The 72,089-nt window shown below is 35.1% G+C and overlaps 1 protein-coding gene and 1 pseudogene across 2 annotated transcripts; both read right to left on the minus strand.

The window, feature by feature from the left end:
* Nucleotides 1-22,609: 22,609 nt before the first annotated feature.
* Nucleotides 22,610-23,813, minus strand: LOC149243517 (disease resistance protein L6-like). Its single transcript, XM_089371231.1, has 3 exons — nt 23,791-23,813; nt 22,872-23,111; nt 22,610-22,754 (listed from the first exon to the last, which is right to left on the minus strand). The coding sequence occupies exons 1-3, from the start codon at nt 23,811-23,813 to the stop codon at nt 22,610-22,612; spliced, it is 408 nt and encodes a 135-aa protein (XP_089227357.1).
* A 2,345-nt stretch (nt 23,814-26,158) lies between these two features.
* On the minus strand, nt 26,159-29,388 carry LOC149243518 (caffeic acid 3-O-methyltransferase 3-like; annotated as a pseudogene). Its single transcript, XR_016246028.1, has 6 exons — nt 29,264-29,388; nt 28,920-28,995; nt 27,928-28,035; nt 27,106-27,685; nt 26,931-26,995; nt 26,159-26,836 (listed from the first exon to the last, which is right to left on the minus strand). The product of XR_016246028.1 is annotated as a caffeic acid 3-O-methyltransferase 3-like (transcript).
* Between the last annotated feature and the right edge of the window lie 42,701 nt (nt 29,389-72,089).

Raw genomic sequence — 72,089 nt, forward strand, 5'->3', positions numbered from 1 at the left:
ATTAACAACCTCAAATAAATCATATTTTAATCTTGCATCACATCCTTGGAATGATTTACTTTCAAAATTCTCTTTTGGTTTGATCATAAAAATTACAAAATTCTTACTAGCATTAACAAGTCTCTTCATTTGTCTAGCATTTACAATTGATAAAATCAAATTCTTTCTATGTGCTCTGACAATGTACTCAATCCCATTTTTAAACAAATGATATTTGTTCTCATGGCAATGAAATATGGCTCTCCTATCATATAGATACGGTATTCCTAAAAAAATACCACAAATGTCAAGTGGAATTACATCAAGCTCTACCTCAACTATAAAGTTTGCAGTGATAGAAAATTTCAGTTTACATCTTTTTGTCACATGCAATTTTTCATTGTCACCTATCCAACCTAAAGAATAACATTTAGGATGAGGAATGGTTTCCAAGTTTAATTTCTTAACAATGTCTTATGAAACACTGTTTCCTCGTGATCTATTATCAAATAAAGTATTCGTCTTGTTATGTTTTAAAATGACTCTAATGTGGAAAATATTTATTCTTTCTTTTTCTTGTTGAGTTTCATTGAGGTGATTAAAATAAATAGTACTTGTAATAGAGTCCTTACCTTTAAATCCCATGGTCGTAATATTTTTTTCATCCCAAGAATTGGATCCTAAGTCATGTTGTGTAGCTTTAGTAGTATTTTGTTTCCCTTTGTTGTTAAAATTTTTTGGTCTCATCTCAAGACGAAGTTTCCAATGGTGGTGTTCATCATGGACTTATTTTGAAGAGTGTTTACATGTGAGTTTTTCTCCCTCCCTCTTCACTGAAGCATTCTTCTTCCCTTTTCCTTTGAATTTCCCATTTCCTTTGTCTCCACTCTTGAATGGCTTTTTGCTGCCCTCTTGGGGGACATTCTTCCCTCTTGCTTCTAAATTAGTTTCATGTACACAAGCTTCATCTATCTTTGTAGGGTTAAACATGAGAATTTTGTGTCTCAAATAACTATGTAAACCTCCAATGTATTTCAATAGAGTGTCTTGAGAGGATAAATCTATACCCAAAATCAAATCTCTTTTCCTAAATTCTTGAGTATAGATTTGCGCATTTTGACCCTTAGCTTGCCTAAAGTTTTGTTAGAAAATTATATATTATAGAGAAATGGAACACATAAAATATTGCAGAAATATAAACACAAAAAATGCATAAAACAAGAGAGACACAGACATACATGGTTCACCCAATTTGGGCTACGTCCACGGAGAAACAACCAGTCCTTCCCTTTATATTATCCAACAAACTGAAGAGATACAACTTACAATAGATCCACTGTAATTCCCTCTTCGCTCTCAATCTCCTCTCTCTTCCTCACTCATAATATAGATCTACATAGACACAATACAATTCCCTCATATATAGCGAGGGGTTGTCTTCTAGGGAAAAAAAAACCCTAAATTAAACATAATTTCTACCATCAAATCTCTACCTAATGAACGGCCCAGATTGACTACCAAATTATAACATTTTACAAGGAAATCTTACATCTATATTTAGCTTCAGGAGCACTGCCCCCAATCCCCCCACTAGGGGTGGGCTCCCAAATATCGCAACCTCCCCCCCAGCCCCCCCCTGCAGTGCAAATATTATGGGTAGTGTTGCTGACTCATTACGAATTGGGGTCCAATGCAGTGATACCTCTTAACAAAGAATATAATTAGGCTCCACACCCAACAATCTCCCACTTGGAGACTGATTATAGCAACTCCACCGCTGCTTCATTTGTTGGACAATGACTCTACTATGGACCTTGTTGTTTCTCATCTTCTTCATCATACTTGAAGACCAATTGAAACTTACCACACTCTCAGTTTCTCCCTAGTTACAACTTTTGCTAACATATCTACACGATTCTAGCTAGTGTGTATCTTTTCCAGCTTCAACTATCCATCCTCCAATGCTGATCGTATGAAATGATACTTGATCTGTATATGTTTAGTCTTGGAATGAAATGTAGAGTTCTTTGCAAGATGTATGGCAGTCTCGCTGTCACTGTATAACATGCCCAACTCCTGCTTCTTACCCAATTCATTCAGAAACCTTCGTAACCAAATCATTTCTTTACTAGCCTTTGTAGTAGCAACAAACTATGTTTCTGTTGTTGAGAGTGCAAGGAAACTTTGTAGTTTTGAGACCCAACTAACAGCTATTCCACCTACATTAAACACATACCCTATTGTGCTCCTTTTGTTATCTCTATCACCCGTCATATCTGCATCAACATATCCTTGTAGATAAATGTTTGAACCACAAAGCATAATGCTTGGTTTGTGGTACCTCTCAAATATGTGAGAATCCACTTCACCGCCATCCAATGTTCTTTTCTGGGATTGTTCATGTACCTGCTTACACCTCCCATGGCATGTGAAATATCAGCCCTTGTGCAGACCATTGCATTCATTAAGCTTCCAACTGTTGATGCATATGGAACTTTATACATATGAGCCATTTCTTCCTAAGTCTTAGGACACTCCTCCTTACTTAATTTTAAATGGCTAGCCAAAGGTATACTAACTGGTTTTTCATTCTGCATATTAAACCTTTTCAAAACCTTTTCTATGTACTCACTTTGAGACAATGTTAATTTGTGATTCTTCCTGTCTCTAGTTATTCTCATACCAAGGATTTGTTTTTGAGCACCCAAATCCTTCATTGCAAATGACTTCACCAATTTTCTTTTGAGAACATTTATTTCTTGCATGTTAGAACCTGCAACAAGCATGTCATCTACATACAATAACAATATAATATAGCTACCAACAATTTTCCTTTTGAGATAAACACAATGATCATATTGACATCTAGTATAACCTTGTTCAAACATAAACCTGTCAAATTTTAGATACCACTACCTTGGAGGCTGTTTTAAGCCATACAAGCTCTTCTTCAACCCGCACATTAGTTTCTCCTTCCCCTTTACCTCATATCCTTGTGGTTACTACATATATATCTCTTCCTCCAAATCCCCATGGAGAAAGGTTATCTTTACATCTAACTGCTCAAGATGCAAATCTTCAGTTGCCACTAGACTTAAAATAGTTCTAATTGAAGTCATTTTAAAAACAAGAGAAAATATGTCATCAAAGTCTATACCCTTTTTCTGTGCAAACCCTTTCACCACAAGTCTAGCTTTATACCTTTTTCTACCTCCATATTCTTCCTTCAACTTGTAAACCCATTTATTCTGCAATGTTGTTTTACCTACAGGCAACCTGGCTAAGTCCCAAGTCTACTTATGTTCTAAGGAGTCCATCTCTTCTTTCATGTATTACTCCCACTTCTTCTTGGTTTCTACCTGCACTACTTGTCCATAACATTCTGGTTCACCAAAATTTGTCAACAGTACATAATATAATGAAGGAGAGTATCGATCAGGGGATCTACTTATCCGGGTAGATATTCTAACACCACTTTCAAGTGTTTGAGGTACTTCTTGTTTTTGTGGTTGTTGTTCTGGCCATTGATCATTATGATTTTCAGGCACCATCATTTTTTCTGTGATCTCATCAAGCACTGTGTATTCTCTATTTCCTTTTTCTTGTTTCTTTTCCTGTAGATGATCCTTACACAAAACCTTTTCATTAAATATTACATCTCTTCTCCTAATGATTTTGTGTTTTTCATAATCATAAAAGCGATAACCAAAATAATTAACACCATATCCAATAAAATTACATTTCTTTGATTTTGCCTCAAGCTTCGTTCTATTTTCTTTATTAATGTGGACAAAGGCTTCAGAACCAGAAGTCTTTAAAAGAGTGTAATTTACCTTTTTACCTGTCCATGCCTCCTCTGGAATACCACCATTCAAGGAACTTGAAGGCCCTCTGTTTATTAGATAAAGAGTAGTATCTACAACATCTACCCAAATTGTAAAGGAAATCTTGCATGCAATCTCATGCACCTCGCACGCTCCATGATTGTCATGTTCATCCTTTCTAACACACCATTTTCTTGTGATGTTACTAGAACTATCTTCTCTCTGTGAATTCCATTCTTTGAACAGTACCTATCAAACACTTTAATGCAATATTCACCTCCATTGTCTAATCTGAGACACTTTAATCTTTTTTCTGTTTCATTTTCAACCAAAGATTTCCATTTCTTGAAAATATCAAATACATGAGATTTATTTCGAATACAATAAATACAGGTTTTTCTGCTTGCATCATCAATAAACTTAACATAACAATAAGAGCCACCAAGAGATGATACCTGAGCAGATCCCCATACATCTGTATGCACAAGCTCTAATTTTTCGCTCTTCTTTTCTTTCCCAACTCTGAGAAATCTGACTCTCTTTTGTTTTCCATAAACACAATTCCCACAGAATTTTAAATCAACATGCTTCAAACCTGGTAACAAATTTCTTGTGTGAAGAATCTACATCCCCTTCTCACTCATGTGCCTGAGCCTATGATGCCACAATGCCGTATCTTCTCTTGTAGAGGTTAAAGCATTAACAAAATTAGAAATACCATTGCATAAATACAATGTACCAACCTTTTCTCCCTTTGCTATTACCAAGTATCCTTTAGTGACCTTCCATGTTTTATCTGTAAAAGTAGTCACACAACCTTCACCTCCCAACTACCCTGTTGAAATCGTGTTTTTCGTCAGATCTATAACATGCCTTACCTCCTTCAATAGCCATTGATTTCCATTCTGTTGCTTATGAAAACTGTACCCATTCCAATGATTTGACAGGGTTTATCATCACCCAATCAAACCTATCCAAAATATCGTTGAACATAATCGTGGAAATGTTTCTATCAGGTGGCATGGAATGAGGCCCCTGAATCTGCCACTCAGGTATCAATAATATTTTCTAAAGAAAGAATCAAAACATGTTGCAACACATCACCTGTTACATTTGCTTCATGATTATTTTCTTATTGCGTATCTCCTTCTTTTCCCTTCCAAGACTTGTAGTCTTTCTTCAGGTGTCCTTTCTTCCTGCATTTCTAGCACACTATCCCCGATCTAGACTTGGATAAGCCTTTTCTTGACTTATTGTGATATTGAGGGCTCTTTCATCTTTCCATTTTTCTTCCCCGGAAGTGGGGTGTAGTCAATCATATGAAATTCGTCCAAACAAGCCAAGTTGAGATAGGTGATTCTGGTTGGGGAGCAACAAAAACGCCAATCATGGGGTACAGTGGCAAGCTCATGGTGCTGCCTCCCGAAAGTAGATATAAACTCAAAGTTCATGATCCCTACTAATAATGATTTGGAGAAATGGTACCAATGCATGAAAAATCACGCCTTGGTCTACAATTTATTGGGTATTTGGCCCTGAGAAGGGGGTCTTCCTCGGAGGTAGGGCTTTTCCTCCTTCCAACAACTTCTAGGAAACTGATATCTTGGCAAGGATCTAGAATGCGATTGGAGAAATTGTGAAACTCTCAGAGATAACAAATAGATGAAGGCATGCAACCTATGTCCACATATGTGTTCACCAAATAATAAACAAAGAAATCAAAGAACAAATTATATGAAAAGCAAAAATGTAATTGATATTCACAATGTTGTATTTTCAAGTTTAGTAGGTGAAACTCTATGTTAAACAAAGTTTCAATTTACATTACCATATAAACTTTAAACAAAATTTCAATCTACTTTCCAATACAAACTTATTTACAACAAATTCATAGAATACTAATAGAAATCAAATCCTTTCCAACTACCTACATATTTTCACAATACTTCGTAATCCAAAATTAAAATAGCGGTAAACAACTCATTTTGTATTCTTTCTAAATTTTATTGGTGTTCTATATAATATGTTTACATCTAATTAATCTACCAATAAACATACAAATTCATTAACCACAAATAAAAAATTAACTTTATTATTATTTCAGATTTAATTTAATAAAACATTATATTTATTTTTTATAAAATTTATTATACCTTCACATTTAATTTACATACGAAAATGTAACATTTGTTTAGTAATTTCATATCTATTTAGTAATTACATTCATATTAAAGAGAACAAATATATTAAAATCAATTCTTTGAAGTATGAACTTGAGAACTCCTTGAACCAAGCCTTCTCTAGGTCAAATAGGTGAAACCCCTTGTGGCTGGCACTACAAATTCAAGTCAAAATTACTCAGATTTCACATGCAAGTGAAAGAAAAATGCGGAACAAAACTATAAGAGATTACCCCATTCTAAAAAATGCAAGGCAAGGCGAAATCAATGTAACTTGGATATATGGAATTGAAATAACATTGGGAAATCATGTCAATTTCTCCAACAATATCGAACAATGGGAGACCAACAACATTAACAACTCCTCATAATTTCTCTGCAAAACATTATTTGCAGCTTCATCTATGTCATTTGTTGGAAGCTGTAAATATGTTTCGCTCGTAAGTTTTCCTAATATTTGTACTCATGCATGATTTCGAATGCTTTTGCGTTGTCATAATGAAGCTCACAACAGACGCCCAATTTGCATGCTGTTATGAGTTTCGTTATGAGAACATTAACAATTTTACATGGGTACAAATATCTAAGAGAATTTATTTGGGAAACCTACTTAGAGCTTCCCACATACAACACAGATAAAATTGTATGTAATGTTCTGCAAAAAAATTGTGAGAGTTATTGATGTGATTGGCCTCACATAGGGAGACATAGTTGGAGAGAAAGACTTGGGATTTCGCATGATGATCCCAGTAATTCAACAAATGGCTACGTATCACGTGACTATCACAAAGCGCTCTTCTCGAAGACAAGCACGCTGGCTTGAAGAATGATTACAGTTAAGAGATCTGTTAAGAATGGCAGACCGAGTCTAGAGATATTGAAGATCGTGCTCAATGCCACACGAGGAAGCCACAAAAATTAGACGAGAAAACCCATTACTCACATGGAAGAGACCTAAAGCTATGTTACGAGAAACGGGAAACGAGACGAGAAACGACAACGGTTCGAGAAACGTAGTTTGGAGGTTTCGCATTCAAGAAACGAGGAGAGAGAAAAAACAACAAAAATATGAAAAACACAGATTTAATTTCAATTTTCAATATAGTTTCAACTAGATTTACAGCCAGATTTGAATAAAAAATTAAATAAATTGAATACTGTTTATCTCACATACTGATGCTTAACAAATTGACCATTAAATATATGTCTTCTGTTTCTTATGCCTTCTGCTAATTATTGTTTATGTGTGGAAATTTCAAAAAATTGTATATATATGTCACCCAAAACCAAACAACAAAAATATGAAAAACACAAATTTAATTTTAATTTTCAATATAGTTTCAACTAGATTTACAGCCAGATTTGAATAAAAAATTAAATAAATTGAATACCGTTTATCTCACATACTGATGCTTAACAAATTGACCATTAAATATATGTCTTCTGTTTCTTATGCCTTCTGCTAATTATTGTTTATGTGTGGAAATTTCAAAAAATTGTATATATATGTCACCCAAGACCAAAATATACCATTCGGAGAGAAACAATAAGTAAAATCTACAATTGAATATACACTTCTTAAACCATATATGGAATTATGTTTAAGCTATGAGTTTTACCCATATATATTAATGCAGAGATTAACTTAAAATTAATGCAGAGATTAACTTGTTTTCAAAAAGGGAAATCGACCTAGGTGGTATCTGGTCTTCAATTGCTATTAGGAGTGCTAGTAGTTCTCAGTTTGATGAGCTTAGTGAAACTCTACTCTTCAGGTTTCTTTGTGAATGATGCAAACAACTGCAAACACTTTTACATTCATAAAGAATATCCAAATGTTACATCTATAGAACTCTTTTCCAAACTCCAAGACATTAAGAAAAAGTAGAGGCAATTCAGAATATGATAGAAAAATCCTTAGATGAGATGCATGGCGAAGGATCCGAAGGCCCAAAGACAGTCGAATCAGAGCGTTTGAAATTCAGCACAGCTCTTGCAGAAATTCTCGTCCCTGTGGATTCTATTAAAATTTGGTGCATTTGGTACTTCATTGGTAAACATATGCTTCATTGCAGGAATCTATGAACACACAGGAAGGGAATTTGGTACCTGAAATTTTTAAATAAATATATGCAAAGAGCAAAAAAACAGAGCTGAGAACGAACTCTAAAGAAACAAATTACAACGAACTGAGCTCTGGAAAAATACAGGTTAACAAAAACGGCCGTAGAAAACGGTGTTTCCCGTGCCATTGTGTTTCTTGTGCATTTTTTTCCAGGAATAGTGGCTACCGTCCCGATTCTGGTAACACAGACCTAAAGAAAAGCATAAACTTCCCATTACACACAGAAGACAAATAATTAAGAATAACACTTCAGGTCCTTCTATCTTTTAAGCTCATCCATCAAAACTATGCCAGCGTACCTTCTGCAACTTCCTATAAAAAACCAAGGACCAGAGCCATACAAAACGCCCTGAAGTATTAGGGCTCTCCCTTCATGATTACTGTAATGGATGGGCTCGCAAATACGCTGCCATTAAAAGACAGGTAAATCGTCTAAATTAAAAATAAAGTCTATTGACAAGACTATAATTCAAGCTTTAAAGCTTGCAACATCGGCTCTTCAGGTCTCGTCCAAATAAACCAATAAACGCGGATCTTCTTCTGCAAGACAAGAAAAATAGGAAAAGTACATATATTCAAGGGAAAACAGAAAGAAAATAAAAAGAACATATTTTCCATAGGACCAGAAAGGAGAGGAGGTCAAATTAGGTTTTTTTGTTTTTAATAAACCGACAGTCAAACCAAAATAGTGGTGCCGGTGAACAAGCGGAGCCACTAATTTTACCAGCCCTTCTCTCATCCCATAAAATTTAAGGGATAGTTGGGATATAAATGAATGTGGTTTGGATTGTACTTGATTACAACTCCCATTGCATGTGCAATATCAGCCCTTGTGCAGACCATTGTATACCTTAAGCTTCCAACTGTTGATGCATATGGAACTTTATACATATGAGCCATTTCTTCCTAAGTCTTAGGACACTCCTCCTTACTTAATTTTAAATGGCTAGCCAAAGGTATACTAATTGGTTTTGCATTCTACATATTAAACCATTTCAAAACCTTTTCTATGTACTCACTTTGAGACAATGTTAATTTGTGATTCTTCCTGTCTCTAGTTATTCTCATACCAAGGATTTGTTTTTCAGTACCCAAATCCTTCATTGCAAATGATTTCAACAATTCTCTTTTGAGAACATTTATTTCTTACATGTTAGAACCTGCAACAAGCATGTCATCTACATACAATAACAATATAATATAGCTACCACCAATTTTCCTTTTGAGATAAACACAATGAACATAGTGACATCTAGTATAACCTTGTTCAAACATAAACCTGTCAAATTTTAGATACCACTACCTTGGAGGCTGTTTTAAGCCATACAAGCTCTTCTTCTACCCGCGCGTTAGTTTCTCCTTCCCCTTTACCTCATATCCTTGTGGTTGCTACATATATATCTCTTCCTCCAAATCCCCATGGAGAAAGGTTGTCTTTACATCTAACTGCTCAAGATGCAAATCTTCAATTGCTACTAGACTAAAATAGTTCTGATTGAAGTCATTTTAAAAATAGGTGAAAATATCTCATCAAAGTCTATACCCTTTTTCTTTGCAAACCCTTTCACCACAAGTCTAGCTTTATATCTTTTTCTACCTCCATATTCTTCCTTCAACTTGTAAACCGATTTATTCTGCAATGTTATTTTACCTCGAGGCAACCTGACTAAGTCCCAAGTCTACTTATGTTCTAACGAGTCCATCTCTTATTTCATGGCTTACTCCCACTTCTTCTTGGTTTCTACCTGGACTACTTCTCCATAACATTCTGGTTCACCAGAATCTGTTAACAGTACATAATATAATGAAGGAGAGTATCGATGAGGGGGTCTACTTATCCGGGTAGATATTTTAACACCACTTTCAAGTGTTTGAGGTACTTCTTGTTGTTGTGGTTGTTGTTCTGGCCATTGATCATTATGATTTTCAGGCACCATCACTTTTTCTGTGATCTCATCAAGCACTGTGTATTCTCTATTTCCTTTTTCTTGTTTCTTTTCCTGTAGATGATCCTTATACAAAACCTTTTCATTAAATATGACATCTCTTCTCCTAATGATTTTGTGTTTTTCATAATCATAAAAGCGATAACCAAAATAATTAACACCATATCCAATAAAAGTACATTTCTTTGATTGCCTCAAGCTTTGTTCTATTTTCTTTATTAATGTGGACAAAGTCTTCACAACCAAAAGTCTTTAAAAAAGTGTAATTTACCTTTTTACCTATCCGTTCCTCTTTTGGAATACCACCATTCAAGGAACTTGAAGGCCCTCTGTTTATTAGATAAAGAGTAGTATCTACAACATCTACCCAAATTGTAAAGGCAATCTTGCATGCAATCTCATGCACCTCGCACGCTCCATGATTGTCCTGTTCATCCTTTCTAACACACCATTTTCTTGTGATGTTACTAGAACTATCTTCTCTCTGTGAATTCCATTCTTTGAATAGTACCTATCAAACACTTTACTGCAATATTCACCTCCATTATCTGATCTAAGACACTTCAATCTTTTTTCTGTTTCATATTCAACCAAAGATTTCCATTTCTTGAAAGTATAAAATACATCAGATTTATTTCAAATACAATAAATACAGGTTTTTCTACTTGCATCATCAATAAAACTAACATAATAATAAGAGCCACCAAGAGATGATACCTGAGCAAATCCCCATACATCTGTATGCACAAGCTCTAATTTTTCGCTCTTCTTTTCTTTCCCAACTCTGAGAAATCTGACTCTCTTTTGTTTTCCATAAACACAATTCCAATAGAATTTTAAATCAACATGCTTCAAACGTGACAACAAATTTCTTGCGTGAAGAATCTGCATCCCCTTCTCACTCATGTGCCTGAGCCTATGATGCCACAATGCTGTATCCTCTCTTGTAAAGGTTAAAGCATTAATAAAATTAGAAATACCATTGCATAAATACAATGTACCAACCTTTTCTCGCTTTGCTATTACCAAGGATCCTTCAGTGACCTTCCATGTTTTATCTATAAAAGTAGTCACACAACCTTCACCTCCCAACTACCCTGTTGAAATCATGTTTTTTGTCAGATCTATAACATGCCTTACCTCCTTCAATAGCCATTGATTTCCATTCTGTTGTTTTATGAAAACTCTACCCATTCCAATGATTTTACAGGGTTTATCATCACCCAATCGAACCTATCCAAAATATCATTGAACATAATCGTGAAAATGTTTCCTATGAGGTGGCATGGAATGAGGCCCTTGAATCTGCCACCCAGGCATCAATAATATTTTCTAAAGAAAGAATCAAAACATGTTGCAACACATCCCCTATTACATTTGCTTCATGGTTATTTTCTTATTGCATATCTCCTTCTTTTCCCTTCCAAGACTTACAGTCTTTCTTCAAGTGTCCTTTCTTCCTGCATTTCTAGCACACGATCCCCAATCTAGACTTGGATGTGCCTTTTCTTGACTTATTGTGATATTTAGGGCTCTTTCATCTTTTCATTTTTCTTCCCCGGAAGTGGGGTGTAGTCAATCATATGAAATTCGTCCAAACAAGCCAAGTTGAGACAGGTGATTCTGGTTGGGGAGCAACAAAAACGCCAATCATGGGGTACAGTGGCAAGCTCATGGTGCTGCCTCCCGAAAGTAGATATAAACTCAAAGTTAGTGATCCCTACTAATAATGATTTGGAGAAATGTTACCAATGCATGAAAAATCACACCTTGGTCTACAATTTATTGGGTATTTGGCCCCGAGAAGGGGGTCTTCCTCGGAGGTGGGGCTTTTCCTCCTTCCAACAACTTCTGGGAAACTGATATCTTGGCAAGGATCTAGAATGCGATTGGACAAATTGTGAAACTCTCAAAGATAACAAATAGATGAAGGCATGCAGCCTATGTCCACATATGTGTTCACCGAATGATGAACAAAGAAATCAAAGAACAAATTATATGAAAAGCAAAAATGTAATTGATATTCACAATGTTGTATTTTCATGTTTAGTAGGTGAAAGTCTATGTTAAACAAAGTTTCAATTTACATTACCATATAAACTTTAAACAAAATTTCAATATACTTTCCAATACAAACTTATTTACAACAAATTCATAGAATACTAATAGAAATCAAATCCTTTCTAACTACCAACATATTTTCACAATAGTTTGTGATCCAAAATTAAAATAGATGTAAACAACTCATTTTGTATTCTTTCTAAATTTTATTGGTGTTCTATATAATATGTTTACATCTAATTAATCTACCAATAAACATACAAATTCATTAACCACAAATAAAAAATTAACTTTATTATTATTTTAGATTTAATTTAATAAAACATTATATTTATTTTTTATAAAATTTACTACCTTCACATTTAATTTACATACGAAAATGTTAATTTACATACGAAAATGTAACATTTGTTTAGTAATTTCAGATCTATTTAGTAATTAGATTCATATTAAAGAGAACAAATATATTAAATGTGTTTCTACTTTGATTTAATACTCCCAAACACACATTTAAAATCAATAAAATCACTTCTTTGAAGTATGAACTTGAGAACTCCTTGAACCAAGCCTTCTCTACGTCAAATAGGTGAAACCCCTTGTGGCTGGCACTACAAATTCAAGTCTAAATTACTCAGATTTCACATGCAAGTGAAAGAAAAATGCGGAACAAAACTAGAAGAGATTACCCCATTTTAAAAAATGCAAGGCAAGGCAAAATCAATGTAACTTGGATATATGGAATTGAAATAATATTGGGAAATCATGTCATTTTCTCCAACAATGTCAAACAATGGGAGACCAATAACATTAACAACTCCTCATAATTTCTCTGCAAAACATTATTTGCAGCTACATCTATGTCATTTGTTGGAAGCTGTAAATATGTTTCCCACGTAAGTTTTCCTAATATTTGTACTCATGCATGATTTCGAATGTTTTTGCGTTGTCATAATGAAGCTCACAACAGACGCCCAATTTGCATGCTGTTATGAGTTTCACTATGAGAACATTAACAATTTTACATGGGTACAAATATCTAAGAGAATTTATTTGGGAAACCTACTTAGAGCTTCCCACATACAACACAGATAAAAGTGTATGTAATGTTCTGCAAAGAAATTGTGAGAGTTATTGATGTGATTGGCCTCACATAGGGAGACATAGTTGGAGAGAAAGACCTGGGATTTCGCATGATGATCCCATGAATTCAACAAATGGCTACTTGTCGCGTGACTATCACAAATTCGCATGATGATGATCCCACTAATTCAACAAATGGCTACGTGTCAAGTGACTATCACAAAGCGCTGGCTTGAAGAATGATTACAGTTAAGAGATCTCTTAAGAATGGCAGACCGTGTCCAGAGATATTGAAGATCGTGCTCAATGCCACACGAGGAAGCCACAAAAATTAGACGAGAAAACCCATTACTCATATGGAAGAGACCTAAAGCAAAGCATAAACTTCCCATTACACACAGAACACAAATAACTAGCATTTGCACCTAATGTTGCAAAGGAAACGCCGTAAGGCATATAGTGTGGAGGAATATTGAAATGTGAATGGGCATTTTTGAAAGAAAGGGTCGATGATAATGAGTTTCAATTGAGGAAGCTGTGCTTAAAACCCTATTCGGGGGTTAAAGTGGCTATAAAATGGAATAAAAATCGTCATAAATAGCCATTGAAGTTGCTTAAACACCTTTGTATCTGGATAAAGATTTCCTAGTTGAAGGTGAAGGTAAACAAATGAATCCAGGAGAACAGGTTGATGATAATGAGTTTCAATTGAGGAAGCCATGCCTAAAACCCTATTCGGGGGTTAAAGTGGCTATAAAATGGAATAAAAATAGTCATAAATAGCCATTGAAGTTCTTTAAACACCTTTGTATCTGGATAAAGATTGCCTAGTTGAAGGTGAAGGTAAACAAATGAATCCAGGTGAACAACAACTGGGTATCCATATCGATTTGGATAGGGTTATTTAAGAAACCATTATTTAAACGAAAATTTTAATTAATATCAAGATATATTTAAAACATGTATTATATTCATTAAAATAAATCGATATTTTTTTTTAAATATGTTAAAACCCATTGATAATGAATTGGTTGTAAAGACATAAACTATCAGAATGGTATTTCATCTTGAAACATCATTTTTCAAGTTTCAGTTGGAAAATACAAGTAGTAAATTGTAACGAAAGAGGTTAGAGAAGAAATATAATATTCTGAAGAACATTGTGGTTGTCATTCCATATTTGAAGTTGCATCGAAATTTGTTGGAGGCATCGAAGACCTGAAGAAGCAGTAATGAACCTGCAAAATGTATATTTTGTTAGGATTTGTAATATGTAAATTAAGTGTGGAAATTTATTTGTAATATTTTGCATGTGAGTTGTGTTAAAATGAAATTGGAATGAATGGAAATGAAGTTACAAGGGAGAGAAACAAGGCGCAGTCTAAAGGTTGGATTGGTAATAAATCTGGGTTTTACTTGGATTGAACTTACTACTAAAATAATAGAGGTTTTGGTCTTTTGTGAATTAAAATTCATGCAACTTGAGTGTTTTTGCAAAGTAATCTGCATTTTCTTTAACATTGTACATAAAAAAGGTTTGGTCTTTTGTGAATTAAAATTCATGCAATTTGAGTGTTTTTGCAAAGTAATCTGCATTTTCTTTAACATTGTACACAAAAAAGGTAGCTGCTCTATAACAAGCCTGGGAAAGATGTCCATGATTATTAAATAAAATGAGGTCAATATTCAATGTCATTGAATAATATTCTCAGTGTTAATAAATCTAAATATATGCTAGTTTATTTCATGAACGGAATAATCAGAGCTAAAAACAGTCGCCAAGGGATTGCAGACTACTTCCTCAATTTATCCTATGTACTCTGACTTATTTGTAATACAGCCTAGCATGTGAAGGGTGTGCTAGTTAGCAGAGTAGGGTAAAGTCTAAAAAAGGCTTAAATACTCGTTATCATCTCATTTCTCTAAACCCTCTCTCCCTTGCTTATGTACTTCGTTCATTCAATATTTCAAGTATTCACTGCCTGTTATCTTCCTTAATCGCTTAATCCATTGAATTCAGTCCAAAAAATAAATACCAAGATGCCTACAACTACTGTTACTCGTTCGAGGAGGAACATCCCCAAAAGAGGGCAGGTGAAGGCAGCCATTGCCTCTTCCCTCGCCCAATCCATCAGATCAGTGTTAGGATCCCCTAAATCATTCAACCACTCTGTTGTTTCCTCTTCCTCTTCTCTCGCGACTGCAAATCGTTTGAGAGCACAATGAATGACTTGCAGATCAAATGGGCTTGAGTTTCTTTCATTACAAATTCAGTGATGCAGAAATTAAATCATTATGGATGAAAGCATGGGATCCATAGATTTGTTGTCAAAATCATTTTCTCATTTGTCTAACTCTTTTCCCCAGATTTGAAGCCCTGCAACAACAATGGAGTTTGCTCTTTATGCTGTAGTGAGTCACCAAATATAAAGAGGGGAAATATTTTCTACTATAGCAGCTTTTCCTAGTTGCAGTTGAAAAGCTCTGAAATACAAAGTTTTTTGATCAGAGATTTTGAGTTGAAATATATGGCACTTGATTCCCCTTGGCATGTGTAACTGATTTTGATCCATTAGTGGTGTTTATAAACTTCATCTATGTATTGGATTGATAGAAATACCCATTAACATGTAGAATAGACTTGAATCCTGTTTTTTACATCCAACAGCTAAGAGTTTACTAATTCATCATGCTTTTGATGCATAAGTGAGTGGCTATAAACCTTAACTCTGCATTGAGTGATGAATCATTTGCATGAATGTGCTTTGAATGTGTGGCTAATTAGCATGAATGTGTGGTTAATCAAATATGAATCATTTGCATGAATGCGCTTTGAATGTGTGGTTAATCAGATATGAATTGTTTGCATGAATGTGTGGTTAATCAGGTACTCAACACTCACTTTGAATGTGTTGTTAATCATTTGAATGTGTGGATGCATGAATGTGCTTTGAATGTGTGGTTAATCAAATATGAATCATTTACATGAATGTGTGGTTAATCAAGAACTCAACACTCACATTGAATGTGTGGTTAATCATTTGAATGTGTGATTAATGAAATATAAATTGTTTGTATTTTGGTAGTGAATGTTAATGATTGAAGTTACATGTAGTTGAAGTTATTAAAAAGCTAAAAGATTTTCTATTGTTTATCTTATAACTGTTTAAACTAGAAGGAGATTATAACTGTTCACATAGTTGAAATTTGGAGGAGATTCTTTCATTTAGGTTAATGAAATGAAACTCTGAACAATTTATTTTGATTTAGGTTACTAATGGTCAAAAAATTATTTTGAGCTTATAATTGCTCAACTATATGATGCATTCATTTGGAGTTAATTATATCATTTAGATTTATTATGACCAAAATCTAATGTGAGTGTCAAATATGTAGGATGGCGAAAGTAGACGTTATGTGTATTCGCAACAGAGCCAAAATTCTGGGAACCGTAATTTGTGTGGGTGGAGCAATGGCTATGAGTTTCCTTCAAGGTCCTACTCTAGCCCAACTCTGGCCTCTGTGGGGACAATCAACATCAGTTTCCAACACTAATACAGTACACCTAGCGGAAACCATTCTACACGAGGGAGATTCAGGCAACCAGATTAGAGGGTGTATTTACCTTATCTCAGCAGTGATAATGTTATCCACTACCATGATATTGCAGGTCTCCCTACCACCTTACATATTAAATTGATACCCAATTATAAGCCTTTTCTGTATTTAGAAGTTTCAAAGCTCCCCACCCAATCAAATATATGATTATAATTCCATGTGCATGTTGAGACAATGAAGAAGTTTCCAGCCACACTATCCCTTACATCAATTACTGCCATTCTAGGTTCCATCCAAACTGCTCTCCTAATAGCCATTCTTGACAGGGGCATCATTCCAACATCATGGATACTGGATAGGGCTAATATTTTGACTGTGTTCACTACAGTAAGTCTACATACATGAATGATGTTCTTCCTCAATTTTCCCAGCCATGAATAACTTAAATTTTTGTTAGGTGGTTAAGCTGATTTGTGGAAGATTAATTCAATTTGGCAGGGAATCATATTCAATGAAATGGCATTTCCATTACAGTTATGGTGTTTGTGGAAACAAGGGCCAGTATTCATTACAGTATTCAACCCAGTGTCTACCGTGTGCTCAGCAATTTTATCATCTATAGTTCTGGGAGACACATTGCGTTTGGGAAGGTGGGTGGTTTGTTATATTCTCAAATATTCAATTCGGTGGTTTTTTATACTCCATTATTCAATTTGTGTTAGAGTGGTTCAAGTAAAATTAAACTTGATTAGATAAAGTTATTAGTTGTTTTTGGGCTAATGAGAATCTATGGTTTTTTCCATGGTATTCATATGGAATATAATATATTCTTAAGTCTTCAATTTCTATTAGAGTGGTTCAAGTAAATTTGTGCAATGGCTATGAGTTTCCTTCAAGGTCCTACTCTAGCCCAACTCTGGCCTCTGTGGGGACAATCAACATCAGTTTCCAACACTAATACAGTACACCTAGTGGAAACCATTCTACACGAGGGAGATTCAGGCAACCAGATTAGAGGGTGTATTTACCTTATCTCAGCAGTGATAATGTTATCCACTACCATGATATTGCAGGTCTCCCTACCACCTTGCATATTAAATTGATACCCAATTATAACCCTTTTCTGTATTTAGAAGTTTCAAAGCTCCCCACCCAATCAAATATATGATTATAATTTCATGTGCATGTTGAGACAAGGAAGAAGTTTCCAGCCACACTATCCCTTACATCAATTACTGTCATTCTAGGCTCCATCCAAACTGCTCTCCTAATAGCCATTCTTGACAGGGGCATCATTCCAACATCATGGATACTGGATAGGGCTAATATTTTGACTGTGTTCACTACAGTAAGTCTACATACATGAATGATGTTATTCCTCAATTTTCCCAACCATGAATAACTTAAATTTTTGTTAGGTGGTTAAGCTGATTTGTGGAAGATTAATTCAATTTGGCAGGGAATCATATTCAATGCAATGGCATTTCCATTACAGTTATGGTGTTTGTGGAAACAAGGGCCAGTATTCATTACAGTATTCAACCCAGTGCCTATCGTGTGCTCAGCAATTTTATCATCTATAGTTCTGGGAGACACGTTGCGTTTGGGAAGGTGGGTGGTTTGTTATATTCTCAAATATTCAATTCGGTGGTTTTTTATATACTCCAATATTCAATTTTTGTTAGAGTGGTTCAGGTAAAATTAAACTTGATTAGATAAAGTTATTAGTTGTTTTTGGGCTAATGAGAATCTATGGTTTTGTCCATGGTATTCATATGGAATATAGTATATTCTTAAGTCTTCAATTTCTATTAGAGTGGTTCAAGTAAATTTGTGCAATGGCTATGAGTTTCCTTCAAGGTCCTACTCTAGCCCAACTCTGGCCTCTGTGGGGACAATCAACATCAGTTTCCAACACTAATACAGTACACCTAGTGGAAACCATTCTACACAAGGGAGATTCAGGCAACCAGATTAGAGGGTGTATTTACCTTATCTCAGCAGTGATAATGTTATCCACTACCATGATATTGCAGGTCTCCCTACCACCTTGCATATTAAATTGATACCCAATTATAACCCTTTTCTGTATTTAGAAGTTTCAAAGCTCCCTATCCAATCAAATATATGATTATAATTTCATGTGCATGTTGAGACAATGAAGAAGTTTCCAACCACACTATCCCTTACATCAATTACTGTCATTCTAGGCTCCATCCAAACTGCTCTCCTAATAGCCATTCTTGACAGGGGCATCATTCCAACATCATGGATACTGGATAGGGCTAATATTTTGACTGTGTTCACTATAGTAAGTCTACATACATGAATGATGTTCTTCCTCAATTTTCCCAGCCATGAATAACTTAAATTTTTGTTAGGTGGTTAAGCTGATTTGTGGAAGATTAATTCAATTTGGCAAGGAATCATATTCAATGCAATGGCATTCCCATTACAGTTATGGTGTTTGTGGAAACAAGGGCCAGTATTCATTACAGTATTCAACCCAGTGTCTACCGTGTGCTCAGCAATTTTATCATCTATAGTTCTGGGAGACACGTTGCGTTTGGGACGGCGGGTGGTTTGTTATATTCTCAAATATTCAATTCGGTGGTTTTTTATATACTCCAATATTCAATTTGTGTTAGAGTGGTTCAGGTAAAATTAAACTTGATTAGATAAAGTTATTAGTTGTTTTTGGGCTAATGAGAATCTATGGTTTTGTCCATGGTATTCATATGGAATATAGTATATTCTTAAGTCTTCAATTTCTATTAGAGTGGTTCAAGTAAATTTGATTAGGTAAAGTCATCAACTATTTTGGGGTTCATGAGAACCCATAATTTTGTCTATGGTATTCATGTGGGAATATAGCCTGTTTAAAAACAGAAAGACTCCATAAGTGAAAGAAATTAACATGGAGGCTTTGGATTTTAAATAGGTTATATTCCACAGGAATATCATGGGCCAAACCACAGGTTGGAGCCAAAAAACTACTTATAACTCGACTAAATCAAGTTTACCAGAACTACCCTAACAATTTACATTAAATTTATTATTTCTTCTCTCATTTTGCCTACAAATTTACAAAATTAAAATTTACAAAATTAATTAATTGAAATGCTTGATTTTCCTACACTAGAACTGTTTGATGGGTGTGATTCTTATATTCATTAGTCTCTACCCTTTCTGTGGGGAAAAAGCCAAGACAATGCTGCCCAGATCAAAATATCTTCTGACGAAGAAGCAGATATAGCCATCACAGCAGAAGGAGAAGAAAATCAGCACCCACCTCCTGCTTCTGAAGTAGTGGATGTGAAAACACCTTTACTACAATAACATTCTTGACATTTTGTTGAAAAATTGCAATGTTTGCAATAAACACTTAGTCAGTTCGAACAAAGATGGCAACGCTCCCAACAAAAAGGGCTACCTAACATCAGAAGTTCCAAATTGCTCAGGCACACAATAGTACTAGGTAAACCTTTGATGTTTGTACGGAACAAATTTAACTTTTTCAAAGACGGTTGACTTCCAACCTAGGAAGGCAATAACTCCATTTGGAGGCAACCTGATAGATCTAAACATTCAAGAGTGGTGATATCTCCAAGTGTGGAAAGAGTCAAATTCAAACAATCACCCAAATGTAGATGTCTAAGTTGCAATAGATTTCCCTGAAAGCCTGGAAGCATTTCCAGACATTTACACCTGGAAAGATTGATGTATTGAATATTTTTAAAATTTTTGAAGGAACTTGGAAGCATCTTCAAACTTTTGCACAATGTCAAATTCATGGTTTGGAGATTTCTCAGATTTTGAAACAAATCTGGAAGCATCTTCAAACTTCCGCACAGTGTGAGATTGATATGTTGGAGAGTTGCTATATTCCCAAAGGAATTTGGAATCATCTCCAAATTGCTGCACTTAGAAATATTGGCGTGTTGGAGATTTACCAGATTCCCAATGGAATTTGGGAGCATTTTCAAACTTCCACAGTCTGTCAGATTGATGTGTTGAAGATTTGTTAGATTACTAAAAGAATCTGGAAGCATTTCCAAACTACTGCACTTGGACAGATGGAAGTATTCGAGCTTTCTTAGATTCCCAAATAAAATTGGAAGAAGCTGAAATTTCGGGCACCCTATGAGGGTTAGACATCTCAAGGAGCTCAAATAACAAAATTCTTCTGATAGCATTGCTACATCTGCGTATGTCAACAATCGCGGACAATTCAGTACAATCTTTTCTAGGTGCTTCAGCGACCTTAATGACTTTGGAAACTCGGAAATTGGAGCTTCAATATTTAATTGCCGCAAGTGGAGAGGTGCATGCAATGTTAAGTACGTTTTGATTATATAAGAAATTGAAAAGATAGGAGAATTCTTGCTCTGCAAATTGCTGCATCTATATGTAGGTACCTCAGATCGAGATTGCCACAATCTTTTCAATTCCCAACCGAACACTTCTAAAACTCTTAAATCACACAATGGAATTCAAGAAGGTAGTGATGAGTAGTTCGACACATTCCAATGAAGCCATATGAGTTTTGGTGACCACACCGAAGTCAAGATGCTTTCAAAGTTGCCTTCAACTTCAAGAAGTTGCAATTTCCTGATTCCGCAGACCTCTTGACTGGAACTTGTATTCAAGGGAAATTCTAATTCTGAATGGAACACTTCCTAATCTTCATCCTACCCAATAAAGGTGTACCAAGGAGCCATCCCAAATCCGCGCACTTCAGTTATCACCTGTTTGTGGTTTGAAAACAATAAACTATTATTAACATAATGTGTGGCAGACTGTTTTGAATACAAAATACCGAAAGTTCTTTAGACATTCAACGATTAGGATGGCTCAAACACTTATAGAGGATGATTGTTGCAACAACTCATGAAGATGAAGATTCTTTATCGGTCGCCAAAGCCAATGCGGTAATAATTCTGGACAATCCACAATAGCTCTTCCCAAATCTATGAGGTGATCATGCATTCTTATTCTATTTTCATCGTCCAACTCGACAAGACACTTGTTGAGCATATTTTGAAACCCTACCAAACCATTCCATCCCGAACCCCTCCATATTCTTACCCATGTATCCTTGTCTTTTCCTATCGAAAAACAGGCAATATCTAAAAATATTTGCCGCTACTCATGATTGAGAGAGTCGTAACTAATTTTAAGGCTCCTTTCTATCTCTGCAGGTAATATTTGGTGAAGTCCATTCAGTTGCTCTTCCCAGTAAAGTTTGTCATGTCCACAGACAAGCGACCCAAAAACTTTCAATGATAGAGGCAAACCATGGCATGCCTTTAAAAACCCATCTACAAGATTTTCAAATCTTGGTAGTGGATATGGCTGGAAAAAGGCATGCAAGCAAAACAGCTCTTGGGAGTGTGCTATATTGAGGCCTAGTAACTGATAAATTGACGACTTTACAATTCCTGCACTTCTAAGGATATGCTTGACCCTAAACGTAACCAAAATCAAGCTCTTGGGGTGAAGGACATGCTTAATTGGCAAGAAAGGATCTAGTTGGTCCACATGACCTACATCATTTAATATTATGAGTGCCTCACAAGCTGAAAGATTCTTTTTAAGTATCTCCACGCCTTCTTCCCACCTCTCAATTTTGATATCTCTATCCTTCAAGTCCTTAATGAGTTTGCTTTATACATTGTTTAGAGACATTTTATTTGCATTTTCCCTCACATCAAATAGAAAATAGGATCTATCATAATCTGACCTCTTACGATTAAAAAGTTCTTTGGCCATCATTGTCTTTCCAATTCCACCGATGCCCACAATCCCCACAACCTTGACCTCCACATGCTCACCATGATGCAGTCGCAGTGTCCCTTAAAAATCTTGTAACTTTTCCGCCAAACCAGTTGGATATTTTGCCACATCCAATGGCATTGCTACATTTTTCAACACGGCTTGCACAACCTTCTCCAATAGATCCTCTTCGCGCTCCTCCAAGAGTCTCTCTTCGCCTTCGTCCCTGAATATTAATTAAGACAGTAAAGTAAGTAATGACAAAAGCATACTTGAGATGTGATGTATGCTTCAATGCAACAGATTTAGACCTAATATGGATCAAGACAGTGGATATCCTTACCCATTACCCTCCTGCAGTTCAAAGTCACTTATATTCGTGACATGATGAAGGGCATTTGACCAAGTCTGGATAGTCTGCAAGTCGTACTGCTTCTTCTCTTCGTGGATACGTAGGGCTTTAGCATATGATCCATCTTTATCTTTGCCCATCCACCTGACCTCCGAGGGCTTCACTTTATAGAAGACCGGAAGAATAATAGCTTTGGACTCCACCATGACGACCAGCGCATCCAGGCACCACCTGGATTCGGCATAGGTCGCAGATAAAATGGCTATATGGACAACGGCTACTCAAACAACAGCTTCTATGCAGCTTCTATCTGAGATGTAATATTGTGTCCAGCGTACAGTTCAGGCTTGTCGAGAAAGACTTGCAAGAGGCGACGATATTTGTAACCATTAGACCAGTGCGCAAACTGTTTCAACAACTAATTTTTTGTAACCATTCTAATCTAATGGCTGAAATATTTGCAACCGTCTTACATAATCCTATGGCATATAAAGATGACAGGTAGGCAGAGAGAACTAGTTTTTTGTAACCATTCTAATCTAATGGCTGAAATCTTTGCAATCGTCTTACATATAATCCTATGGCATATAAAGATGACATGTAGGCAGAGAAAGGAGTTGATTTGAGAGGGAAATGCCTTACGGCGTAATTAATTAATCGTCAATGGTAAAGGTGACATACCCATCCTCAGGTATGATTTCAGAGGGAAATTCCTTACGGTGTAATTAATTAATCGTCAATGATAAAGGTGACGTACAAGGTGACATACCCATCCTCAGGTTTACCAATACATCAAACAATATTTTCATATATTATTCAAAGTATAACACACCAATATACATGTTCAAAAATAAAAATATTTGCAATTGTTTTGATTTTGATGATAATAACAGATTTAAACCCAGCTTACCTGACCATGACAATTCCCTCCATCAGACACATTGAGAAAGGTCAAGCTTATTTACCATGCCCGGTTGGGCTATATATACGCACTGTTAAATTTATATTGGTATAACTTTAATGCCCAACCACATTTAATATCCTAAACCACATACATTTAATATCCTAAACCACATACAAAATCCTATAGCAGAGTTATTATTTGCCATGGAGAAAAGCAGAGCTTATTTACCATGCCATAGGATCAAGTGCAAGAAAGGAAGCCGCGCGTGCTTGAACAGGGCTAGAAACGTTAGGCTGCTCCAAAAAGGCGTAACAAACTTACGTGTTAGTCTCCGCTTTGGTCTGTTCCGTAGTTTTAAATGCGAAGGAAGTCAAATCATTAGCACTACGTGTAAATTTTACAACGTCAATCCACTAAACTAATATTTATAAACTAATGTTTTTTTTATTTAATGTCAATCCACTAAACCAATATTTATAAACTAATGTTTTTATATTCAGTCCTTCAAGCTGTGGTTTTTTCCATTTTTATGTAGTTATACCCGGCTGCGCTACACATGGTTCAATGGATTTGAACCTGGGACATTCGTTTTGCATAATACTTGGTTAATTGACCTTGCTATGTAACCATACAATATGACATTGTTAATAATATTATTATATGTAATTTTGTGGAGAATTTTAAGATGTTTTTTGAATGTATAAATATATTTTAGGGTTTTAAAAAATTAAGTTAATAGAGTTAAACTTATGTTTGGAAGAAATTATGATTTGATTTTAATAAAAATGGAAAGGGAAAAAAATTATTTAATAATTAAATTAAATGATTATGTGTTGTTAGCTCTCACGTGAATCTATGTTATATATTGAATGGAATGTTAAAAATTTAGTATTCTGTTGATTGTTGATTGTGGATAAAAAGAATTGTTCAGGAAAAATTGAGGTGAAATCTTGATTTGTCTTATTTAAACTAGTTTTTTTACTATATATGGATTCAGCACCATGTAAAACTCCTAGGGTGCTTAGATTGCACATGATTACCCATCAAGCTTGTCATTTCAATAAATTCTTGCCAGATTTAAAAAAGTTAAATCGGAAAAACCCGCTATAAAAATTTCCAAAAAATCACACTAAAGACAACTCTTTTTTTATCACATTCACCATGAACCACCACAAACCACTGTGTAAAATCGGACATCTAATTGGAATTGGCAAATATGTGTTTCATCAGTTCCTTTTATTGGGTGATATACAAACTATTGGATTTGCAAATTGAAATTAAAATAAAATTCTATATCTAACAGATAAAATCCCGTTGCACCTAAATCTAATAGTGAATAACCAAGACAGCAAGGATCACAGGAGAATCCATTTCAAATGGAAACGCCTTACGGCGTAAAAATAATCATTAATATTTACCGATAATTTTTTATATCTACTTAAATCTCGTGGTTGCACCTAAATCTAATAGTGAATAACCAAGACAGCACAGGAGAATCCATTTCAAATGGAAACGCCTTACGGCGTAAAAATAATCATTAATATTTACCGATAATTTTTTATACCTACTTAAATCTCCAACCACGAATACATTTTGGGTTCGGATTTAAAAATAATAAATACGGTTTATAACAAAATGTAACATTAGGTGGTAATTAATTAATATTTATAACAAAAACAATTCTCCAACGACGCATCAAAATGAGTCCACTTTAAGGTTTCCTACAACAAAATAATTTCATATTGCCATTAATAATAGTTATTATCTTCCTAATATTTAGTGTCACATTTTCTTTTGAGAGATAGCCGTCATTGGAGAGAAAAAGACAAGGATTACCTTTGAACTGGACTTTTGCATCCGCAACCACCGCTAAAGTTGGCAACACAAGCAACACGCGTTAAATTTTGTTATTCAACAACTCAAGACGAGATAGTGGGATCGAATCATCCTTTCGTTGTCATAATTGTAATGTTGCCCTTTCCTTTGGTATGAATCTTTGTGAAAGCGACCACGGCTTTTCCAGAGTAAGTAAACATTTATAGAGAGTAAAAATACCCGTTAAATCTTGTTATTCAACAACTCAAGACGAGATAGTGGGATCGAATCATAATTGTAACGTTGTCGTTTCCTTTGGTATGAATCTCTGGGAAAGCGACCACAGCAGAGTACGTAAACATTTATAGAGAGTAAAAATAATATTTAAATTATTTAATTTAATATTTAAATTTGAGTTAAACTTGACATAAATTTAAATAAAATAATTGAATTTTTTTAAATTTATTAAAATCAGACTAATTTAAATAAACGTTAATTACACTACACTACCAACATAGACACAGATGTAAAAATATTATTATATCTACTAACATAGAGAGATATGAAAATATTATTATATTCAATTATTTTTATGATGGATAAATATCTTTAAAATCTCACAATAATTTCAACCATGTCTACCCTTAACAAATCTTATAAATCTCTGAGTTAAGAGTATCGTGGAAGCCATCCCGATTACTCCCAATATAAATCCTTTTGCTCGTTAAAAATTCAAACTATTGGCCTATCACATAGATCTTATACTGCAAGGCAAAACCAACATTAATTATAGCAATAATCGCACTCTAAATCCTTTAGCTCCTTAAAAATTCAAACTATTGACGTACCACATAAAACATAGGTCATATACTGCATGATAACAACCCCAGCAAAACCAACGTTATTGTAACGATAATCGGAAGCGCAACCGCTTATTAGGCTTTGGACAGCACTATGAGCGACTGAAGGAAAGGTAACTTGATGATGGTGTACCTCTTGAACCCTGCCCGCTCGAACAGTCCTTTGAATTCTTCCTCTGTTCTCTCCTTCCCACCAGCTGTATAAACCATCATCGTTATATCATATAACAATCCCAATCGCCTCGACATGCTTTCACCTTCTTTGTCTCCACCAACAATGGCTTCCACAATTAACACCTTTCCCTTCGCTGGCGTTGCCTCATAGCTTCTTCTCAGCAACTTCACACACTCCTCGTCCCCCAGTCATGGATAATCCACTGCAGTAAATGACAATAGAATATTATTAACCCTCAACAAATCCACTGCAGTAAATTTCTTATGCAAACAGAAGACCATAGATGAAATCGTCACCTTCATCAAGACTGCATCGGCAGAAGGTATGTGCTCGAACATATTTCCCTCCATATGCTCTACCCCTGCAACACTCCCTCGTTCCCAGGCATAAATCATCATCAACTTGCTCTCATGTTATATATATCAACAAATTTATTATATTAATGGTGACCAACATTACAAATCTAATTACCAGTTATGGGAGGCGCAGTGGCAATGACATGAGGCAGATCGAGATTAATCCCACGAATGTGTGAATGTTCCTTCACAATTGTGGACAAGGCAGAGCCCATACCTCCTCCAACGTCTACCAGCCTCGCCATACTCTTAAACCCATCTTCATACATCTTCCCCACGGAAGCCATGACAGTGCTGCTATTAGCGACCATGGCGTTGTTGAAAATCTGATTAGCTTGGGGATCGCGGCCCAGATATGCCCAGGGACTCGTACCATAAGCTTTGTTAAATGTGTAGCAGCCCTCCAAGACAGATTCGTGCAAATGTTGAAAGGTTTCCAGGTAGACGTTGTTTGCTATCAGGAGCAGGAACGGCCCACATGATTGCTGATTTCCTCCCTGCACCAGCAGCTTCGAAATGCCTGTCAAGCCGAACTTTATTTTCTTGGTGTCTGCATCGTCTGCCTGATCGGCCTCTTCTTGTTCAGAGAAAACACCATAGGAAGTAAGGAACCTCAGAATTCTGTACAGCAGAAGCACGCCTGCTATGAAACTCATCCCCTTCGTATACCCCACCAAGACAGCGCGGATCATCCCCTTCGTATACCCCAGCGCGGATCACAGGAGTCAGTTATTGAGCGGCAAGAGTCAGTTATGAGATGAGATCAACGGTAGTAAAGTTTTTAATCGTCTAACACTAAATCTAATGGTGAATAACCAAGACAGCGCGGATCACAGGAGAGTCCATTTCAAATGGAAACGCCTTACGGCGTAATTAAGAATAACACTTCAGGTCCTTCTATCTTTTAAGCTCATCCATCAAAACTGTGCCAGCGTACCTTCTGCAACTTCCTATAAAAAAGCCAAGGACCAGAGCCATACAAAACGCCCTGAAGTATTAGGGCTCTCCCTTCATGATTAGGGTAATGGATGGGCTCGCAAATACACTGCCATTAAAAGACAGGTAAATCGTCTAAATTAAAAATAAAGTCTATTGAGGAGACTATAATTCAAGCTTTAAAGCTTGCAACATCGGCTCTTCAGGTCTCGTCCAAATAAACCAATAAACGCGGATCTTCTTCTGCAAGACAAGCGAAATAGGAAAAGTACATATATTCAATGGAAAACAGAAAGAAAATAAAAAGAACATATTTTTCATAGGACCAGAAAGGAGAGGAGGTCAAATTAGGTTTTTTTTTTTAATAAACCGACAGTCAAACCAAAATAGTGGTGCTGGTGAACAAGCGGAGGACCAGAAAGGAGAGGAGGTCAAATTAGTTTTTTTTTTTTTTTTAATAAACCGACAGTCAAACCAAAATAGTGGTGCTGGTGAACAAGCGGAGCCACTAATTTTACCAGCCCTTCTCTCATCCCATAAAATTTAAGGGATAGTTGGGATATAAATGAATGTGGTTTGGAAAGGGTTTTAAGAACATTTCGACACAAACTTCCCAAAATTTTGAACCAAAAATATCAAACTTCTACATAAATCTAAAGCATCCTCGAACAAACCTATTACTCCCATCAAAATCGGTTACATGTCAATTTCTACAGTGAATGCTTAGGCTAAGTACTTGTGAGAATGGAGAAGGCCAGAAAATGAATAGGGCTAAAAAATAAGTTTCCATTAATCGAATGAACAAATTTCCTGCAGCTCTATAGAAAACCGCATCGCCAATTCACACCTTATCTAAACTTATCTTTGAGAGTAAGCGATGGGGAATTAAAGAAGGAGAGAATGTGAAATCAGGCAAAAATAACAACAAAGAAATACATATGACCTCTGTAACCTGCGATCAAAATAATCAACACTAACAACCACCTAAAATACTGCCGCAGAGCGTTTGAAATGTAAAGCGTAGTCACGAAAGCTTTTAACCCTATAAACAAGCGTAGGAATCCCAAACCTGTGAGAATCCCAGCAGTGAACCAAAAGAGCGGAGCTACTAATTTGACCAGCTCTTCTCTCATCCCATTGAAGAGAGTTGGAGAGTGAGAAATGAATGTGGTTTCGAAAGGGTTAGAGCTTATCAATTTAAAAGGGGGGACAGAGGTAAATGGAGGGTGAAGATGAAACGGTGAAAGATGGACAATCGTGATGAAGAGGACCGCTGGAAATGAAAATGAAAAAAATCGCTATAATAATTATCAGTCAGATTCCATTCCTTTCGCCACCGAAGTCCGCCATTTTCTCTGGCGGGGATAGCGGGGGAGGGACGGTCAATTTTCCCGTTGAACATAATTGAAATTTCTCTATTAAAATGATTGAAATGAATATTATAGTTGCAGAAACTGTCCATTTCGATAAGTCTTCCCCATTTAATCTTTTTTTGAAAATTTTGTTTTTGATATTATAAGTACAAAAACTGTCAATTTTGTTATGGGCTTCGTAATCGAAATTCATATTTTTTTAAGATTAAAAAAATAAATTATTTCAGAATAAAAAATATTTATTAATTTTTTATTTAATTAGTATATATATAGATATATGTATAGAGTTCTTAAAATTTAAAAGGTAGAATAATGTTAGTGTTTTATATTTATTAGTTATTTCCTTAATATGGTTTTGTTTCAACGTTTATTGGATTTTTATTTTAGAATAGTTTTGTTTTAAATTTAATTAGGTTAGGTTAAAGATGTACTCTAATTTATAAATAAAATAATTTTTTAATGAGATTTTTCTAGTTAATTTTAATAAAAATCTTATAAAGATTTTTAAAATTTTGAGTTTAAATTGTTTAATCTATATAATTCGAGTGTTTCATGCGATTTAGGATGTTAAATTTATTTATTATTCAAAAGTGTATTTTAAACAATAAAAAATCATATTCTTGCTTGAAATTGTATCTCAAAGCTATTTGATTTATAAGTAAAGTAAGACTATTCATAGGTTAAATAGTAGATATTCTACACTCATTTCTAAACTAATATTGAGAAGCATTTCTAAACTAATATTGGGATTTTAGAATGACTACTTTTGGGTGAACACTTTAGCCATCTCCAAGGACATAAAGCTAAAGTTGAAGATACAAATGCTACACAAACCCAAGATTAAATATCGAATGATTACACCCTTGAATGCTTGACAAGAATGTTGAGAATTTAATATCTTTTATTAAGAAATATTTATTAATTAATTTAATATAAATTACATTTTTCTTCTTCATTCTTCTCAATCCCCTCCCATCTTTTTTCTTTATTATTATTTTTTCTTTCTAAATATAATCTAATCCTTAATAATATTTTAATTAATTTCTTCTTTATTACCATTCTAATTTAATCTAATTTTATAAATCTAATTTATTTTATTTTTATTTTAATCTAATTGATTCTATTTTATTCTGTCTTAATCATACTATTGTTTATTTCATTCTATTAATCCAAATTAATTTATATCCTATAAATAACCCTTATCAATTAAAATTATATTTAATAATTTAATAATCTTATTTAATAATTGTTCTCTTTTCTTTGACATCAACTTCATTTTCATTTAATTAAATTAATTATCAATGTTTCATTTTGATATGTGTATATTTTTATTATTTTAATTAATACTTTTGATTAATATTTATATAAAACTAATTTCTTTTTCTTTCTTTCTTTTGTTATCTTGACCAAATCTATTTATTATATTTTTATTTTTATTATTTTATTATATTTTAAATTGAAATATTTATCTCCGTTATTATTTTTATTTGTTTAACCTTTTTTTAATACTATTTATTAATATTTATATATAATTAAATTTCTTTTTTTTTTATTTTGACTCCATCTTTTTAGAATATTTTTATTTTTATTATTTTATTTTATATTTTTAATTGAATCAGTTATATTTTAAATATTTCTTTTTCTTTCATTTTGAAACATACTCGTTGCTATTAATTTAAATTTTAAATTTTTTTCCTTCCATTTTAGTTTATTACTTTAATTTTATTTTAATTTTTTATTTCAATACTTTATAATTTCTTAATTGCCCCAAGAAATCCCTCCATACCAAATGTTGTAATGTCTTCTACTCTAAACATTTTGAATCATTCAAACTTGAATAAAATAAAATAAAAATAACTTTATGTTAAAATAAAATTCTATATTATTATTTTTTAAGTAATTTTTGTTGAATATTTAAGGTAAATTTGAAATAAAAATAAAAATAACCCTATGTTAAAAAAAAAATTGTATGTCTTTTTTTATTATTATTATTTTATGGGTAGTTAGGTTAAAATTGACTTCGTATGTTAAATCAAATCTCTTTAAAGTTAAAATGATTAAATCTTCAACTTTCTTCTCAAACTCACTAACGATCTACTCTTTGTATATTTAATCATGGTTTTCCATTCTTCATATCTTCAACCTTTTGTCCCCTCATTTCATTTGCTAATTAATATTGGGAACTCATCCCAGTAAACTTGGTTTACTCACTTAGCATGTATGTGAGAAGTTGCATCAATATTAGTCTAATCATTAAACATTTTTATCCTTTTGGCCTAAATCCAATAATGAAAAATTTTGCTAGATCATAGATTTTCATTGTTTAAGATGTACTGAACACCCAAAAAAACTCATGACGCATTCAAATTATGAAGATTTTAGAGCTTAGACTTACCATTCAATAAAATCTTTCTCAAAAAGTAAAAAATATCCAATGATTAGACCACATTCCTCCATGAGGCTCATAAATATAAGGCAATTCCTATAACTCACTTTGAACCTTCTAAATGGTAGCAGCAAGTCCACCAATTCTTTTAATATTTTAGAAACAATAATAACCACTTTAAATCAATTCCATATAAATTAGATCACTCATAAATGAATCAATCCATGATAAGCATCAAAAGACTTCATTATAAATCTCATGTTTCCTATCTTAAAAAAATTATAAAACTTTATTAAATTATAATTGTATTTTAAATTATTATTATTATTATTATTATTATATGAGTTAAACATATATACATTTTTTTTTAAATGTGACAATATTCTTAATCATGGAGATTCATCCTCACTTTACCATGGAATTTATTAACTTGTAAACAACTCTTTTTATAATACCATGGCTTATTAATACCACATCCCGATGACGTTTTCTTTAATTAATTAATTTGAGACAAATTGATTAAAAGAAATTTCCTAATGCTCTACCTTGAAAATTTGCAATGTCAAGTCATAAAAATAAAAGTACATTAAAAAAAATAATAATAAATAAAATAAAGTTGAGGTAAATTAGTTGTTTGTCATTTTTTTTTGGCTCCAAGGTTTTAACATCCCATGATTTTTCCCATGATATTTTACTTTAATTTAGCCTATTAAGATAGTTTAACTTTCTGAGCATAAGGTGAAGAATGGAGCTTTCTTTCATATACATTAACTATTTAGGAAAAATCTTTTGTTAGAAATCACATAAGAGACATTTTTTTGACCAACACATCCCGAACCAACAAGAGTGGTTCATCATGAGGATCAAATGAAGAGACAGACCATGGCAAAGGCTTAAATATTTTAACTATCTTTTTCCAACATGGAGTTTGTTTTTATATACTTTAACTTTTTTGTGTGTGTAAAACGGAGCATGAATATATTTTTGAAAAAAATAGTTATTTTTAAAGTTTGATATCTAGTGGATAGATTTTCAAAAAAGAGTTGAAAATTAGTTATTTTTAAAGTTTCATTTTGCTTATAATGTATATATCAGACACAATAGAATTTCAAAAATGTAAGAATAGTTTTATTTTTGGTTTGAAATATCACTAACTCGCAATGCCACAATAGACCAAGTCCATTAGTTGGTGTGCAAGTGAAAATTTTGGAAATAAAATTATAGAGTGAAAAAGGGATAATATATAAAAATGATAATAATGACTAGCATCTATTCTAAAATCATCTCCAGTAACATTTCCATTCCTTAAACTAGTTTTTCTATGACATTTCTTATTTTTTAAGTACTGAGGGGCTTTCCCACTACATTATATCAGAACAGGGCCATAATCATGACATAGCAATCAACACGTTGAGGATGACAATTGGTTGAACAAGTGAAAAAGAAGCGTGACATGTAGAAGCAACACATAAAGTGACTTTTCGAGTTTGCACACATGCATGTTACTAAGGATAGGATTATATGATAATGACAAGCAGTCCTGCAAACTCAAATAAGAGGTGTACTTCGAAATATGTTCAGTACTTACCATACTTACCCTCAATATGATCGTGCATCCAATGGAGTTTGCATGCGGTCCTGATCTTTTCCATTACTTGGTTCCTTGGTCCTTCTCCTCAACTCCTTGGAAGTGATTTCAACATGTCACCTTTTCCTATAGTCACTAAGAGGAGGATCTGTTTAATTTCAATAGACAGCGACTACTACTGGATTGAGGCCCTGGGAGGTCTGTCTGCACAATTTCTGCATGCAAGACCGACAGTACAATTCGACAACATTGCTTAGTTTTGAGGCTCAAAGAACTACTACGAGATAGGGATCTCAGGAGGACACCTCTACGGAATTTCTGAGTGTAGTGCAGCTGGATTGCTCTGCACATTTCTGGAGAGCAATGATGGCTGGGGCTCTTGTGGGTTGTGGGGTTTCAGTAGGCGAGGGTGGTTGGTGTCTCTACGCACTACAGTGTTTCAACAGGCAAGGGAGGAAACTTGATGGTTGCAGAAACAAAGTATATAGTTCGGGGAAGCTGGATGAGGTTGAGTTTCTTAGGAAAATGGCTAAGTGGGAGATGAGTGAAACATATGAAAACATTGAGAGGACTCGATTGTGATCGCACACGGATACTTAGTGATAAAATGTAGACAATCCAGAATATATAAGACATACTTTTATTGATGTGACAACCTTCGTGACATGAGTGTGTGAGGTGAGTGTGAAACATGTCTATGTGATGAAAACCACTCATTCATGCACAAGTCCCTTAAAGCAGGACACCATCCCCTTTGCATGACAAATAAGAACACCTATGCCCAAAAATGACATATGCTACATAATATGAGAATGCGGACAATTTTTTAGGATCAAGGAGGGGAGCTTGAAATCATCAACTTATCAACAAGTGCCCAAGGATAATCAATTGAATGATTCGAGGTAGTCTCCCAAATTTTCATTGGAGCCAAAATTTTGGAGGGTGGTTGTAGCTGCTACAACATTAACTTACGGAAATTAGTGCAAATATACCTCAAAATTCCAAAACCATCTCATCCATTTATTGTGCATCTTGCTTCTACATTACTATAAATTCTTTGTAATTATGACAACTAACTAACATGTTTTCGATATTAATTCTTGCTATAAAAAGCATCATAATCTATCCTTATTAAGAAACAATAATGCCACATGGATGGTGCCCACTACTTTGTCACTCTCGACTTTGATTTACAAATAACCTAACAAAAATTCAAAAAGTCTCAAAGAAACATGTAGTTTCACCAATTACTGAAAATTTCTTTCCTCTCTTATCTGTTAACCTAAATAAAGTCTAATTAAAAATTAATAGCATTTGTAAAAAGGTCCATGCACATATGAAAAAATTGTCATGTGAGACGGATATATGTAGATAAAATACCCAAAATGGTGAGTATGTAAGAGAAAGGAAGATACAAAAAAGACAACCACACTTTTGCACATTTGCAAGTTCTATACACCGCTTTTGCATTTTTCCTATCTTTTGCAATTGTGCAACTACAATTGTGTAATCAATAATTAGATTAAGTGATGATAATACAATTAACAAATCTAAACTATCAAATATTGATAAAGTAAACAAGGTATAAAAACAAACAAAGATTAATAATACTCATATGTCGAGAGTATATATAATTTCTACAATGTATGATTGTTATTGCTTTGCCCTCCTACAAAGTCCATAGAAACACTCCTACAAAATCCATAGAAACACTTTCCCAAGGATGGGAAGGAAATAGAAGTGGAGTATACAATCCTAATTTTATGTTTCTAGGCTTACTAGTAGCACATGAAGATCATCCTCTTACATATTGTAACACACTCTCATTCATACTAGGCCAATAACAATACCTTTGTAATTTTTCCACCGTCTTTCCTACACCAAAATGGCCAGCAATAAGAGAAGTGTGTGCGTCCCTTATGATGTTGAATTTTTCACCCTGTGGAATGCATAGCTTGCTAAGATGATACAACTATGTATCATGAACATGGTAATCTAATTCCTCTACTTGGTTTCCTTGACACGTTGTTGTATATACATCTTTAAAATCTTCATCTAAAGCATATTGAACAACATAACTCTGATGCATGATAGAATTATGCTTAAGAATAATTGATGCACTAACAATTGGTCTAGATATCATATCAACAACTTTGTTATAGATATCTTTATTATACCTTATGACCAAGTGAAATTACTTCAAGAAACCCATCCATCTAAAATATCTCACTTGTTGTAGCTTGCCTTGTGATTGCAATTATTGCAAGTGTTGATGATCAATGTGAATGATAGGTTCCTTTCCCATCAAATAGTGTTTCCATTTTTTCACACTTTTCACCAATGAAAACAATTATTTGTCATATGTTTGATAGTTAACTACTGCACCATTAAAAGTTTCAGAATGCTAACAAATGCACATACCATGATGCATCAAGACCACTCCCATAACATAGTCACTTGCATCGGTTTGTGTCTCAAATAAACATCTTAAATTAGGAAGTGCAAGAACTGGTGCTATCCTGATTCTTTCTTTCAATACATCAAAGGATTTCTATTTATTTCCTCCCCACTGAAAAACCTATGTAACACTTGTCAAGGCATGTAATGGAGATGAAATTGATGAGAAGTTAGAAATTAACCTTCTCCAATATTACATTATTGGGTTTAGGCCAATCCACAACGACTTTGACCTTTGAGGGATATATATTCAATTCACCCGATCCAACAATATGACCCAAATATACTAACGAGGTTTTTCCAAATTCACATTTAAACATCTTTAAAAAATACTTTTCTTTCTCTAAGACATCTAAGACTTGCCTAACATGCTTGACATGCTCTTCACAAGTCTTGCTGAAAATCAATATATCATCTAGGTAGACTATCACAAAGTCATGAAGGAAATGTCTTAAGACATCCTTCATAACTCTAATGAATGTTTCATGAGCATTACAAAGCCCAAATGGAATAACCAAGCATTCAAGCAAACCTTGCTTAGTTTTGAAAGTTGTCTACCATATGTATCCTTCAAAAATCCTAATATGATGATAGCTACTTCTCGAGTCCAACTTAGTGGAATAAACAACATCCTTCAATCAATCATGTAAATCATCAATTCGAAGAAGAGGGTAATGATTCTTGACCGTGATCTTGTTCAAGGCTCTGAAATCCACACACATGCACCATGTACCATCTTTCTTTGGTACTAAAAAAGTTGGAGACCCACATGGTGATGTGCTTGGTCAGATGACCCCTTTATCAAGAAAGTCTTGGATTTCTTTCTTCATTTCTGCATTCTCCATGACTGACATCCTCTACATCCTAATGTTTGGAAGCGAACAATCTTGCTACAATTGGATCTCATGTTGGATTCCTCTTATAGCAGGAAATCCTTTAGGTTCCTAAAACATCTTATCAAATGTATTAACAACCTCAACTAAATCATATTTTAATCTTGCATCACATCCTTGGAATGATTTACATTCAAAATTATCTCTTGGTTTGATCATAAGGAGTACAAAATTATTACTAGCATTAACAAGTCTCTTCATTTTGTCCAGCATTTACAAGTGATAAATTCAACTTCTTTCTAGGTGCTCTAACAATGTACTCAATCCCATTTTTAAACAAATGATATTTGTTCTCATGGCAATGAAAGATGGCTCTCCTATCATATAGATATGGGATTCCTAAAACAATACCGCAAATGTCAAGTGGAATTACATCAAGCTCTACCTCAACTATAAAGTTTGCAGTGATAGAAAATTTCAGTTTACATATTTTTGTCACATGCAATTTTTCATTGTCACATATCCAACCTAAAGAATAACGTTTAGGATGAGGAATGGTTTCAAAGTTTAATTTCTTAACAATGTCTTATGAAATAATGTTTGCTCGTGAACAATTATCAAATAAAGTATCCATCTTGTTATGTTTTGAAGTGACTCTAATGTGGAAAATATTTATTCTTTCTTTTTCTTGTTGAGTTTCATTGAGGTGATTAAAATAAATAGTACTTGTAATAGAGTCCTTACCTTTAAATCCTATGGTCATAAAGTTTTTTTCATCCCAAGAATTGGATCCTAAATCATGTTGTGTAGCTTTAGTAGTATTTTGTTTCCCTTTGTTGTTAAAATTTTTTGGTCTCATCTCAAGACGAAGTTTCCAATGGTGGTGTTCATCATGGACTTATTTTGAAGAGTGTTTACATGTGAGTTTTTCTCCCTCGCTCTTCACTGAAGCATTCTTCTTCCCTTTTCCTTTGAATTTCCCATTTCCTATGTCTCCACTCTTGAATGGCTTTTTTCTGCCCTCTTGGGGAACATTCTTCCCTCTTGCTTCTAAATGAGTTTCATGTACACAAGCTTCATCTATCTTTGTAGGGTTAAACATGAGAATTTTGTGTCTCAAATAACTATGTAAACCTCCAATGTATTTCAATAGAGTGTCTTGAGAGGATAAATCTATACCCAAAATCAAAGCTCTTTTCCTAAATTCTTGAGTATAGATTTGCACATTTTGACCCTTAGCTTTCCTAAAGTTTTGTTAGAAAATTATATATTACAGAGAAATGGAACACATAAAATATTGCAAAAATATAAACATAGAAAATGCATAAAACAAGAGAGACATAGATATATGTGGTTCACCCAATTTGGGCTACGTCCACGGAGAAACATCTAGTCCTTCCTTTTATATTATCCAACAAACTGAAGAGATACAATGTACAATAGATCCACTATAATTCCCTCTTCGCTCTCAATATCCTATCTCTTCCTCACTCAGAATACAAATCTACATAGACACGATACAATTCCCTCATATATAGCAAGGGGTTGTCTCTTAGGGCAAAAAACACTAAATTAAACATAACTTCTATCATGAAATCTCTGCCTAATGAATGGCCCAGATTGACTACGAAATTACAACATTTTACAAGGCAATTTTACATCTATATTTAGCTTCAGGAGCATTGCCCCCAATCCCCCCGCTAGGGGTGGGCTCCCAAATGTCGCAACCTCCCCCCTTGGACCCCCTTGCAGCGCAAATATTATGGGAGGCGTTGCTGACCCATTACGAATTGGGGTCCAATGGCAGTGATACCTCTTAACAAAGAATATAATTAGGCTCCACACCCAACAATCTCCCACTTGGAGACTGATTATAGCAACTCCACCGCTGCTTCATTTACTAGACAATGACTCTACTATGGACCTGGTTGTTTCTCATCTTCTTCATCATACTTGAAGACCAATTGAAACTTAGCACACTCTCAGTTTCTCCCTGGTTACAACTTTTGTTAACATATATACAGGATTCTGGCTAGTTTGCATCTTTTCCATCTTCAACTGTCCATCTTCCAATGCTAACCGTATGAATGGTACTTGATCTGTATATGTTTAGTCTTGAAATGAAATGAAGAGTTCTTTGCAAGATGTATGGCTATCTGGCTGTCACTGTATAACGTGCCCAACTCCTGCGTCTTACACTATTCATTCAGAAACCTTTGTAACCAAATCATTTCTTTACTAGCCTCTGTAGCAGCAACATGCTTTGTTTCTGTTGTTGAGAGTGCAACAACACTTTGCAGTTTTGAGACCCAACTTATAGCTATTCCACGTATATTAAACACATACCCTATTGTGCTCCTCCTATTATCTCTATCACTCTCCATATCTGCATCAACATATCCCTGTAGATAAATGTTTGAACCACGAAAGCATAATGCTTGATTTGTGGTACCTCTCAAATACTTGAGAATCCACTTCATCGCCATCTAATGTTCTTTTCCTGGATTGTTCATGTGCCTGCTTACAACTCCCACTGCATGTGCAATATCAGGCATTGTGCAGACCATTGCATACATTAAGCTTCCAACTATTGATGCATGTGGAACTTTAGACATATGAGCCATTTCTTCCTAAGTCTTGGGACACTCCTTACTTAATTTTAAATGGCTAGCCAAAGGTATACTAACTGGTTTTGCATTCTGCATATTAAACCTTTTCAAAGCCTTTTCTATGTACTCACTTTGAGACAATGTTAATTTGCGATTCTTCCTGTCTCTAGTTATTCTCATACCAAGGATTTGTTTTGCAGCACCCAAATCCTTCATTCCAAATGAGTTCACCAATTTTCTTTTGAGCACATTTATTTCTTGAATGTTAGAACCTGCGACAAGCATGTCATCTACATACAATAACAATATAATATAGTGACATCTAGTATAACCTTGTTCAAACATAAACCTGTCAAATTTTAGATACCACTGCCTTGGAGCCTGTTTTAAGCCATACAAGCTCTTCTTCAACATGCACATTAGTTTCTCCTTCCCCTTTACCTCATATAATTGTGGTTGCTACTATATATCTCTTCCTCCAAATCCCCTTCGAAAAAGGTTGTCTTTACATCTAACTGCTCAAGATGCAAATCTTCAATTGCTACTAGACTTAAAATAGTTCTGAATGAAGTCATCTTAACAAAAGGATAAAATATATCATCAAAGTCTATACCCTTTTTCTGTGCAAACCCTTTCACCACAAGTCTAGCTTTATACCTTTTTCTATGTCCATATTCTTCCCTCAACTTGTAAACCCATTTATTCTGCATTGTTGTTTTACTTGCAGGCAACCTGACTAAGTCCGAAGTCTAGTTATGTGCTAAGGAGTCCATCTCTTCTTTCATGGCTTTCTCCCACTTCTTCTTGGTTTCTACCTGCACTACTTCTTCATAACATTCCGGTTCACTAGAATCAGTCAAAAGTACATAATATAATGAAGGAGAGTATCGATCAGGGGGTCTACTTATCCGGGTAGATCTTCTAACACCACTTTCAAGTGTTTGAGGTACTTGTTGTTGTTGTGGTTGTTGTTCTGGCCATTGATCATTATGATTTTTAGGCACACTTTTTCTGTGATCTCATCAAGCATTGTGTATTCTCTGTTTCCTTTTTCTTGTTTCTTTTCCTGTAGATGATCCTTATACAAATCCTTTTCATTAATTATGAAATCTCTTCTCCTAATGATTTTGTGTGTTTCATAATTATAAAAGCGATAACCAAAATAATTAACACCATATCCAATAAAAGTACATTTCTTTGATTTTGCCTCAAGCTTTGTTCTATTTTCTTTATTAATGTGGCAAAGGCTTCATAACCAAAAGTCTTTAAAAAAGTGTAGTTTACCTTTTTACCTGTCCATGCCTCCTCCGAAATACCACCATTCAAGGAACTTGAAGTCCCTCTGTTTATTAGATAAAGAGTAGTATCTACAACATCTACCCAAAATTGTAAAGGCAATATTGCATGCAATCTCATGCACCTTGCACGCTCCATGATTGTCCCGTTCATCCTTTCTAACACACCATTTTCTTGTGATGTTCCTAAAACTATCTTCTCTATGTGAATTCCATTCTCTGAACAATACCTATCAAACTCTTTGCTGCAATATTCACCTCCATTGTCTGATCTGAGACACTTCGACCTTTTTCCTATCTCATTTTCAACCAAAGCTTTCCATTTATTAAAGGTATCAAACACATCAGATTTATTTCGAATACAATAAATACAGGTTTTTCTGCTTGCATCATCAATAAAATTAACATAATAATAAGAGCAACCAAGCGATGATACCTGAGATATTACCACAGTGGTGGTTAATGGTTATGCAATAAATCTTGAAAGTATCAAATACATCAGATTTATTTCGAATACAATAAATACAGGTTTTTCTACTTGCATCATCAATAAAATTAACATAATAATAAGAGCCACCAAGAGATGATACCTGAGCAAATCCCCATACATATGTATGCACAAGCTCTAATTTTTCGCTCTTCTTTTCTTTCCCAACTCTCAGAAATCTGACTCTCTTTTGTTTTCCATAAACACAATTCCCACAGAATTTTAAATCAACATGCTTCAAACCTGGTAAAAAATTTCTTGCGTGAAGAATCTGCATCCCCTTCTCACTCATGTGCCTGAGCCTATGATGCCACAATGCCGTATCTTCTCTTGTAGAGGTTAAAGCATTGACAAAATTAGAAATACCATTGCATAAAGACAATGTACCAACCTTTTCTCCCTTTGCTATTACCAAGTATCCTTAAGTGACCTTCCATGTTTTATATGTAAAAGTAGTCACACAACCTTCACCTCCCAACTACCCTATTGAAATCATGTTTTTCGTCAGATCTATAACATTCCTTACCTCCTTCAATAGCCATTGATTTCCATTCTGTTTTTTTATGAAAACTGTACCCATTCCAATGATTTTATAGGGTTTATCATCACCCAATCGAACCTATCCAAAATATCGTTGAGCATAATCGTGAAAATGTTTCCTATCAGGTGGCATGGGATGAGGCCCCTGAATCTGCCATCCAGGCATCAATAATATTTTCTAAAGAAAGAATCAAAACATGTTGCAACACATCGCCTGTCACATTTGCTTCATGATTATTTTCTTGTTGCACATCTCCTTCTTTTCCCTTCCAAGACGTGTAGTCTTTCTTCAGGTGTCCTTTCTTCCCGCATTTCTAGCACACTATCCCTGATCTAGACTTGGATGTTCCTTTTCTTGACTTACTGTGATATCGAGGGCTCTTTCATCTTTCCATTTTTCTTCCCCAAGTCTCTGCAGTCAAAGCATTACCCAATGTCTCATTGTAGCTTTTCCATCACATTTCCTCGCTAAGGATTGCACCGAAAACATCATCAAACTTTAAAGTACTAGATCCAGAGACAGAGTTACTAATGGCCATAGCTAAACCATTCCAACTTTCTGCAAATGAGCACAGAAATAACAGAGCCCTAACTTCATCACCAAAAGTTACCCCTATAGAAATTAACTCACTGGTAACTGTATTAAATTCATTTAAATGATCAGCAACAAATCCACCTTCTGACGACGTAACAGAACACTAAGACGATGACACGGAGGAGGTCTCGAGGTTGAGGAGCGGGATGAAGGCGATCGGAGGCAGCAGGAGTCGACCTGAGGTCACCTAGGCCATTGGCCTAGGTAGCTGCAGTACAGGCTTTAGGTAGGTTTTTTGGCAACAAACGGTACGGGGAGCGACAAACGGTGGTCACTCCGAGGCGCTGGTCGCATAAGGATTTTTTTTTCGAAGGGTTGTTAAGAGTTAATCCGAAGGTTATCAACGAAACAGCGAAGCTAATCACCAAACCGGAGAGGCAGTGTCTGTTTGCTGTTTTGGGAAGCCGGTGTTCCAAGTTCCGAAGCGGTTTCGACAGTAACAGCTACGGGCTGCTAGCGGTGTCAGGTACCGGGTCTTTCACTGTTTTTGTTTTCACCATGGTAAAACCTAACGAATCTGTTGACCTCGAACCGGCCCCTGAGGACTTATTGTCGGTGTGGGGGAAAGATGTAACTGCCCAAAATTTGGTCAAGTTTTTCGGGTCAGATGGCAGCCATGCAGCAGTGGATCCGGCTGTGGAAGGCGCGTGGAGCGTCAAAAGGAAAAATGACCTGCTAGAGGATGAGCTGGGTGTGGATGGGTCGCGTCTCAAAGGAGGGAAGGAGAACCCATCACCGATTTCCCCGGAGAAGAACCTGCATCATGTTTCAGTCGGTTTCCATGGCAGTAAGCTCAGACCTCTCTCGGGTTCAGTCAGGCTGTCGGGAGGGCTCGAGGACTTTATAAACTTCCAGAACAAGCAAGGTATTTGGAGGTCCGTTGGTGGGGAATCAAAGGAGGGAAGAGCTGAAATAGAAAGGAGTAATCGGCATACAGTTGTTAGACGTTCACCCTTAAAACAGACTCCCAAACCCAGTCTAAGCACAGAAGGGCTTCTCAATGAGGGAAGCGAGGCGATAAGGTTTGGGAAGGTGGGGGAAACCCAAATCGGCGGAAGGGAAACAAGGATTCCGGGGCATGGTGCAGCTGAGAAGGAGGGTTTGGAAGCCGGTCGACAGATTGCTCGGGGAGGAACAGCGATTCAACCCCCTGTAGAAAACCAGGAGGGTCATCGGGAGCCACAAGGCAATGAAACCCCTAACCTTTTAGGAGGGGGTGTAGATCTTGGGCAGGATAAGACTGGGGCAAATCGAAAGAAGGACAATCCCTTAAAGAAGAAGACTATTGGAGGCAACCTGGTCCTCGGCATGGACGTCCAAGTTGAGGATGCACTGATAGTGGCGGAATGCACCCTTGTAGGTAGAATTAGAGGGAAGGCCTTATCTGGCAAGTCGTTGAACCAGTGGGCGGAGACCCAATGGAAAGAAACCCTGGCAAATTCGTTCAGAGTTGCATTGCTAGTGAAGGGCTGGTTCATGGTCAGTTTTGCAAAGAAAGAAGACGCCGATTGGGTAGCTGAGAGGAACTGGGCTATTGGGAATCGCCCGGTTTTGTTTCAGAGGTGGTCGCCGGATTTTGATGCAAAAAGGGAGAAGGCGGACGAGTTCCCAGTCTGGGTCAGAGCACCTGGACTCCCTCCATTTCTGTGGGTGGACTCAGTGTTCAAATCCATAGGGAATTTGCTGGGCACTTACCTTGAAGCTGACATGTCGTTCCTTCACACCCACGAAAGAACAATGGCACGGATCTTAGTTCGATTGAACCCTAAGGATGGGTTAGCGGAATCTATAAACCTTCAGTACAGAGAGTACGTTTTTGAGCAGCCTTTGGACTATGAGCACCTTCCTTTTCGGTGCTACAGGTGCCACGAATATGGGCATTTAGCAAAGGATTGCCCTCTGGGAAATCGCAGAAGAAGGCCGCAGAAACAAGGTGAGCAGAGGGAGAAAAAGATGAGGAAGGAGAAGGATGTCGTGGCTAAGGACATTCAGAAGGATGCTGCCATGGAGGAGAGGCATATTGGGAAGGATACTACTGTCAGCCAGGATATAAACCACATTCCCGAAGAGACAAAGGCCCAAGAGACTCCGGTGAAGGATACCAAGGAGCCTACAGCTGAAGACACCGATACTGTAATGGAGGAACCTATTAGTTTGCTCCGTGATCACTGCAATATTTCTATTTTCCCTGATCTTAATGATAATACTATAAATGAAGATATCAAATCATGTAGAAATGTTGATCAGTTATCTGTTGAAAATCTTATTGATGCCATTCCCTCCATCAACCTGAATTGCGAAGATGTATCTCAAAATAGCCAAATTCCGGTCCTTTCCAATCAGTGTTGTCATTATAATCTGAGATCTCTGGATAAAAGACAGGGTAAATCGATAGATTCCCCTGATCCGATTGGTGGGTTAGGCCCTTCTTCATCTCAAGTTTCCAAAAGAAAGGGTAGGGGTAGGAAATCAAACCTGTCCAAAGCACAGGTAAAAGCGAAGTTTGATGTAGCTGATGGGAAGCAAATGTCCATTCCTGGGGCGCTTAGAGCAGCAAATCCCCCTGACCTGGTTACTAAATGATCCTTTTGTCCTGGAATTGTAGGGGTTTAGCCAGTAAACCCAAAAAACTGGCCTTAAAAGAATTAGTTTCTCGTTACAATCCGGATATCCTCTTTCTACAGGAGACCCTTGGCAGGAGTTTAGAGGTGGAAACAATGCTCAGGTCCTCTTTCCCAGGTTGGGTATTTCATGCCATTGATGCTGAAGGGCACTCGGGGGGTTTGGCTATTGGTGTCAGAGATGGTAGGATGATGATCAATAGCCTCTGGGGAATGGACCATGTTCTTGGCATGGAGGTTTTTTCTCCTGATATCGGTTTTCCTTTTTTGATTCTAAATATCTATGGGCCATGTCAGGGGCGAGAGTCTTTCTGGAATAACCTTTTCTCTAAATCCTTTTTAAAGGACAGGAGTTTAATCTTGGGAGGAGACCTAAATTTTTCAATTGGTTCTGCGGAAGCCTGGGGTCCCTCAGCCAGGGAAGATCCGCTCTCGGATTTTTTTGCAAATGCTCTCCTCTCCCATAATCTGATAGATGTTAATCTAATTAAAGTCAAGCCTACTTGGAGGAACAGAAGAGCAGGGGAAGGAAGAGTGGCAAAGCGGTTGGACCGGTTTCTCATAAGCGAAGACTTGACAGGCAGCATCCCTATGTTCAGGCAATGGGTTGGTGAAGGGGGGAATTCTGACCATTTCCCCATATTAATGGAGTTCCAAAAACCTCCCTCCAAACCAGCTTCTCCTTTCAAATTTAATGCCTCTTGGTTGCAGGAGGAATCTTTCAATATCCTCTTTAGGGATACTTGGAGACACCCGGGCAGCTCTTCGTCAGAGAACAAAGGGGCCCTATTCTGGGATAATTTAAAAAGGCTCAAAAAAGCTACTATAGAATGGGCCAAAGCTAGGAAGGTGTCTCAGAATGAGGCGCTTTCCTCTATAGATGCTGAATTACGAGATCTAGAGGAACCAGAGGCAGGCGGGTATGAAAGCCAGGAATCAAAAGACAAGATCCTGATGCTAGAAAAGCAAAGAACTAAGATCCTTCTTGATAGAGAAGAGGAGTGGAGGCAAAAAAGCAGGGCGATATGGCTGAAAGCCGGAGATGAGAATACAAAGTTTTTTCATAACTATGCAAAGGGCCGGAAAAATGCAAACACCATTTGGAAGCTAAAGGATCAGGATGGAAGAGAAGTTTCCTCTTTTGAGGATCTTTCTAGAATGGGAAAGGCCCACTTCCAGAACCTTTTTACAGCTCAAGGAGGGATTACTCTAGCAGAAATTATCAGAACCGCCCAATGTTTTCCCCGTTTTGTTGAAGAGGAAGAAGCTGAAAGTTTAATGGATGTCGTGACAAAGGAAGAAGTTGAACATATTGTTAAATCCATGGCAAAAGACAAAAGTCCAGGACCAGATGGGTGGACCATAGAACTCTTCAGTCACTTCTTTGATTCAATTGGTGACGAGCTTACTGAGGTTGTGGAAGAATCAAGGAGAAAGGGTGAGATTCTCCCCCCGTTCAATGCTACTTTTATTGCTCTCATCCCAAAAAAGGAGGACCCTGACTCATTTGAAGACTTCAGGCCTATTTCCCTTTGCAATTGTGTTTACAAAATCATAGCAAAAATTATAGTTGTGCGCCTGAAGCCGGTCCTTTCAAAAAATATTTCAAGTGAGCAATTTGGGTTCTTGGATGGAAGGCAGATTCATGAAGCCATAGGGGTAGCCCAGGAGACGATTCATAGCATCAGACAGACTATCAAGAAAGGGGCTGTGATCAAAATAGATTTATCAAAAGCATACGATAGGATTTGCTGGACTTATCTCCGGATGTTGTTGACCCATCTAGGTTTTAAACTGGACTTTATCAATTGGATAATGGGATGTGTAACCAGCGTAAGTTTTGCAGTTCTAATCAATGGGGCAGCGTCTCCTTTCTTCAAAGGGCAAAGGGGTCTGAGACAAGGATGTCCTCTATCCCCTTTGCTTTTCCTTCTAGTGGCAGAGGGCCTTAGCAGGCTGCTTCTGGAAGCAAGAAGAACAGGTTTGATTAAAGGTTTGGAAGTAGCTGTAAATCTGTTCATTTCACATCTCCTTTTTGTAGATGATATTTTACTTTTTACTAATGGGAGCCTGAACGAAGTGAAGGAACTAAAGAATATCCTTGACCTGTTCATGAAAGCCACAGGAATGCAACTAAATCACAGGAAATCTCACCTTATTATGGAAGGTTTCAGCAGAAATGAATGCTCCCAGATTACAGCTATTTTGCCTTTTGAGATTTTCAATATGGAGTCTTCGTTCAAGTATTTGGGATTCTGGCTGAAGCCAAACTCTTATAAGAAGCAAGATTGGAACTGGCTGGTGGCCAAAATTGAAGCTAAAATCGCCCACTGGAGTTTCAAGTGGTTATCTAGAGCTGGAAGATTGACTTTGGTAAACTCAGTGCTGCAGGCCATGCCAGTTTTTTGGGCAGCCTTGACCTGGATACCAAAAGGGACCCTCCATAAGATAAAAAAGATCTGCAGTAGGTTTCTTTGGTCAGGGGCAAAGGAGGACTCTGTTCTACCTTGGGTAGCCTGGGATAAGATTGCTAGGCCAAAAGACTGGGGTGGCTGGGGTATAAAGAATCTTTATGATTTCAGTAACTCCTTGGCAGCTAAATCTGGTTGGAGACTCATATCCTCTGAGAATCTTTGGACAAGAGTAGTGAAGCGCAAGTATATAGATCCAATGCCTCTGGAAGATTGGATTCGTAACCCAAACAAGAAAGGTAGGAATTTTTCAGTGATCTGGAAAGCTACATCTGAAGCTTTTAAAGTCATAGAACAGGGGCTGTCATGGCAGGTGGGGAGTGGTGAAAATGTGAGAATAGGCAGGGACCCTTGGGTGGGTTGTAATGATCGTTTCGCCTTATCTCCTGGTCTCATTAGACATCTGGATTCCAAAGGCATTTTTCATCTTCATCAGATAGAGAAAATAGGTCACTCCTCTATATGGGGGCAAGCTTGGAAGTCAGGAGAAGATCTTGACCTCAGTCCCTTATGGTGGGATGAGTGGCAGACTTTCATTCAGGAACTGTCAAGATCAAACGTAAGGCTTAAAGATAGACCTGATCAGCTGGTCTGGGCCCATGCTGATTCAGGCTCTTACTCCCCGAAAGCAGGATACAGTTTCTTAATGACGAAGAAGGGATGGGAAGAACCTGCTTGGTGGGCAAAATCTCTATGGAAGCTTAAATGTCCAAAAAAATCCAGGTTGTTTTTCTGGTGCGTGCTGAAAAAGAAGATCCCAACATGGGACATCCTCCAAGCTAGATTTAAACAAGGGCCTGGTAGATGTCCACTTTGCAAAAATGACTCTGAGACCATCTTCCACCTGTTCTTGAGTTGCCCTTTCACTAAAAAGGTATGGGAGGAGGTACAGGTTTTATTGAAGAAGCAGATAAGATGGGAGGGGGGCTCCATTATGGCAGCATGGGAACAATGGTGGAATCAGAACTCGGAGGGGAACATGAGGAATCTTCCTCCCATCATTTCCTGGGGAGTATGGATCGCCAGGAATAGAAGCATATTCCAGGACAATTCTTTCCCAGCTGAAGCTATAGCCATTCAAAGTTCAGCCATTTTCTTAAGTATTCCTGAGCCAGAGGAATCAAGAAAAAAGTCTCAGAGCAGGGAAGAACAAATTAGACCAGGCATTCCGTGGGCTTACTTTGATGGGGCTTCTCAACACAACTCAGCAGGGGCAGGCATAATCATTCATTTAAATGAATCTCACTCTTTAATGGCTTCAGTGGGCATTGGAACCGGTTCAAATAATCTTGCTGAACTGTCAGCCCTTAAGCTGCTCCTCTGTTGGCTTATTCACAGACACATCTTCGCAATTCAGATCTTTGGGGACTCTTTAAATGTTGTTAAATGGGTAAATGGTAACAGTAGATGTCTAAATTATATGCTGAGGCCACTCCTTGAAGAAATTATGACTCTTAAACAGTCTTTTAATGTTTTTTCAATTGAGCACATATACAGGGATCGGAATGAAGTCGCGGATAAACTATCTAAGGATGCTTTGCAGCAAGCTGTGGGCATTTGGAAAGTGACTGAAAAGCACCATGATCAGATTCAGGAGTCGGATCTGCCTCCCTATGTTTAAAATTTTCTTCCTTATTTCTGTTTGATGTAATAGTCCTTCTGTTGAAACAGTCGCATGTATTTCCATTTTTGTGCGATTTGGACGCTGTCGTTTATATGCTGATACAAATACTTTTATCACTGCCCAAGTATTTCGGGCGTATATATGGTTTAGTGGGTTGTTTTCCTCCCATGGAGGCCCACGGGATCAAAAACAGTTGGAACAGAGTCTTGGTTCTCCTAAAAGACTGAGACTTCGTTTTGATTTTTGTTTGCAAAAGGGATAAACCTGTTTTCAACAACAGGGGATCTGGATTTTTGATGTCTTTGGTTAGTTTCAGAGAAGAGTCTCTTTTCTCTGGGTCAGTTGAGGGAGAATCCTCACTACAACTGAATGCTATGCATCTGCTTGTAACTTTTTATCTATTTTATATATAAAAAGTTCGCTTTTTTTCTCCGGAAAAAAAACAAATCCACCTTCTGACATTTTCATATTAAATAAATGCTTCATAATAAATACCTTATTTGAGGCCGAGGATTTTTCATATAGTTTGGCCAATGTTGAAATTAAACGCTCTGTTGTCGTTTCCTTTGTAATATTAAACGCTACCGATGCCACTAGACACAACCGTATTTTTCTAAGTGCCTTTTTGTTGAGAATATCCCATTTTGTGTCTTTCATACTCATCGGCTTCTTTTCATTTATGCTCAATGGTTGGTATAGATCTCTCTAATACAAATAATTTTCCATCTACATTTTCTGCAGTTGGTAGTTTTGGCTGTTAAATTTTTTGACCCTAAACCTACCATCATCCGCCATTGCTCCCACTCGAACCAAGATACCTTGTCTCCTACGAGTTTATCAGCCAAATAGACCTTCAACTCTGATACCAGTTGTTAGAAAATTATATATTACAGAGCAATGGAACACATAAAATATGGCAGAAATATAAACACATAAAATGCATAAAACAAGAGAGACAAAAATATGCGTGGTTCACCCAATTTCGGCTACATCCACGGAGAAACAACCAATCCTTCCTTTTATATTATCCAGCAAACTGAAGAGATACAACTTATAGTAGATCTACTATAATTCCCTCTTCACTCTTAATCTCCTCTCTCTTCCTCACTTGGAATACAGATCTACGTAGACGGAATACAACTCCCTTTTATATAGCGAGGGGTTTCCTTCTAGGGAAAAAAACTCTAAATTAAACATAACTTCTACCATTATATCTTTACATAACAAACGGTTGAGATTGACTACGAAATTACAACATTTTACAAGGTAAGTTTACATCTATTTTTAGCTTCGGGGGCCCTACCCGGGGGGGGTGTCCCAAAGGTTGCCCACCACCCCTTGGACCCCCCCTACAACGCAAATATTATGGGCGGTGTTGCAGCCCCATTACGAACTGGGGTCCTATGTGGCAATACCTTTGAACAATGAAGATAATCAGGCTCCAAACCCAACAATTTTTTCCAATCCATTATAACTTTTTGCATGTATTCTAATGAATAAATCCATTTGAAGAGGATAAAACCTTACCACTTTTCTTCATGCCCTCTTGAGTTTTGGCCTCCCACCAAATGAGTGTTGGAATTTCCAACCTAAGGGAAGCAAGCTGAATTTTGGTTGCATTAGCCTTGATTCTTTGTATCCTACAATACAATTCAATTAACGAACCCAACTATCTAATTTCTTAACATTTACCTCTCCATTATACATTGGAAATTCAAACTTTATGTCAATCATTAACAAAGGAGTTTTACCATGTCCCTTTGAAGAATTTGGAGGTGTTTGTGAAGGGTTAGAAGTAGAATAAGATGTTGATGAGGATGGAGGTGAAGGTGGTGGCTTCTCACCATCCCCTCCATTCCCTTTCTGAGGTTTGTCTCCATTTCCTCCATTTCCTTTTGGAGGTTTTGAGATCTCTCCTTGAAACCTTGAGTTCCTCTCATAAAGAAATTTCACCATTTCAGACATTTCAAAGAAATATGTTTTGAAAGTTGTCTCATCTTCATACATCCCTTCATGACCTTCGTCATGTGCCATCATTGGTCAATCATGAGATATGTGTGTTTTCCTTTAAACAATTTGAGACCTTGGCTCCACAAGCTCTCCTTCTCCTATTTTGAGATTCAACCTTGTGAGCATAAGAAAACACTGGCAAAAAAAGTCAAACCTTCAAAAGAACCTTAAGCTCTAATACCAAATTGATCTGTTATACAAACTTGAAGGTGATAGAAAAATTTTCAAGTAAAAGTTTGTCTTTTAGGAAATGGATCACTTTGCAAAGAACATAAAATAATTTTTTTTAAACACAGTTAACAACATAAGAAAAAAAGAGAAAATATACCATCTGCAGTAACACAAGATAACAAAATGATAAAGGAATTCACCCCTCCTAGGCTACATCTCCTGGTTCATCTTCCAATGTTTGGTCGCTTTCATTAAGTGCTTAAATTTTATGTTTACATGGATTTAAAGTCCTCAGAATGTAAAAATAATGTCTTGGGTGGCTCCAGAATAGTAAAAAACCCCAAGCTGAGCTCCTGTTTGGCTCAACTTGGTCAAAAACTTAAGAAGTTATGCTCTAGAGAAGTTTTTCTGCTAACTGCTCTACGAACTGGACTCCTCAGCTAACTGTTCTACACATTCTGTAATTTTAGGGCCCACCGAGTGCCATTTTCACCCAGTGCCGGTGAGATTCCCACCTATTTAGGTATAATTATTTGGGTCCTTTAAATGCCCAATGACACCTTCTGGCGGAAAACTAGGGCTACATGGGGCAATGTGCCCGGGGTTGGCCCCCAAATCTTCACACCAGTCCGCCAAGTTCTACCCTGCCGGCCTTCGGTTATATGCTATATATTTAGACCATGGGCTGGCTAAGCCTCAAGCCCTCGGTTGCCTTTCCCATGGTCTCATGGGTTGTGTAGTGACCACGGGCTAGGGGCTTAGCCCTAGCCCCTTCACCCAACCCCTATCCATCAAAAATTTAAATACATTTTTGCTACTATATGGGTTAAGATTCACCTAGCTGTGTAGTGGTAAGGCATTGTGCTACAAAGCTTGAGGTCCTACATTCGAATCCGGTCGGGCCTCCAACCGATGCATACCAAAATTTTAGTTCACCCAAGGGTGCCACATGGTAGCCCATGACTAGGCCACGTGGCGACCTATCATTGGTCCAAATAAAATATTCCACAACCAACCAAATGTGCCCAAAATTCAACCAATCACGTGAGGCCACGTGGTAGCTTGCTATTGGCCCAAGGTATAGTTAGCTTGTCTAGTCATATTGCTAAGTCATCGTATAGACTGCCCAGTCAACGGTCCTGCACCGAACCTACAAAAATTTTACTTGTTTGGGAAAACGATCAGAACGTGATATCATGAGCATAAGAAATTTGAGTTGTGTTGGATTCCATTGGGCGAGCTCTATGCTTTGGCACCAATTTCAAGCATTTTTTAACACTTTGAACTTTGAGCACTTTGTTGATCCCTTGGTCAATGTGCATTGTATAGTTGTGTTATCATGACATGTATATTTGTTGTGTTGTACTATGTTTACGTATATGTATATGTTGTACATGAGGTGTGGGTGTATGTATTCTTTTGTGGTGTACATCGAATGTAGGAATATGTATTGTGTTGTTTTGTACACTGCATGTAGATGTATGTGTGGTATGTCAGGTGTAGGTGAATGTATTGCGTGGTGTTGTATGTCGTCCTTGGTTGTATGTGTGTGATGCAAACTATATGTATGTGCACATAGTTGAGGAGAAGGAACTGGCTGTTTTTCAAGTGTGGCAAACAATCTGATGTGCGTACTGAATGAGGAAAATTGTAGAAGTTAATGATTGATTAAAGGATAAGTATCAATATTTTATTTCAGTTTTATTACGCATGTGATTTATGATTTTGGTTTATGATGATTACATGTGATATATGATTCCAATTTATGTGAGTGTTTTCAGATAACTTGTTATGATATGTTTATACATGATGATTTGGTCAAAGATGATAGTTTGACTTATTGTGATGGGAAGCAAACATAACTACAAGTGTACCTTGTTGACAGGCCACCAACGAAGTATGATTTGAAGTTATTTCAAATTATTTTGAATCTAATGGAAATTATGTGCTTTGTACAAGAAAGCATGAAATTCCTCGTTGCGTGGTCGAAACTGATGCAACCATTAGCAGCAACAACAAAAGGAATTGAAACACTCAACAAAAGGAATTGAAGCATGAAATTATTTTATATGCTTTCTTGGAAAGGAAAATATTTTAACGCATGCAGTAAAAGATTGATTGTTTTATATGTTTTCTTGGTAGAGAAAATATGATAATGCATGCAATAAAGATTGATTATTTTATATGTTTTCTTGGTAAAGAAAACATTTTAATGGCTGTAGTTAAAGACTGAATATTTTATAAATTTCCTTGGCATGAAAATATGTTAATGCATGTAGTGAAAGAATGATTATTTTATATGTTTTCTTGGTAAAGAAAATAGAAAATATGTTAATGCATGCGGTAAAAGATGATTATTTTATATGTTTTCTTAGTAAAGAAAATATGTTAATGCATGGAATAAAGATTGAATATGTTATATGTTTTCTTGGTAAAGAAAGTATTTTAATGAATGCTTATAGAAGAAATAGCAGTTAAGTTGGATTTTATTGAGAAGGGATATATGCTTTATTGCATGGGGATACTAGCTAATCTCTAAGTTTTTTGTGAAATGATTATGCATTACATGCATGATAGAAATAGCTAATGATGTGTTTCTAGACACATAGATATTCATTTCTATAGTTTCTTTTCGGAAAAAGAGTGCATACTTCATTTATGAAGATGAAGACTTTATGAGAGTTTTCTTGAAAATAAAAATAGAGGTTCTTTCCTTAAAAGACACACATGAATAATGTTCATGCAAGAGCAAGAATACATACTTGTTCATGAAAAGACTATGTGCATTGAAGTAAAAGTAATTGTGTTAGGAAAAAACACATGCTGTATGCACATAAAGGTAGCTATTATGCCTTTGGAAAGATGAGTCTGTGTGCACATAGAGAAAGTGATCATGTTAACTTTCTTGGAAACAATAATCTCTTGAAGAGATTGTCTTGTTAGAGGAGTTGTGTTGAATTTCTTGATTTTGGGTGCATAAGTAAACCTTGTTTTCGTATCTTGATTTTTATGCATAAAGATGGATATCTTTAATAATTTCTTGAAAGGGAAGCTTGAGAAACCCTCATATAGGAAGATAGAGAAAATGAGGTTATAATGACTTGCTTTAAGAAAGAATTATGTGGTTTGTTGTATGAAATGATGGTAGTATTCTAGTGAAGGGAATATGCATTGCATACATTAAGGAAGGGCTAATATGATATGTTATGGTATGCACAAAGAATAGTCATTGTGATATGGAGTTATGTTCTTTGTATGTTAGAGAGACTATGTTGAGTTCTCGAAAAATAAACTATGTCAAAAAAACATATGTGCTTAAGCATAGAAATATCAGTTTATTACATGTATGAAGATATAACGATTGTGTTATATATGTTAGTAGAACTAATGGGTTGGAACTCTTAAGAAAATTATGCATTAGTCTAAATAAACATTGAGGAGGTAAAACAATATATACTTGAGTATATGTACTAGTTATATAGTATGTTATGCTTGCTCATGCATATGAGTAGAAGTTAAAAGATCTCTTTTAGAGGTTGCTTATTGATTGATTAATATGGTATCTAATCTTGTTGCCAAGCTTGTTGATGACTACATTGACAGGAAACGATGGTGGATGGTGCCAAAGGAAAGTGATGTTTAACCTTGTGGCAGGAAAATGATTAATGGTCCATGCAGATGAGTTTGAGTTGCAAGATCGTACATTGCTAGAACAATCATGCCACAAGGAATGTTGCATTGTGGTGGTATGTAAGTAAAAGATTACATGGAAACTGTATTAGCTTTTAGCTAGTTATGTGACAACGTAAAGATAATTCAATGTAATAATTTTATAACAATGGTTAAGGGATGGAATCGCTTATAAGCCATTGAGTGAGGGGCGAAAACCCTCACGAACGTTTAATAATAAGATTAAACGTTTGCTAGTTTTCACCCTACGGGGTTTCCCGGGCATATTGGTGCTCAATGGTGTGATTGCCTTTTGTGTCAATTTGATGATGATGAATCCTTGATGTTGATGGTTCTTTATTTGATGGCATAATCATAATGTCCAAGTATGAGATTAATTAATATGGTTAAGGAAATCATGAAATGGATGCAAGGATTCATGAGAGAGTTTATGTTATTACATTACCATAGTGGTGGTTAATGGTTATGCAACTTACTAGCTTTTATTGCAATTTACTTGATGTACTAATCAAAATTATATCTAATGGTTAATGGGGAATTGTGGAGTTTTGCATTGGATAATTACTTGTGGGTAATTTGTATAAAAAAATTCTAACTCCCTGTTTTTACATGCGAGGTTACCGGGGTATGTGACAAGTGGTATCAGAGCTAAAGGTTGTAGTACTGGTGCCTTTGGGAATTGGTAAGCGGAAAAGAAACTGAGGTATGCCACTTGTGAGCATTAACTCAGGTATGAGTTTAACCATTCACATATTGATTTACGTAGTACACTACTTTTGGCATGATAAGTGTGATTCATGTTTATAACTGCTTTGAGTAATAAGTAATAAAGTTGTTGCATAACTATGTTCATGACATTGGATTCTGATGAGGATAAAAGACAATGAAACTTTTGTCGCATTTAAGAACAATATTGAACACACATTGAGAAAAGTGACAATCAACTACCCACTTCTAATTTGAAAATATGGCAATAACAATGATGCATTTATTAAACAAGATTGAAGTTATAATGAACGAAACTTAATGAGCCAATGCATGAATGTAAATTATGGGGGACATCCTTGAATAGGATGACAAATTGTTTTAAAAGGACATTAGAAGAACCCCTTTAGATATTGAAAATATGCATGAGTCAAGTAGCGAGACTTGATTGTCATAACTAATTTTGATTAAGTTTTGCCATGGTTTCATTAAGATGAATGGTAGTTGTGATTGGTTAGTGTTGTATGACTAACTAATAGCACTTATGGGCATGAATTGAGTTTGATTTAAGCTTATCACAATTCGCAAACAAGTGATTGTGGTAGTTACTTCTTGTATTGGTCTATTGATGGCAATACATTGTGGGAAATTGGAAATGTTTAGATTGTTAGCTCAACTAATGTTGACATCTATACAGTCATGAATATTGCATATAATTTTATGCATGATAGTATTGTTCCACAAAACAAAAAAGATTAGGGAAGTGAATACCTGTTAATGGATGCATATGTATAACTAATGTTGCTAATGGGATCAAGTAGTGGTAGCTTAATGGCAACAAGAAAACTCGTCACATAAAATATTGCAATGAGAATTTCAATCATAAATGAGAAAGAATAATGTTATGTGATATGCATGATTGTGTTATTTGGAAATCAGAATGAATACAATATGTATCTCAGCTGTGTTTCCTATCAATCTAGACGTTGCGGACCCATGCTGAGGGTTAATTGTAGATGCATGGTGTACATGCATGTTTTCTTTGTTAATGATAATGATTGTATGGCTCATTATGTAGATTACTTTGGGAAAGAGTGATAAAAGAGAAATTTAACATGCCAGACAGTTGCAGATAGTTGTGAAAGGCTAGAATGCCATGGGTTGATGGCAATTACCTACCCGGAGGGGTTGATGGTACTTGTCTGTCCAGATTGTGAAAGGCTGGAATGCCTTGGGTTGATGGCAGTTACCTGTCCAGAGGGATTGATGGTACTTGTCTACTCGGATTTCTTCTCCCTGGAGATAAATTATCTCAATAAGGAAAAAGAGTTTATGTGATCATTGGAATTCTTGAGCTGGTTGGCTAGTGGAATTCCATGTTAGACCTCATAAGGTCTCTATCAAAGAAACTGTCTGGATGTGAAAATGACTCGATCAGGTTATGGAAACCAGTTCCGTTCGGTTGGGAATTCTTTAGCCTATTGTGGTTCTTATAGCTAAAGAAATTAACTAATCGGCTATATGTTATGTTAAAATGAATTTCATATATAGATGTGTAAAATTTCATGCACATTTAACAAGAAATGAGCTTAGTGCTCAACAAGGAGTTATTGGAAATTTTAAATTCCTTTATTGCATTATTAATTTTGTGCACGTCTTAGTAGGGGCTAAGGAAATTTTCACTTGATGTAGTAATTGACTATTTGATGATTAGAGAGCTAGGTGCTCTTTTGGTACTTTTAGAAGTACTTTGTGGATGTCTTTAGTGAGATTTAATTCAGTGTGCTTATGGAGCAGTGATGAGCTCTTCAATATACTTGTAAAAGTATTGTGATTTAAAAATCATCTAACATTGCACAATTGATTGATAGTTAAAAGTATCTCATTTGACTCAGAATATTGTGACTAATGCGATTGAATTTGTTTGTCATACATTACAGGATTACTTACCATGGAGGGTTGATGGGTTGTCTAACCACTATTAAAATGCTTACGTGGAAGTGCTCATGATTTTAAAGAGTAGATGGTAAGTAATGGTAAGTTGATATAGAGTTTGGTTTTTGAATTTGAATAAGGGCCAAGTGTTAGCAACTAGAACTTGCATATTTTTGCAGTTATGAATGCTTATGAATATTGATCTTTCTTATGATTATATCATTACTATTTTGTTGTTGACATTTATTGAAATGAAATCTTTGATTTTAAAGAGGAATGATCACTTTTTGTGCTGTTTAGATGATTATACCATGAGTAAAATCTTAAGTTCCCAATGAGAGATGAACACAGAGGATGATGTTCTTGTTAAGGGGGCCAGTATATAATATCCCTACGGTAATAACTTAGCGTAAATTAAACAGTTATGAAATAGCTAAGAGTTAGTTATGAAACTGATTCTTGGTATTTGGAAACTAAATGAGAAATGAAGGGAATAGGCGAGCGAGGCTTACAGTTTTTTTGGACGTTCTCATAAGGGGAATGTTGGAATGGTTAATACGATTCTTTTTCTTAATCACCGAAAGACTTTAATCGCCATTTTCAGTCAACAAATATTTCTCAAATTTTTTATCAAAATTGGGTCGGTTCGATGATAACTCCTGCATTTCCTATTCGTGTTTGATCTATAACGCTTTTCAGTTGCTAAATATATTGGATTCAGTCTACTCTATTTTGAGAGCAAGTGAAACTCCTAAACATGAAGAAGAGCCATTTAATCCTGCCACGGTAAAGGAACTGAGCTTATTGTTTCATGCTAGCCTGGCACACGAGTATAAATTCATGAGAGAATTCACTGTGCCTGCTGACTGCAATGTAGAGCCCATTTCTACTACCTATCAAGATGGGGTGTTGACCGTCATAGCTTCCAAGCTTCCTCCGCCGTAAGGCACGGTGTTTTTACACCATCAGATTAGTAACTGCACTCTTTATAGATAATAATAAGTTGTGTTTTATTAAACGGTTGGAAAATATCATGTGGTTTCTTTCTGCAGTTAAATATTGAATGTTTTATATGTTTCCCTGGTAAGGAAAATGTTTTAATGCATGCAGTGAAAAGATTGATTATTTTATATGTTTTCTTGGAAAGGAAAATATGTTAATGGATGCAGTAAAAGATTGATTGTTTTATATGTTTTCTTGGTAGAGAAAATATGATAATGCATGCAATAAAGATTGATTATTTTATATGTTTTCTTGGTAAAGAAAACATGTTAATGGGTGCAGTTAAAGACTGAATATTTTATAAATTTCCTTGGCATGAAAATATGTTAATGCATCCAGTGAAAGAATGATTATTTTATATGTTTTCTTTGTAAAGAAAATAGAAAATATGTTAATGCATGCGGTAAAAGATGATTATTTTATATGTTTTCTTTGTAAAAAAAATATGTTAATGCATGCGATAAAGATTGAATATTTTATATGTTTCCTTGGTAAAGAAAGTATTTTAATGAATGCTTATAGAAGAAATAGCAGTTAAGTTGGATTTTATTGAGAAGGGATATATGCTTTATTTCATGGGGATACTAGCTAATCTCTAAGTTTTTTGTGAAATGATTATGTATTACATGTATGATAAAAATAGCTAATGATGTGTTTCTAGACACAGATATTCATTTCTATAGTTTCTTTTTGGAGAAAGAGTGCATACTTCATTTATGAAGAACAAGACTTTTATGAGAGTTTTCTTGAAAATAAAAATAGAGGTTCTTTCCTTAAAAGACACACATGAATAATGTTCATGCAAGAGCAAGAATCCATACTTGTTCATGAAAAGACTATGTGCATTGAAGTAAAAGTAATTGTGTTAGGAAAAAACACATGCTGTATGCACATAAAGGTAGCTATTGTGACTTTGGAAATATGAGTCTGTGTGTACATAGAGAAAGTGATCATGTTAAATTTCTTGGAAACAACAATCTCTTGAAGAGATTGTCTTGTTAGATGAGTTGTGTTGAATTTCTTTATTTTGGATGCATAAGTAAACCTTGTTTTTGTATCTTGATTTTTATGCATAAAGATGGAAATATTTAATAATTTCTTGAAAGGGAAGCTTGAGAAACCCTCATATAGGAAGATAGAGAAATGAGGTTATAACGACTTCCTTTAAGAAAGAAGTATGTGGTTTGTTGTATGAAATGATGGTAGTATTCTAGTGAAGGGAATATGTATTGCATACATTAAAGAAGGGCTAATATGATATGCTATGGTATGCACAAATAATAGTCATTGTGATATGGAGTTATGTTCTTTGTATGTTAGAGAGACTACGTTGAGTTCTCGAAAAATAACTATGTGAAAAGAACATATGTGCTTAAGCATAGAAATAGCAGTTTATTACATGTATGAAGATATAACGATTGTGTTATACATGTTAGTAGAACTAATGGGTTGGAACTCTTAAGAAAATTATGCATTAGTGTAAATAAACATTGAGGAGGTAAAACAATATTTACTTGAGTATATGTACTAGTTATATAGTATGTCATGCTTGCTCATGCATATGAGTAGAAGTTAAAAGATATCTTTTAGAGGTTGCTTATTGATTGATTAATATGGTATCTAATCTTGTTGCCAAGCTTGTTGATGACTACATTGACAGGAAACGATGGTGGATGGTGCTAAAGGAAAGTGATGTCTAACCTTGTGGCAGGAAAATGATTAATGGTCCATACAGATGAGTTTGAGTTGCAAGATCGTGCATTGCTAGAACAATCATGCCACAAGGAATGTTGCATTGTGGTGGTATGTAAGTAAAAGATTACATGGAAATTGTATTAGCTTTTAGCTAGTTATGTGACAACGTAAAGATAATTCAATCTAATAATTTTATAACAATGGTTAAGGGATGGAATCCCTTATAAGCCATTGAGTGAGGGGTGAAAACCCTCACGAACGTTTAATAATAAGATTAAATGTTTGCTGGTTTTCACCCTACGGGGTTTGCAAGGTATATTGGTGTTCAATGGTGTGGTTGCCTTTTGTGTCTGTTTGATCATGACGAATCCTTGATGTTGATGGTTCTTTATTTGATGGAATAATCATAATTTCCAAGTATGAGATTAATTAATATGGTTAAGGAAATCATGAAATGGATGCAAGGATTCATGAGACATTTTATGTTATTACACTACCACATTGGTGGTTAATGGTTATGCAAGTTACTGTCTTTTATTGCAATTTATTTGATGTACTAATGAACATTCTATCTAATGGTTAATGAGGAATTGTGGAGTTTTGAATTGGATAATTACTTGTGGGTAATTTGTATAAAAAATTCTAACTCCCTGCTTTTACATGCGAGGTTACCGTGGTATGTGACACTATTATTTTGTTAATTTAATTAAATGAATTATCAAGGTTTCACTTTATTTTTAATTTTGATATTTTTGAATATTTTAATTCATTTTATTTAATACTATTTATTAATACCTATATATAAATAAAGGGGGTCCTCCTGGAAAGTGGGGTGTAGTCAATCATATGGCATTCGTCCCAACAAGCCAAGATGAGATAGGTGATTCTAGTTGGGCAACAAAAAAAACGCCAATCATGGACCAATCATGGGGTACAGTGGCAAGCTCATGGCTGAAATTGTTGCCTCCTGAAAGCAGAAATAAACTCAAAGTTCGTGATCCCCTACTAATAATGATTTGGAGAAATGACACGAATGCATGAAAAATCACGCCTTGGTCTACAATTTATTGGGTATTTGGCCCTAAGTAATGATTTGGAGAAATGGCACCAATGCATGAAAAATCAAGCCTTGGTCTACAAATTATTGGGTATTTGGCCCTAAGCAAGGGGTCTTCCTCGGAGGTGGGGCTATTTCTCCTTCCAACAACTTCTGGAAACTGATATCTTGGCAGGGATCTAGAATGCGATTGGACAAATTGTAAAACTCTCGGAGATAACAAATAGACGAAGACATGCAGCCTATGTCCACATATGGGCATGCAGCCTATGTCCACATACGTGTTCACCGAATGATAAACAAAGAAATCAAAGAACAAATTATATGAAAAGCAAAAATGTAATTGATATTCACAATGATGTATTTTCCAGTTCAGTAGGTGAAACTCTATTTTAAACAAAGTTTCAATCTACACTACAATATAAACTTTAAACAGAATTTCAATCTACTTTCCAATACAAACTTATTTACACCAAATTCATAGAATACTAATAGAAATCAAATCCTTTCCAACTACCAACCTATTTTCAAAATACTTTGTGATCCAAAATTAAAACAAATGTAAACAACTCATTTTTTTGTATTCTTTTTAAATTCTGTTGGTGTTCTATATAATATGTTTACATTTAATTAATCTACCAATAAACATACAAATTCATTAACCACAAACAAAAAACTAACTTTATTATTATTTCAGTTTTAATTTAATAAAACATTATATTTATATTTTATAAAATTTACTATTCTTCCACGTTTAATTTACATATGAAAATGTAACATTTGTTTAGTAATTTCAGATTTATTTAGTAATTACATTCATATAAAGAAAACAAATATATTAAATCTATTTCTACTTTGATTTAATACTCCCAAACACACAAATAAATCAATAAAATCACTTCTTTGAAGTATGAACTTGATAACTCCTTGAATAAGCTTTCTCAAGGTCAAATAGGTGAAACCCCTTGTGGCTGGCACTACAAATTCAAGTCCAAATTACTCAGATTTCACATGCAAGTGGAAGAAAAGTGAGGAACAAAACGATAAGAGATTAACCCATTCTAAAAATGAAAGCCAAGGCGAAATCAATGTAACTTGGATATATATAATTGAAATAACATTGGGAAATCATGTCAATTTCTCCAACAATGTCGAACAATGGGAGACCAATAACATCAACAACTCCTCACGATTTCTCTGCAAACCATTATTTGCAGCTTCATCTATGTCATTTGTTGGAAGGTCTAAATATGTTTCCCACGTAAATTTTCCTAATATTTGTACTCATGCAAGATTTCGAATGTTTTTGCGTTGAATATTTGTACTCATGCAAGATTTCGAATGTTTTTGCGTTGTCATAATGAAGCTCACAACAGACACCCAATTTGCATGCTGTTATGAGTTTCGTTATGAGAACATTGTAACAATTTTACAGTAAATTTTCAGCTTCCATTATTTGCAGCTTCATCTATGTTTCCCACGTAAATTTTCCTAATATTTGTACTCGTGCAAGATTTCGAATTTTTTTGCGTTGTCGTAATGAAGCTCACAACAGACGCCCAATTTGCATGCTGTTATGAGTTTCGTTATGAGAACATTAACAATTTTATTTGGGAAACCTATTTAGAGCTTCCCACATACAACACAGATAAAATTGTATGTAATGTTCTGCAAAGAAATTGTGAAAGTTATTGATGTGATTGGCTTCACATAGGGAGCCATAGTTGGAGAGAAAGACCTGGGATTTCGCATGATGATCCCACTAATTCAACAAATGGTTACGTGTCACGTGACTATCACAAATTCAACACGCTGGCTTGAAGAATGATTACAGTTAAGAGATCTGTTAAGAATGGCAGACCGAGTCTAGAGATATTGAAGATCGTGCTCAATGCCACACGAGGAAGCCACAAAAATTAGACGAGAAAACCCATTACTCATATGGAAGAGACCTAAAGCAAAGCATAAACTCCCCATTACACATAGAACACAAATAATTAAGAATAACTCTTCAGGTCCTTCTATCTTTTAAGCTCATCCATCAAAACTGTGCCGGCGTACCTTTTGCAACTTCTGATTATTATTTTTTCTTTATAAATATAATCTAATTCTTAATAATATTTTAATTAATTTCTCCTTTATTACAATTCTAATTTAATCTAATTTATTTTATTTTTAGTTTAATCCAATTTATTCTATTTTATCCTTTCTTAATCATACCATTGTTTATTTCATTCTATTAATCCAAATTATTTTATATCCTATAAATAACCTTTATCAATTAAAATTATATTTAATAATTTAATAATCGTTCTCTTTTCTTTGACATCAACTTCATTTTCATTTAATTAAATTAATTATCCATGTTTGATTTTGATAGGTGTATATTTTTATTATTTTAATTAATACTTTTGATTAATATTTATATAAAACTAATTTCTTTTTCTTTTCTTTTTTATCTTGACCAAATCTATTTATTATATTTTTATTTTTATTATTTTATTATATTTTAAATTGAAACATTTATCTCCATTCTTACTTTTATTTGTTTAACCTCTTTTTAATATTATTTATTAATATTTATATATAATCAATTTTATTTTTTTTTTTTTTTTTTTATTTTGACTCCATCTTTTTAGCATATTTTTATTTTTATCATTTTATTTTATATTTTTGATTGAATCAATTATATTCTAAATATTCTTTTTTCTTTCATTTTGAAACACACTCGTTGCTATTAATTTAAATTTTATATTTTTTCCTTCCATTTTAATTTATTACTTTAATTTTATTTTAATTTTTTATTTCAATACTTTATAATTTCTTAATTGCCCCAAGAGATCCCTCCATACCAAATGTTGTAATGTCTTGTGCTCTAAACATTTTGAATCATTCAAACCTAAATAAAATAAAATAAAAATAACTTTATGTTAAAATAAAATTGAATCATTCAAACCTAAATAAAATAAAATAAAAATAACTTTATGTTAAAATAAAATTCTATATTATTATTTTTTAAGTATTTTTTGTTGAATATTTAAGGTAAATTTGAAATAAAAATAAAAATAACCCTCTGTTAAAAAAAAATTGTATGTCTTTTTATTATTATTATTATTTTATGGGTAGTTAAGTTAAAATTGACTTGGTATGTTATTTAAAGTTAAAATGATTAAATCTTCAACTTTCTTCTCAAACTCATTAACGGTCTACTCTTTGTATATTTAATCATGGTTTTCCATTCTTCATATCTTCAACCTTTTGTCCCCTCATTTCATTTGCTAATTAATATTGGGAACTCATCCCAGTAAACTTGGTTTACTCACTTAGCATGTATGTGAGAAGTTGCATCAGTATTAGTCTAATCATTAAACATTTTTATCCTTAGCCTAAATCCAGTAATGAAAAATTTTGCTAGATCATAGATTTTCATTGTTTAAGATGTATTGAACACCTAAAAAAGCTCATGAAGCATTCAAATTATGAAGATTATAGAGCTTAGACTTACCATTCAATAAAATCTTTCTAAAAAAGTAAAAAATATCCAATGATTAGACCACATTCCTCCATGAGGCTCATAAATATAAGGCAATTCCTATAACTCACTTTGAACCTTCTAAATGGTAGCATCAAGTCCACCAATTCTTTTAATATTTTAAAAACAATAATAACCACTTTAAATCAATTCCATATAAATTAAATCACTTATAAATGAATCAATCCATGATAAGCATCAAAAGACTTCATTATAAATCTCATGTTTCCTATCTTAAAAAAATTATAAAACTTTATTAAATTATAATTTTATTTTAAATTATTATTATTATTATTATTATATGAGTTAAACATATATACATTTTTTTAAATGTGACAATATTCTTAATCATGGAGATTCATCCTCACTTTACCATGGAATGTATTAACTTGTAAACAACTCTTTTTATAATACCATGGCTTATTAATACCACATGCCTAATATGACGTTTTCTTTAATTAATTAATTTGAGACAAATTTGATTAAAAGAAATTTCTGAATGCTCTACCTTGAAAATTTGCAATATCATGTCATAAAAATAAAAGTACATTAAAAAAAAATAATAAATAAAATAAAGTTGAGGTAAATTACTTGTTTGTCATTTTTTTTTGGCTCCAAGGTTTTAACATCCCATGATTTTTCCCATGATATCTTACTTTAATTTAGCCTATTAAGATAGTTTAATTTTCTAAGCATAAGGTGAAGAATGGAGCTTGCTTTCATATACATTAACTATTTAGGAAAAATCTTTCGTTAGAAATCACATAAGAGACATTTTTTTGACCAAAACATTCCGAACCAACAAGAGTGGTTCATCATGAGGACCAAATGAAGAGGCAGACCATGGCAAACGCTTAAATATTTTAACTATCTTTTTCCAACATGTAGTTTGTTTTTATATACTTTAACTTTTTTGTGTGTGTAAAACGGAGCATGAATATATTTTTGAAAAAAATAGTTATTTTTAAAGTTTGATATCTAGTGGATATATTTTCAAAAAAAAGTTGTAAAATAGCTATTTTTAAAGTTTCATTTTGCTTATAATGTATCTATCATACACAATAGAATTTCAAAAATGTAAGAATAGTTTTATTTTTGGTTTGAAATATCAATAACTCGCAATGCCACAATAGATCAAGTCCATTAGTTGGTGTGCAAGTGAAAATTTTGGAAATAAAATTATAGAGTGAAAAAGGGATAATATATAAAAATGATAATAATGACTAGCATCTATTCTAAAATCATCTCCAGTAACATTTCCATTCCTTAAACTGGTTTTTCTATGAAATTTCTTATTTTTTAAGTACTGAGGGGCTTTCCCACTACATTATATCAAAACAGGGCCATAATCATGACATAGCAATCAACACGTGGAGGACGACAGTTGGTTGAACAAGTGAAAAAGAAGCGTGACATGAAGAAGCAACACATAAAGTGACTTTTCGAGTTTGCACACATGCATGTTACTAAGGATAGGATTATATGATAATGACAAGCAGTCTTGCAAACTCAACTAAGAGGTGTACTTCGAAATATGTTTAAGTACTTACCATACTTTCCCTCAATATGATCGTGCATCCAATGGAGTTTGCATGCGATCCTGATCTTTTCCATTACTTGGTTCCTTGGTCCTTCTACTCAACTCCTTGGAAGTGATTTCAACATGTCACCTTTTCCTATAGTCACTGAGAGGAGGATCTGTGTAATTTCAACAGACAGCGACTACTACTGGAATGAGGCCCTGGGAGGCCTGTCTGCACAATTTCTGCATGCAAGACCGACAGTACAAATTGGACAACATTGCTTAGTTTTGAGGCTCAAAGCACTACTGCGAGATAGGGATCTCAGGAGGACACCTCTACGCAATTTCTGAGTGTAGTGCGGCTGGATTGCTCTGCACATTTCTGGAGAGAAATGATGGATGGGGCCCTTGTGGGTTGTGGGGTTTCAGTAGGCCAGGGTGGTTGGTGTCTCTACGCACTACAGTGTTTCAACAGGCAAGGGAGGAAGCTTGATGGTTGCAGAAACAAAGTATATAGTTCGGGGAAGCTGGATGAGGCTGAGTTTCTTAGGAAAATGGCTAAGTGGGAGATCAGTGGAACATATGAAAACATTGATAGGACTCGACTGTGATCGCACACGGACACTTAGTGATAAAATGTAGACAATCCAAAATATATAAGACATACTTTTATTGATGTGACAACCTTCGTGACATGAGTGTGTGAGGTGAGTGTGAAACATGTCTATGTGATGACAACCACTCATACATGCACAAGTCCCTTAAAGCAAGACACCATCCCCTTTGCATGAAAAACAAGAACCCCTGTGCCCAAAAATGACATATGCTACATAATATGAGAATGCGGACAATTGTTTAGGATCAAGGAGGGGAGCTCGAAATCATCAACTTATCAACAAGTGCCCAAGGATAATCAATCGAATGATCCGAGGTAGTCTCCCAAATTTTCATTGGAGCCAAAATTTTGGAGGGTGGTTGTAGTTGCTACAACATTAACTTACGGAAATCAGTGCAACTATACCTCAAAATTCCAAAATCATCTCATCCATTTATTATGCATCTTGCTTCTACGTTACTATAAATTCTTTGTAATTATGACAACTAACTAACATGTTTTTGATATTAATTCTTGCTATAAAAAACATCATAATTTATCCTTATTAAGAAACAATAATGCAACATGGATGGTGCCCACTACTTTGTCATGATCGACTTTGATTTACGAATAACCTAACAAAAATTCGAAAAATCTCAAAGACACATGTAGTTTCACAAATTATTGCAAATTTCTTTCCTCTCCTATCTTTTAACCTAAATAAAGTCTAATTAAAAAATTAATAGCATTTGTAAAAAGGTCCAAGCACATAGGAAAAAATTGTCATGTGAGATGGATATATGTAGATAAAATACCCAAAATGGTGAGTATGTACAGAGAAAGGAAGATACAAAAAAGACAACAACAATTTTGCACATTTGCAAGTTCTATACACCGCTTCTGCATTTTTCCTATCTTTTGCAATTGTGCAACTACAATTGTGTAATCAATAATTAGATTAAGTGATGATAATACAATTAACAAATCTAAACTATCAAATATTGAGAAAAGTAAACAAGGTATAAAAACAAGCAAAGATCTAATAATACTCATACGTCGAGAGTATATATAATTTCTACAATGTATGATTTTTATTGCTTTGCCCTCCTACAAAGTCCATAGAAACACACCTAAAAAATCCATAGAAACACTTTCCCAAGGATGGGAAGGAAATAGAAGTGGAGTATACAATCCTAATTTTATGTTTCTAGGCTTACTAGTAGCACATGAAGAACATCCTCTTACATATTGTAACACACTCTCATTCATACTGGGCCAATTACAATACCTTTGTAATTGTGCCACCGTCTTGCCTACACCAAAATGGCCAGCAATAAGAGAAGTGTGTGCTTCCCTTATGATGTTGACTTTTTCACCCTGTGGAATGCATAGCTTGCTAAGATGATACAACTATGTATCATGAACATGGTAATCTAATTCCTCTACTTGGTTTCCTTGACACACAGTTGTATATACATCTTTAAAATCTTCATCTAAATCATATTGAACAACATAACTCTGATGCATGACAGAATTATGCTTAAGAATAATTGATGCACTAACAATTGGTCTAGATATCATATCAACAACTTTGTTATAGATATCTTTCTTATACCTTATCACCAAGTGAAATTACTTCAAGAAACCCATCCATCTAAAATCTCTCACTTGTTGTAGCTTGCCTTGTGATTGCAATTATTGCAAGTGTTGATGATCAATGTGAATGATAGGTTCCTTTCCCATCAAATAGTGTTTCCATTTTTTCACACTTTTCACCAAAGAAAACAATTATTTGTCATATGTTTGATAGTTAACTACTACACCATTAAAAGTTTCAGAATGCTAACAAATGCACTTACCATGATGCATTAAGACCACTCTCATAACATAGTCACTTGCATTGGTTTGTGTCTCAAATAAACATCTTAAATTAGGAAGTGCAGGAACTGGTGCTATACTGATTCTCTCTTTCAATGCATCAAAGGATTTCTATTTATTTCCTCCCCATTGAAAAACCTATGTAACACTTGTCAAGGCATGTAATGGAGATGAAATTGATGAGAAGTTAGAAATTAACCTTCTCCAATATTACATTATTGGGTTTAGGCCAATCCACAACGACTTTGACCTTTGAGGGATCTATATTCAATTCACCCCCTCCAACAATATGACCCAAATATACTAACGAGGTTTTTCCAAATTCACATTTAAACATCTTTAAAAATAACTTTTCTTTCTTTAAGACATCTAAGACTTGCCTAACATGCTTGACATGCTCTTCACAAGTCTTGCTGAAAATCAATATGTCATCTAGGTAGACTATCACAAAGTCATGAAGAAAATGTCTTAAGACATCATTCATAACTCTAATGAATGTTTCATGAGCATTACAAAGCCCAAATGGAATAACCAAGCATTCAAGCAAACCTGGCTTAGTTTTGAAAGTTTTCTACCATATGTCTCCTACGGAAATCCTAATATGATGATAGCCACTTCTCGAGTCCAAATTAGTGAAATAAACAACATCTTTCAATCAATCAAGTAAATCATCAATTCGAAGAAGAGGGTAATGATTCTTGACCATGATCTTGTTCAAGGCTCTGAAATCCACACACATGCACCATGTACCATCTTTCTTTGGTACTAAAAAAATTGGAGACCCACATGGTGATGTGCTTGGTCTGATGACCCCTTTATCAAGAAAGTCTTGGATTTCTTTCTTCATTTCTTCATTCTCCATGACTGACATCGTCTACATCCTAATGTTTGGAAGCGAACAATCTTGCTACAATTGGATCTCATGTTGGATTCCTCTTATAGCAGGAAATCCTTTAGGTTCCTAAAACTTATCAAATGTATTAACAACCTCAACTAAATCATATTTTAATCCTGCATCACATCCTTGGAATGATTTACTTTCAAAATTATCTTTTGGTTTGATCATAAAGAGTACAAAATTCCTACTAGCATTAACAAGTCTCTTCATTTGTCCATCATTTACAAGTGATAAATTCAAGTTCTTTCTATGTGCTCTAACAATGTACTCAATCCCATTTTTAAACAAATGATATTTGTTCTCATGGAAATGAAATATTGCTCTCCTATCATATGGATATGGGATTCCTAAAACAATACCACAAATGTCAAGTGGAATTACATCAAGCTCTACCTCAACTATAAAGTTTGCAGTGATAGAAAATTTCAGTTTACATCTTTTTGTCACATGCAATTTTTCATTGTCACATATCCAACCTAAATAATAACGTTTAGGATGAGGAATGGTTTTGAAGTTTAATTTCTTAACAATGTCTTATGAAATAATGTTTGCTCGTGATCTATTATCACATAAAGTATCCGTCTTGTTGTGTTTTGAAGTGACTCTAATGTGGAAAATATTTATTCTTTCTTTTTCTTGTTGAGTTTCATTGAGGTGATTAAAATAAATAGTACTTGTAATAGAGTCCTTACCTTTAAATCCCATGGTCATAATATTTTTTTCATCCCAAGAATTGGATCCTAAATCATGTTGTGTAGCTTTAGTAGTATTCTATTTCCCTTTGTTGTTAAAATTTTTTGGTATCATCTCAAGACGAAGTTTCCAATGGTGGTGTTCATCATGGAGTTCTTTTGAAGAGTGTTTACATGTGAGTTTTTCTCCCTCCCTCTTAATTGAAGAATTCTTCTTCCCTTTTCCTTTGAATTTCCCATTCCCTTTGTCTCCACTCTTGAATGGCTTTTTGCTGCCCTCTTGGGGAACATTCTTCCCTCTTGCTTCTAAATGAGTTTCATGTACACAAGCTTCATCTATCTTTGTAGGGTTAAACATGAGAATTGTGTGTTCAAATAACTATGTAAATCTCCAATGTATTTCAGTAGAGTGTCCTGAGAGGATAAATCTATACCCAAAGTCAAAGCTCTTTTCCTAAATTCTTGAGTATAGATTTGCGCATTTTGACCCTTAGCTTGCCTAAAATTTTGTTAGAAAATTATATATTACAGAGAAATGGAATACATAAAATATTGCAAAAATATAAACATAGAAAATGCATAAAACAAGATAGACACAGATATATGTGGTTCACCCAATTTGGGCTACATCCACAGAGAAACAACCAGTACTTCCTTTTATATTATCCAACAAACTGAAGAGATACAACGTACAATAGATCCATTGTAATTCCCTCTTCGCTCTCAATCTCCTCTCTCTTCCTCACTCAGAATACAGATCTACATAGAAACAATACAATTCCCTCATATATAGCGCAGGGTTGTCTCTTAGGGCAAAAAAACCTAAATTAAACATAACTTCTATCATGAAATATCTGCCTAATGAATGGCCCAGATTGACTACGAAAATACAACATTTTACAAGGCAATTTTACATCTATATTTAGCTTCAGGAGCACTACCCCCAATCCCCCGGCTAGGGATGGGCTCCCAAATGTCGCAACCTCCCCCCTGGACTCCCCTGCAGCACAAATATTATGGGAGGCGTTGCTGACCCATTACAAATTGGGGTCCAATGCAGTGATACATCTTAACAAAGAATATAATTAGGCTCCACACCCAACAATCTCCCACTTGGAGACTGATTATAGCAAATCCACCACTGCTTCATTTACTAGACAATGACTCTACTATGGACCTGGTCGTTTCTCATCTTCTTTATGATAATTGAAGACCAATTGAAACTTAGCACACTCTCAATTTCTCTCTGGTTACAACTTTTGTTAACATATATGCAGGATTCTGGCTAGTTTGTATCTTTTCTAGCTTCAACTATCCATCTTCTAATGCTGACCGTATGAAATGGTACTTGATCTGTATATGTTTAGTCTTGGAATGAAATGAAGAGTTCTTTGCAAGATGTATGGCAGTCTGGTTGTCACTGTATAACGTGCCCAACTCCTGCTTCTTACCCAATTCATTCAAAAACCTTTGTAACCAAATCATTTCTTTACTAGCCTTTGTAGCAGCAACATACTCTGTTTCTGTCGTTGAGAGTGCAACAACACTTTGCAGTTTTGAGACCCAACTTATAGCTATTCCACCTATATTAAACACATACCCTATTGTGCTCCTCCTATTATCTCTATCACCCTCCATATCTGCATCAACATATCCCTGTAGATAAATGTTTGAACCACCAAAGCATAATGCTTGATTTGTGGTTCTCTCAAATACTTGAGAATCCACTTCATCGCCATCCAATGTTCTTTTCCTGGATTGTTCATGTACCTACTTACAACTCCCACTGCATGTGCAATATCAAGCCTTGTGTAGACCATTGCATACATTAAGCTTCCAACTATTGATGCATATGGAACTTTAGACATATGAGCCATTTCTTCCTAAGTCTTGGGACACTCC

The sequence above is a fragment of the Pinus tabuliformis genome, chromosome 8, assembly GCF_031772625.1.
Source record: "Pinus tabuliformis cultivar Carrire ecotype Pingquan chromosome 8, CPIR1, whole genome shotgun sequence".
Classification (NCBI taxonomy): Eukaryota; Viridiplantae; Streptophyta; class Pinopsida; order Pinales; family Pinaceae; genus Pinus; species Pinus tabuliformis.

Coding starts and splice junctions, on each gene's coding strand:
- LOC149243517 (XM_089371231.1), bottom strand. CDS start 23,813: ATGGAGGGAATTGTCATGGTCAG. Junction 23,112..23,790: donor GAGGGAATTGTCATGGTCAG/GTAAGCTGGGTT, acceptor TGCCGAATCCAG/GTGGTGCCTGGATGCGCTGG. Junction 22,755..22,871: donor GAACTGCAGGAGGGTAATGG/GTAAGGATATCC, acceptor ATTAATATTCAG/GGACGAAGGCGAAGAGAGAC.